Source organism: Mytilus galloprovincialis, chromosome 9 (assembly GCF_965363235.1).
Source record: "Mytilus galloprovincialis chromosome 9, xbMytGall1.hap1.1, whole genome shotgun sequence".
NCBI classification, from domain to species: domain Eukaryota; kingdom Metazoa; phylum Mollusca; class Bivalvia; order Mytilida; family Mytilidae; genus Mytilus; species Mytilus galloprovincialis.
Genome location: NC_134846.1, coordinates 46,915,681 through 46,987,769, shown reverse-complemented (window position 1 = coordinate 46,987,769; position 72,089 = coordinate 46,915,681). Strand labels below are relative to the sequence as shown.

At 33.9% G+C, this 72,089-nt stretch overlaps 2 protein-coding genes and 2 long non-coding RNA genes across 4 annotated transcripts in view; 1 reads left to right on the top strand and 3 right to left on the bottom strand.

Annotated features, from left to right (window-relative positions):
- Positions 1–12,310, top strand: part of LOC143045146 (uncharacterized) — a 17,012-nt gene extending 4,702 nt beyond the window's left edge. The window contains exon 2 of the long non-coding RNA XR_012968884.1: positions 11,336–12,310. This is a non-coding gene — a long non-coding RNA (uncharacterized LOC143045146). The remainder of the gene's footprint in view (positions 1–11,335) is intronic.
- Positions 12,311–30,225: 17,915 nt separating this feature from the next.
- Positions 30,226–39,643, bottom strand: LOC143045145 (uncharacterized). Its single transcript, XR_012968883.1, has 2 exons — positions 39,386–39,643; positions 30,226–31,408 (listed from the first exon to the last, which is right to left on the bottom strand). It is a non-coding gene; the product is annotated as an uncharacterized LOC143045145 (long non-coding RNA).
- Positions 39,644–41,708: 2,065 nt separating this feature from the next.
- LOC143045144 (toll-like receptor 2) lies at positions 41,709–46,350 on the bottom strand. Its single transcript, XM_076217457.1, has 2 exons — positions 46,285–46,350; positions 41,709–43,865 (listed from the first exon to the last, which is right to left on the bottom strand). Exon 2 carries the CDS (start codon positions 43,858–43,860, stop codon positions 41,764–41,766), a length of 2,097 nt encoding a protein of 698 aa, XP_076073572.1. The 5' UTR covers positions 43,861–43,865; positions 46,285–46,350; the 3' UTR covers positions 41,709–41,763.
- Positions 46,351–50,868: 4,518 nt separating this feature from the next.
- LOC143045143 (toll-like receptor 4) lies at positions 50,869–53,294 on the bottom strand. Its single transcript, XM_076217456.1, has one exon. The coding sequence runs from the start codon at positions 53,291–53,293 to the stop codon at positions 51,200–51,202; it is 2,094 nt and encodes a 697-aa protein (XP_076073571.1). The 5' UTR covers position 53,294; the 3' UTR covers positions 50,869–51,199.
- Between the last annotated feature and the right edge of the window lie 18,795 nt (positions 53,295–72,089).

Here is a 72,089-nt window from a genome sequence, read left to right as displayed (position 1 = left end):
CAACTATAGTTCACTGTACGGCCTTCAACAATGAGCATAGCCAAAACCGTGTAGTCACCTATAAAAGGCCCAGACATGACAACCTCATACAATTCAAACAACAACACTGACGGCCGTATTTCATATACAAAAAAATAAACGGAAATATGTAACACAAAAACAAACGATAACTACTTAATTTCAGGCTCTTGTCTAGGGACAGGCACATACTTACATAATGTGGTAGAGTTAAACATGTAAGCAGGGTGTACATCGTTTCGGAGCATGCTATTACCTTGTTTAATTCGTTCCATCACTCGCTTATAATTCGCTTATAATACGTGTATCTTACGTTACACCTTTTAAAACATGATTTTCAATTGTTTTGTTGTCTCTGGTGGAAGATTTGGGCTCTTAGAGGTGATATAACTCTATAAGTGCATTTGTATCCGTTCCAGCGGTCGGATAATACCCTGTTAAATATTCGTTACTAATTCGCTTTTAAAAAGTTTGTTGTACGTTGCACCTTTTAGAAAAGGATTTCCAATTGTGTTCATATCTCTGGTGGTAATAATGTGTTCTTATAGATGAAATACCCCTATAAGCGCATATGTACTCGTTCCAGCGATCGGTTAATACCCTGTTACCTATTCGTTACCTATTCGTTACCTATTCACTTATAGTACGTTTGTTGTACGTTGCACCTTTTAGAAAAGGATTTTCAATTAAATTCATATCTCTGGTGGTAACAATGTGTTCTTAGAGATGAAATGACCCTATTAGAGCGCATGTACCCGTTCCAGCGCTCGGTAAATAACCTGTTACCTATTCGTTACTTATTCGCTTTTAATGCGCGGGGTATACGGTGCACATTGAAATAAATCGTTTTTTAATTGTGTTCAGGTCTCTGGTGGTAAGAATGTGTTCTTAGAGATGAAATTACCCTATTAGCGCGCATGTACCCGTTCCAGCGCTCGGTTAATACCCTGTTACCTATTCGTTTCCTATCCGTTACCTATTCGTTACCTATTCGCTTATAATACATTTTTTTATACGTTGCACCTGTTAGAAAAGGATTTTCAATTATGTCCAGGTCTCAGGTGGTAACAATGTGTTCTTAGAGATGAAATTACCCTATTAGCGCTCATGTACCCGTTCCAGTGCTCGGTAAATAATCTTGTTACCTATTCGTTACCTATTCGCTTTTAATGCGCGGGGTATACGCTGCAACTTGAAATAAATCGTGTTTTAATTGTCTTCATGTCTGGTGGTAACAATGTGTTCTTAGAGATGAAATGACCCCATTAGAGCGCATGTACCCGTTCCAGCGCTCGGTAAATAACCTGTTACCTATTCGTTACTTATTCGCTTTTAATGCGCGGGGTATACGGTGCACCTTGAAATAAATCGTTTTTTAATTCTGTTCAGGTCTCTGGTGGTAAGAATGTGTTCTTAGAGATGAAATGACCCTATTAGCGCGCATGTACCCGTTCCAGCGCTCGGTTAATACCCTGTTACCTATTCGTTACCTATTCGCTTATCATACATTTTTTTATACGTTGCACCTGTTAGAAAAGGATTTTCAATTATGTCCAGGTCTCAGGTGGTAACAATGTGTTCTTAGAGATGAAATTACCCTATTAGCGCTCATGTACCCGTTCCAGTGCTCGGTAAATAATCTTGTTACCTATTCGTTACCTATTCGCTTTTAATGCGCGGGGTATACGCTGCAACTTGAAATAAATCGTTTTAATTGTTTTCATGTCTGGTGGTAACAATGTGTTCTTAGAGATGAATGACCCCATTAGAGCGCATGTACCCGTTCCAGCGCTCGGTAAATAACCTGTTACCTATTCGTTACTTATTCGCTTTTAATGCGCGGGGTATACGGTGCACCTTGAAATAAATCGTTTTTTAATTGTGTTCAGGTCTCTGGTGGTAAGAATGTGTTCTTAGAGATGAAATTACCCTATTAGCGCGCATGTACCCGTTCCAGCGCTCGGTTAATACCCTGTTACCTATTCGTTACCTATTCGCTTATAATACATTTTTTTATACGTTGCACCTGTTAGAAAAGGATTTTCAATTATGTCCAGGTCTCAGGTGGTAACAATGTGTTCTTAGAGATGAAATGACCCCATTAGAGCGCATGTACCCGTTCCAGCGCTCGGTAAATAACCTGTTACCTATTCGTTACCTATTCGCTTTTAATGCGCGGGGTATACGGTGCACCTTGAAATAAATCGTTTTTTAATTGTGTTCAGGTCTCTGGTGGTAAGAATGTGTTCTTAGAGATGAAATTACCCTATTAGCGCGCATGTACCCGTTCGAACGCTCGGTTAATACCCTGTTACCTATTCGCTTATAATACATTTTTTTATACGTTGCACCTGTTAGAAAAGGATTTTCAATTATGTCCAGGTCTCAGCTGGTAACAATGTGGTTTTAGAGATGAAATTACCCTACTAGCGCTCATGTACCCGTTCCAGTGCTCGGTAAATAATCTTGTTACCTATTCGTTACCTATTCGCTTTTAATGCGCGGGGTATACGCTGCAACTTGAAATAAATCGTGTTTTAATTGTCTTCATGTCTGGTGGTAACAATGTGTTCTTAGAGATGAAATGACCCCATTAGAGCGCATGTACCCGTTCCAGCGCTCGGTAAATAACCTGTTACCTATTCGTTACTTATTCGCTTTTAATGCGCGTGGTATACGGTGCACCTTGAAATAAATCGTTTTATAATTCTGTTCAGGTCTCTGGTGGTAACAATGTGTTTTTAGAGATGAAATTACCCTATTAGCGCTCATGTACCCGTTCCAGTGCTCGGTAAATAATCTTGTTACCTATTCGTTACCTATTCGCTTTTAATGCGCGGGGTATACGCTGCAACTTGAAATAAATCGTGTTTTAATTGTGTTCATGTCTGGTGGTAACAATGTGTTCTTAGAGATGAAATGACCCCATTAGAGCGCATGTACCCGTTCCAGCGCTCGGTAAATAACCTGTTACCTATTTGTTACTTATTCGCTTTTAATGCGCGAGGTATACGATGCACCTTGAAAATAAATCGTGTTTCAATTGTGTTCATGTCTGGTGGTAACAATGTGTTCTTAGAGATGAAATGACCCCATTAGAGCGCATGTACCCGTTCCAGCGCTCGGTAAAGAACCTGTTACCTATTCGTTACTTATTCGCTTTTAATGCGCGGGGTATACGGTGCACCTTGAAATAAATCGTTTTTTAATTCTGTTCAGGTCTCTGGTGGTAACAATGTGTTCTTAGAGATGCAATTACCCTATTAGCGCTCATGTACCCGTTCCAGTGCTCGGTAAATAATCTTGTTACCTATTCGTTACCTATTCGCTTTTAATGCGCGGGGTATACGCTGCAACTTGAAATAAATCGTGTTTTAATTGTGTTCATGTCTGGTGGTAACAATGTGTTCTTAGAGATGAATGACCCCATTAGAGCGCATGTACCCGTTCCAGCGCTCGGTAAATAACCTGTTACCTATTCGTTACTTATTCGCTTTTAATGCACGGGGTATACGGTGCACCTTGAAATAAATCGTTTTTTAATTGTGTTCAGGTCTCTGGTGGTAAGAATGTGTTCTTAGAGATGAAATGACCCTATTAGCGCGCATGTACCCGTCCAGCGCTCGGTTAATACCCTGTTACCTATTCGTTACCTATTCGTTACCTATTCGCTTATAATACATTTTTTTATACGTTTCACCTGTTAGAAAAGGATTTTCAATTATGTCCATGTCTCAGGTGGTAACAATGTATTCTTAGAGATGAAATTACCCTATTACCGCTCATGTACCCGTTCCAGTGCTCGGTAAATAATCTTGTTACCTATTCGTTACCTATTCGCTTTTAATGCGCGGGGTATACGCTGCAACTTGAAATAAATCGTGTTTTAATTGTTTTCATGTCTGGTGGTAACAATGTGTTCTTAGAGATGAATGACCCCATTAGAGCGCATGTACCCGTTCCAGCGCTCGGTAAATAACCTGTTACCTATTCGTTACTTATTCGCTTTTAATGCGCGGGGTATACGGTGCACCTTGAAATAAATCGTTTTTTAATTGTGTTCAGGTCTCTGGTGGTAAGAATGTGTTCTTAGAGATGAAATTACCCTATTAGCGCGCATGTACCCGTTCCAGCGCTCGGTTAATACCCTGTTACCTATTCGTTACCTATTCGCTTATAATACATTTTTTTATACGTTGCACCTGTTAGAAAAGGATTTTCAATTATGTCCAGGTCTCAGGTGGTAACAATGTGTTCTTAGAGATGAAATTACCCTATTAGCGCTCATGTACCCGTTCCAGTGCTCGGTAAATACCCTGTTACCTATTCGTTACCTATTCGTTACCTATTCACTTATAATACGTTTGTTGTATGTTGCACCTTTTAGAAAAGGATTTTAATTGTCTCCATGTCTCTTGTGGTAACAATGTGTTCTTAGAGATGAAATGACCCTATTAGCGTGCATGTACCCGTTCCAGCGCTCGATAAATACCCTGTTACCTATTCGTTACCTATTCACTTATATTACGTTTGTTGTGCGTTGCATCTTTTAGAAAAGGATTTTTAATTCAGTTCATATCTCTGGTGGTAATAATGTGTTCTTTTAGATGAAATACCCCTATTAGCGCGTATGTACTCGTTCCAGCGCTCAGTTAATACCCTGCTTCTTATTCGTTCCTTATTTGCTTTTAATGCACGAGGTATACGTTGCACCTTGAAATAAATCGTTTTTTTAATTGTGTTCATGTCTCTGGTGGTAACAATGTGTTCTTAGAGATGAAATGACCCTATTATATATGAACCCGTTCCAGCGCTCGTTTAATACCCTGTTACCTATTCGTTACCTATTCGTTACCTATTCACTTATAATACGTTTGTTGTATGTTGCACCTTTTAGAAAAGGATTTTTAATTGTTTCCATGTCTCTTGTTGTAACAATGTGTTCTTAGAGATGAAATGACCCCTTTTCTAAAACAGGTGAAACGTATAAAAAAATGTATTATAAGCGAATAGGTAACGAATAGGTAACGAATAGGTAACAGGGTATTAACCGAGCGCTGGAACGGGTACATGCGCGCTAATAGGGTAATTTTATCTCTAAGAACACATTCTTACCACCAGAGACCTGAACACAATTAAAAAACGATTTATTTCAAGGTGCACCGTATACCCCGCGCATTAAAAGCGAATAAGTAACGAATAGGTAACAGGTTATTTACCGAGCGCTGGAACGGGTACATGCGCTCTAATGGGGTCATTCATCTCTAAGAACACATTGTTACTACCAGACATGAACACAATTAAAACACGATTTATTTCAAGTTGCAGCGTATACCCCGCGCATTAAAAGCTAATAGGTAACGAATAGGTAACAAGATTATTTACCGAGCACTGGAACGGGTACATGAGCGCTAATAGGGTTATTTCATCTCTAAGAACACATTGTTACAACCTGAGACCTGGACATAATTGAAAATCCTTTTCTAACAGGTGCAACGTATAAAAAAATGTATTATAAGCGAATAGGTAACGAATAGGTAACAGGGTATTAACCGAGCGCTGGAACGGGTACATGCGCGCTAATAGGGTAATTTCATCTCTAAGAACACATTCTTATTACCAGAGACCTGAACACAATTAAAAAACGATTTATTTCAAGGTGCACCGTATACCCCGCGCATTAAAAGCGAATAGGTAACGAATACGTAACAAGATTATTTAGCGAGCGCTGGAACGGGTACATGCGCTCTAATGGGGTCATTCATCTCTTAGAACACATTGTTACCACCAGACATGAACACAATTAAAACACGATTTATTTCAAGTTGCAGCGTATACCCCGCGCATTAAAAGCGAATAGGTAACGAATAGGTAACAAGATTATTTACCGAGCACTGGAACGGGTACATGAGCGCTAATAGGGTAATTTCATCTCTAAGAACACATTGTTACCACCTGAGACCTGGACATAATTGAAAATCCTTTTCTAACAGGTGCAACGTATAAAAAAATGTATTATAAGCGAATAGGTAACGAATAGGTAACAGGGTATTAACCGAGCGCTGGAACGGGTACATGCGCGCTAATAGGGTAATTTCATCTCTAAGAACACATTCTTACCACCAGAGACCTGAACACAATTAAAAAACGATTTATTTCAAGGTGCACCGTATACCCCGCGCATTAAAAGCGAATAAGTAACGAATAGGTAACAGGTTATTTACCGAGCGCTGGAACGGGTACATGCGCTCTAATGGGGTCATTTCATCTCTAAGAACACATTTTTACCACCAGACATGAACACAATTAAAACACGATTTATTTCAAGTTGCAGCGTATACCCTGCGCATTAAAAGCGAATAGGTAACGAATAGGTAACAAGATTATTTACCGAGCACTGGAACGGGTACATGAGCGGTAATAGGGTAATTTCATCTCTAAGAACACATTGTTACCACCTGAGACATGGACATAATTGAAAATCCTTTTCTAACAGGTGAAACGTATAAAAAAAATGTATTATAAGCGAATAGGTAACGAATAGGAAACGAATAGGTAACAGGGTATTAACCGAGCGCTGGAACGGGTACATGCGCGCTAATAGGGTCATTTCATCTGTAAGAACACATTCTTACCACCAGAGACCTAAACACAATTAAAAAATGATTTATTTCAAGGTGCACCGTATACCCCGCGCATTAAAAGCGAATAAGTAACGAATAGGTAACAGGTTATTTACCGAGCGCTGGAACGGGTACATGCGCTCTAATGGGGTCATTTCATCTCTAAGAACACATTGTTACCACCAGACATGAACACAATTAAAACACGATTTATTTCAAGTTGCAGCGTATACCCCGCGCATTAAAAGCGAATAGGTAACGAATAGGTAACAAGATTATTTACCGAGCACTGGAACGGGTACATGAGCGCTAGTAGGGTAATTTCATCTCTAAAAACACATTGTTACCACCAGAGACCTGAACAGAATTAAAAAACGATTTATTTCAAGGTGCACCGTATACCCCGCGCATTAAAAGCGAATAAGTAACGAATAGGTAACAGGTTATTTACCGAGCGCTGGAACGGGTACATGCGCTCTAATGGGGTCATTTCATCTCTAAGAACACATTGTTACCACCAGACATGAAGACAATTAAAACACGATTTATTTCAAGTTGCAGCGTATACCCCGCGCATTAAAAGCGAATAGGTAACGAATAGGTAACAAGATTATTTACCGAGCACTGGAACGGGTAAATCAGCGCTAATAGGGTAATTTCATCTCTAAGAACACATTGTTACCACCTGAGACCTGGACATAATTGAAAATCCTTTTCTAACAGGTGCAACGTATAAAAAAATGTATTATAAGCGAATAGGTAACGAATAGGTAACGAATAGGTAACAGGGTATTAATCGAGCGCTGGAACGGGTACATGCGCGCTAATAGGGTAATTTCATCTCTAAGAACACATTCTTACCACCAGAGACCTGAACACAATTAAAAAACGATTTATTTCAAGGTGCACCGTATACCCCGCGCATTAAAAGCGAATAAGTAACGAATAGGTAACAGGTTATTTACCGAGCGCTGGAACGGGTACATGCGCTCTAATGGGGTCATTCATCTCTAAGAACACATTGTTACCACCAGACATGAAGACAATTAAAACACGATTTATTTCAAGTTGCAGCGTATACCCCGCGCATTAAAAGCGAATAGGTAACGAATAGGTAACAAGATTATTTACCGAGCACTGGAACGGGTACATGAGCGCTAATAGGGTAATTTCATCTCTAAGAACACATTGTTACCACCAGAGACCTGAACAGAATTAAAAAACGATTTATTTCAAGGTGCACCGTATACCCCGCGCATTAAAAGCGAATAAGTAACGAATAGGTAACAGGTTATTTACCGAGCACTGGAACGGGTACATGCGCTCTAATGGGGTCATTTCATCTCTAAGAACACATTGTTACCACCAGACATGAACACAATTGAAACACGATTTATTTTCAAGTTGCAGCGTATAACCCGCGCATTAAAAGCGAATAGGTAACGAAGAGGTAACAAGATTATTTACCGAGCACTGGAACGGGTACATGAGCGCTAATAGGGTAATTTCATCTCTAAGAACACATTGTTACCACCTGAGACCTGGACATAATTGAAAATCCTTTTCTAACAGGTGCAACGTATAAAAAAATGTATTATAAGCGAATAGGTAACGAATAGGTAACGAATAGGTAACAGGGTATTAACCGAGCGCTGGAACGGGTACATGCGCGCTAATAGGGTAATTTCATCTCTAAAAACACATTCTTACCACCAGAGACCTGAACACAATTAAAAAACGATTTATTTCAAGGTGCACCGTATACCCCGCGCATTAAAAGCGAATAGGTAACGAATAGGTAACAGGTTATTTACCGAGCGCTGGAACGGGTACATGCGCTCTAATAGGGTCATTTCATCTCTAAGAACACATTGTTGCCACCAGAGATATGAATTTAATTGAAAATCCTTTTCTAAAAGGTGCAACGTACAACAAACGTACTATAAGTGAATAGGTAACGAATAGGTAACGAATAGGTAACAGGGTATTAACCGATCGCTGGAACGAGTACATATGCGCTTATAGGGGTATTTCATCTATAAGAACACATTATTACCACCAGAGATATGAACACAATAGGAAATCCTTTTCTAAAAGGTGCAACGTACAACAAACTTTTTAAAAGCGAATTAGTAACGAATATTTAACAGGGTATTATCCGACCGCTGGAACGGATACAAATGCACTTATAGAGTTATATCACCTCTAAGAGCCCAAATCTTCCACCAGAGACAACAAAACAATTGAAAATCATGTTTTAAAAGGTGCAACGTAAGATACACGTATTATAAGCGAATTATAAGCGAGTGATGGAACGAATTAAACAAGGTAATAGCATGCTCCGAAACGATGTACACCCTGCTTACATGTTTAACTCTACCACATTATGTAAGTATGTGCCTGTCCCTAGACAAGAGCCTGAAATTAAGTAGTTATCGTTTGTTTTTGTGTTACATATTTCCGTTTATTTTTTTGTATATGAAATACGGCCGTCAGTTTTGTTGTTTGAATTGTATGAGGTTGTCATGTCTGGGCCTTTTATAGGTGACTACACGGTTTTGGCTATGCTCATTGTTGAAGGCCGCACAGTGAACTATAGTTGATAATTTCTGTGTCATTTTGGTCTAATGTGGAGTGTTGTCTCATTGGCAATCATACCACATCTTCGTTTTTACGCAAGCGCTAACACGGTGATTTCATCCCGTCGAACCAAGATCCATCTTCAAACATACGGACATAAAGCAGTTAAAAGGAAGAACGTATAAAAAACAAGTAAGGAACAAATGCGTATCGAACATGAAGTAAAAAGATCGGTTGAGTACAAACACATATAAATAGGTCATAAAAAGATCATTTTACATCAACCAATTCAGAACTATTACCATATGTAAGACTATTAACAACTAGATTTGTAATTGCTAGCAATAACGGAAGGCACCCCTTCCCCCTATTACCAGGTGAGCGGCAGCCATTTTGACAATTCCAAAGTCAAAGAGAGCATCTACAGATGTCTAGTAACATTTTTGCAAAGTTTCATTAAGTTTGAACATTTTGAATTTTTGATATTTTTGCTGTTTCCATGGTTACGGCGGCCATTTTGAAAATTCTAACTTCAAAATCCAACTCTGCCTATGCCAGTTACCATTCCTGTAAAGTTTCATCCAGTTTGCGGAAAATTCTTATTTTTGAAATTTTTGACCTTTTTGCATTGTTTCCATGGTAACAAGACCTATTTTGGAATTCCAACTCCAATGTTGCTCATCATTACTGTGAAGTTTCATGAAGTTTTGAGCATTTTTAGAATTTTGAAAATTTTGGTGTAGTTTCCATGGCAACATAGTAGTTCCAATGATCGCCAAAATCATCCAACACCTGTATATAGTGGGCACCTACATTGTTTTAAAATATGATGATTCTGAGTTGAAGCATATCCAAACAGTTCACCAAAAACCAAAAACTCATTTTTTTCACAATTGTGCCGTTTCCATGGTAACGGCAGCCATATTAAACTATTCCATGCCATAATTAAAAAGGGGGAAGGATATTAAAAATCAAATAAGTAACGAATAGGTAACGAATAGGGAATAGGGAATAGGTAACGAATAGGTAACGAATAGGGAATAGGGAATAGGTAACGAATAGGCAACGAATAGGGAATAGGGAATAGGTAACGAATAGGCAACGAATAGGGAATAGGGAATAGGTAACGAATAGGTAACGAATAGGGAATAGGGAATAGGTAACGAATAGGTAACGAATAGGGAATAGGGAATAGGTAACGAATAGGCAACGAATAGGGAATAGGGAATAGGTAACGAATAGGGAATAGGGAATAGGTAACCAACTTGACGCCCATGAAAATGTGGTTTAATTTGCAATACCAGAGACCAAAATGACATAGAAGTTGACAGCTTCAAGTCACCGTATGGCCTTCGACAATTCAAACAGAGAACTCACAGTCTCAGTGACAAATGCACAAAACAAGAATGAAACACACTTACCCTTATTTATATTTCTGAAAATTAACCGAAAATCAAGAACACTTGTAAAATGTTTAAGTCAAAATATTAAAACAAACGGATAATGTTTACAGCGTTTAAAAAATATAGTTTTAATATATTGATGCAACAGGAAATTTTGACCTTCTGTAGCCGTTGACCTTTAAGTTCGTTCAACACTGGTGTTTGATGTGCCAGTGTTGTACAACTTTTCGGTCCAAAGCGAACTTGTTTGCCTTTACATTTCTTCTTCTTCTTCTTCTTCTTCTTCTTCTTCTTCTTCTTCTTCTTCTTCTTCTTCTTCTTCTTCTTCTTCTTCTTCTTCTTCTTCTTCATTGTATTGTCTTTTTATCATCAACTTATAGTTTTTGATAGCCCCTTTCGTATCTTTTCCCAGTTTCTCTGCTTATCTACATTTAAGTGCTTTATTTTTTTATTATTATTTTTTTTTTACATAAATTTGGCCATTAGTTTTCTCGTTTGAATTGTTTTACATTGTCATTTTGTTGCCTTTTATAGCTGACTATGCAGTATGGGCTTTGCTCATTGTTGAATTCCGTACTGTGACCTATAGTTGTTAATTTTTGTGTCATTTGGTCTCTTGTGGAGAGGTGTCTCATTGGCAATCATACTACATCTTCTTTTTTTTTTACTATGTACCTTAAATGCTTTATATCTTAATTTTACTTTTTCCAGACACCATGGACAAAGTTACTATAGCTGAATTATTAAGAAAACTGAAGATTTTAATTGGAGGACTTATATTCATAGCTATTACTCTTCTACTGTTAATAATAACAATAGTTCTGAGATTCAATAGGAATATACAAATGTCCGTGGTACCAAAAAAAATCAGTGTACATCCAATTTCAGAGACAACTGTGAACGGTATACCTCTTATAATTCACCAAACGTGGAAATCAAGTAACGTTCCTGAGAAGTGGAAAGATGCACAAGCTTCTTGGACAGAACAGTCTGTTGAATATCCGTTAACACGTAAATACAACGAATTTGTGTATATGTTATGGACTGATAAAATGTTGGACACTTTTATCAAGGAGCAATATCCATGGTTTTACAACTCATTTCACAGTTATCATTTTCCAATTTCTCGAACAGACGCAGGGAGATATTTTTTATTATACCATTACGGTGGAATTTATTCTGATTTAGATATAGGATGTAATAACCAGTCTATAAGAAAGATATTATCTAGTTTTAGAAGCTATCAAGGAGTCGGGGTCATGGAAGTTAGACCATACGGATTTTCTTTGGAAGTGCTCGTTTCGGCGAAAGGACATCCATTCATGAAATCAGTGATATCTGGTTTGATACCAGCTCAAGCAAGATATCCTATTCCATATCTAACAGTGTTGCTATCTGCAGGTCCTTTATATTTTACTGCAAAATATGGATTATATAAAAATAAGCATGAAATACATATTGTAAGTCCTGCGTTGTATGAAGGGAAATATTTTAAACATTATCACGGTGGAACCTGGCATAGTTGGGATGGAGAAATAATATGGTGGTTTTATAATCATGGTCCTTTACTGGTTATATTGATGGTATTAGCTTTAACAATGTTTGGAATTGTAACGTTTAAAAAGAACTACATGTCTATAGTAAAGTCGGGAAATTATCATGTAGCATAAAATGAATTATACCAACTATTGTGTTCACGTTCTTTAATTTAGGAGGCAACTACATTTTCATGTCTTTTCATGTCAAAAGTTAAACCATTTTCAATTTGATATTTCTACCCCTATCAATTTATATTTATTTTTGATCGAGCCTCAAAACTTCTGTCACAGAAAGCTCGACATATAGGGAAGGATGTTAAGATGTATATGTCTGTCTGGAAGGTAATATCTGACTTTGACCTCATTTTCATGGTTATTTGGTCAATGTTGAGTTTTCATGGTTAAGTTTGCAAATTGCTTCTTACATACTACAAAAATGTATAAGCTGATTGATTGTTGGTTGCTTTACGCCGCATTAGCACAACAAGGCTAATTCGACTATTTTATTTCAATTTATAAGCAATATGTCAATTATATTTTATACAGATTGATTGTAGGTTGTGCATGACTGTCTGGCATGGTTTTATCTGACCTTGATCTCATTTGCATGGTTCATTGGTCAATGGTTGGTTTTCTTGGTTTAATTCTATTTCTTAGAAGTTATAAGCAATATGATAACTATATGTGGTGTATTGAACGATTGTAAGGTGTACATGTACTTCTTGTTTGATTTAACATTAAGTTTGTCTCATTTTCTTGGATCATGTTAAGTTTATGTGATACTTGTAGAACTTGTGAAACTTTATATTTAGACTATCAACATATAATCAATGGTTAGTAAAGAAGGCGTGACATTTCAGCGTGTGCACTCTTGTTTTATTTTATGTCGAGTTTATTTATTCTAGTTTTTAATATTTCTTTTACATGTAGCCAGTCTTGAGATAATTTTAACATTGGTTTTAAATGTCATAGTATGCGTATGGTTTCACATACAATTTTGCACATTCTATTATAAAGATAAGGACTTTTACCTCGAACACACATAAATATGCGGCGGGTTTTAACTCGATGGATAACCCTTTAAAAAATACGTGCCGTCTTCTATTTTCTTTTCCAAGTTATTTGTCCTACTGTTGGTAATTGGACTGCACGTCTTTTTTGTGTGTATTTTTTATGTTTACCACATGTAGTCATGTTGTCTAGTATTTTCATTTAGTAATATTGGGATTTGAAGACAATGTTACGAAATAATTATCAGAACAAGTTAACGATATTCTAATTTCCAGTCTATTTTCTTTCGCGCAACATTATCGAACGACTGCTTCTATTTCTACGCATGCATGATTCGGCTACCCGAGTAACTAAGGGAAAACAATGAAGAAAATTAATACTATTTGAAATATGTATTGGAATGGATATCATCAAGAACACTATTATCGATTCTGAATGAATGAATGAATGAATGAATGAATGAATCTTTATTGCAAAAGCAAAGACATGCTATTGCAAAATAACAACATATATTACATAATATAAAATGTAAATAGACAGCAGAGAACAATAATATAATACAATGACATATACAGTTAAGAGATATATTAGATCGAATATCATCCATGCTGCTTTTACATAATAACATAATTCTGTCTTGAAGCATTTAAGTGACGGAGCTACCTTTCTATTCTATAAAGTTGTGTCACTATCACCTAGATTATAACGATTAATTTGTTAAGACATGTAAATTTAAGCTTTTAATATTATCGACCATCGGAACGGAAGATACAAAAATGATCTGTGTGCCAGATCGATGTTAAAACAATTGTTTTTGCAATCGTGTACATCATATGATCTATAATTTGGTTAATATGACAATACAGTTGTAAATTGAATTGAAATTAAGTATCTTTTGACTGTGTCGTGATGATAGCAGGTATAAAGGTGTGTATAAGAGTTATTCCAAACTTTTAACATTTGTATATCTTGTCAAATGAACCCCTTTTTCTAATTTTTTTATTTGTGTGTGTTCGTCTTATTTTTTTTTTAGTTTATATTCTTTAATATTTTAACAGTTGACTAAAACATTAATGTGTTTTTGCTATTATTTCAACGTTATTTCAATATCAGTAGTTTTATATATGATACCCCTCTATTCTTATTTTCATAAGATCGTAACTAGGACAGTATACAAGTCAAGAGCCTCTAGTCTTTGTTTGTCTTGGATGTTTTTTAACCGGATTTTTGTGTCAAAAATGTCGGTTATTGATTTGGGGATGTACGGCGGGCGGCCGGGCGGCAACCAAATGTTGTCCGTGCATTTACTCATGAAGCGTTCAACCAAACCTTTTAAAATTTTAATATGTTGTTACTGACAACAAAATGGAGGTCAAATTCAATAATGACGATTTTGACTTTTACCGTTCAGGAGTTACGGTTCTTGAAAGTTTAAAAAATGTTGTGTCCGTGCATTTACTCATGAACCGTTCAACCAAACCTTTTAAATTTTAATATGTTGTTACTGACAACATAACGGAGGTCAAGTTCAATAATGACGATTTTTACTTTTGTAACGTGTACACTGGGTAAGCGTGTCTATTTCTATTTAGAATGAGTCCGTTACCAGTTTGATACTGGATCCAAAACTGTTCTATTTATAAAATATATAACAAACAATCTTTATTTAAAAATTAACATCAATGAACCAAAATATGTACAACTGCTCTTTGCAATCTTTAATAAACTAGCTATAAACAATTCTTCTTTAATATATATATATATATATACAACTGGTACAAATTTGTACTATTACAAATTTGTCCTAGGTCAGGAACAAACTTGTCCTCCTGGTACAATAATGTACCCTACAAGTTTACACACTTGTCTCTGTTCTGTTGGTACAATTATGTACTTTACAAGGTGGTCACACAGACTCACACTTGTCCAATACGGTATAATACGGTTCAGCTTGTAAACGTACAGGTCCGTATTTCTAACAGGAACCAACCTGTTCTATTTACACTTAGTAATATTATCTAATAAATCTAATATAAACGATACTACGATCTCGAATACCAACGTACCTTACCTTGGTCTTATGTCTACGAAGACTTATGACAATCGACCCTGAGCAACAACAAACAAATGGAAGTTTTTAACGACCTTGACTGGCTATACAGCCCTTGCACAGTCGGTGACCCTGAGCTAGGAATCTCTCCTCCGACCCTGAACTAGGAATCTCTCCTGCTTATATACCCCGATTTAAACTGTACCATTCTTGAAGAAGGGGTGTTCTAACAAAGTGCCCTTTTATCATTATCTGAGTTTCCTAAAGAACACCCCTTTACATATGACCTGACCCAAAGTTTACCCGCGAAACATCTTACTCTTTTCTATGTTTATTAAAGTATCATATAAAATGCATAAAATAATGCTTCTACCGAACTGTTACCAATGTAAACAATCTAACCGTAGATTCAATATTATCACACTTTTACCGTTCAGGAGTTACGGTTCTTGAAAGTTTAAAAAATGTCGTGTCCGTGCATTTACTCATGAACCAGTCAACCAAACCTTTTAAAATTTTAATATGTTGTCACTGACAACAAAATGGAGGTCAAGTTCAATAATGACGATTTTGACTTTTACCGTTCAGGAGTTACGGTTCTTGAAAGTTTAAAAAATGTTGTGTCCGTGCATTAATTTTACTCATGAACCGTTCAACCAAACCTTTTAAAATTTTAATATGTTGTTACTGACAACAAAATGGAGGTCAAGTTCAATAATGACGATTTTGACTTTTACCGTTCAGGAGTTACGGTTCTTGAAAGTTTTAAAAAATGTCGTGTCCGTGCATTTGCTCATGAACCGTTCAACCAAACCTTTCGGTTCTTGAAAGATTGAAAAATTGTGTTACCTGAGTATTATTGGCAGATTATACAACAGAAATGGGATTCATTAACTTTAGAAGCATTCTATGTTTTAGATATCTTAGGTAGGTGGACTTAGTAATTTTTTCTTACTTTATGCATTAAGGGCACACAGTTTGTCCTGCTATAGAGGGTCATTTTCTATCTAGTTTATATGTTGTTATTGTTGACAACTTGGAAGTCAAGTTTGATATTGATAATCATAAATTTTACCTATTAGGAGTTTTGGTCCTTGTAATATTGATAAATGCCAGAACACAAATAAATGTTAAAGAATCCGGTTTACTGTCATTTTGACAGCTCTTGTTAAGTTTTAGATCAGTTTATGATTGGGAGTTTAGTATGACTCCATTTTTACTGAACTAGTACACATTTTTATTAAGTGACCAGTTGAGGACCACCTCCGGGTGCGGGATTTTCTCACTGCGTTGAAGAGCAATTGATGGCCTTCAGTTGTTATCTGCTCTTTGGTCGGATTTGTGTCCCTGCCATATTCCCCATTTCAGTTCTCAATTTTAAAATTACTATCACTGTGATATATAAACAATATTAAGAAAAAGAGGATTCATTCCTTAAACGCCTATAGCTTTGCTGTTAAAGAATTCCACAATTCGTATAAGAGGGTCGACCTAGATTGGGTTTTTTTTTGTTTTTGTTTTTTTTTTTGGGGGGGGGGTCTTCATTTGTGTATTCTTTATTGCGTTATGCCATTTTACTCTATTCCCTTTATTTTGTTTTATTCTCAATTTTGTATTATTTCAGAACCTCATTATTATCTTTTCTCTATTCTTTATTTTTTCCTGTCCATTTTGCTCAATTTTTAAACCCCATCTATATCCTTATATAATTTGTATTAAATAGTGAATTTTCTGTCTGTTTCTATCATAGAAATATGCATTATTTCTGTCATGTTTAGCAACATATATCATTATTTGGATTATGTAATAGTTTTGAAAATCAATATGAATTTGTTAATTCTTTTTAAACTTCGGTCACACACGAGGTATTATATGGTAAATAAAAACGTTTTAAACTATCTCAATTTTGACCTCAATTTTCAATAGAATTTACACTGCATGATCGGTTATAGTAGTCTCAGACTACAATGCACTAGTGTTCACAATTGATATGCAGATTAAATATCACCAAGGGTGACATAGTACAGGTACACAGGGTATATATATTATGAGGGTCCATATCACATATAGAAAAAAAGAGTTTATACTGTATCGCATATAGAAAAAAAAAGAGTTTATACTGTATCACATATAGAAAAAAAGAATTTATACTGTATCACATATAGAAAAATAGAGTTTATACTGTATCACATATAGAAAAAAAAGAGTTTATACTGTATCACATATAGAAAAAAGAGTTTATACTGTATCACATATAGAAAAAAAGAGTTTATACTGTATCACATATAGAAAAAAAGAGTTTATACTGTATCATATATAGAAAAAAATAGTTTATACTGTATCACATATAGAAAAAAAAAACAGTTTATACTGTATCACATATAGAAAAAAAGAGTTTATACTGTATCACATATAGAAAAAAAAGAGTTTATACTGTATCACATATAGAAAAAAAAAAGAGTTTATACTGTATCACATATAGAAAAAACGAGATTATACTGTATCACATATGGAAAAAAAAGAGTTTATTCTGTATCACATATAGAAAAAAAAAACAGTTTATTCTGTATCATATATAGTAAAAAAAAGAGTTTATTCGGTATCACATATAGAAAAAAAAAGAGTTTATTCTGTATCACATATAGAAAAAAAGAATTTATACTGTATCACATATAGAAAAAAAAGAGTTTATACTGTATCACATATAGAAAAAAAAAGAGTTTATACTGTATCACATATAGAAAAAACGAGATTATACTGTATCACATATGGAAAAAAAAGAGTTTATTCTGTATCACATAAAGAAAAAAAAACAGTTTATTCTGTATCATATATAGTAAAAAAAAGAGTTTATTCGGTATCACATATAGAAAAAAAAAGAGTTTATTCTGTATCACATATAGAAAAAAAGAATTTATACTGTATCACATATAGAAAAAAAAAGAGTTTATACTGTATCACATATAGAAAAAAAGAGTGTATACTGTATCACATATAGAAAAAAAGAGTTTATACTGTATCACATATAGAAAAAAAAAGAGTTTATACTGTATCACATATAGAAAAAAAGAGTTTATACTGTATCACATATAGAAAAAAAAGAGTTTATACTGTATCACATATAGAAAAAACGAGATTATACTGTATCACATATAGAAAAAAAAGAGTTTATTCTGTATCACATAAAGAAAAAAAACCAGTTTATTCTGTATCATATATAGTAAAAAAAGAGTTTATTATGTATCACATATAGAAAAAAAGAGTTTATTCTGTATAACATATAGAAAAAAAGAGGATTAATACATAGAATAAAAGAGGATGTAATATTATTGTCAATGGAACAAGAACAAGCTTCCACCAGAGAACAAATAATTAAGAAGTTAACGTTTTTAACTATAGATCATCGTACGGTATTCAACAATGAACAAAACCCATACTGCATAGTAAGCTATAAAAGGCCCGTATTTAAAAAAAATATATTGTAAGACGATTATCTTGAATCATGATAGTATTAGTCAATCTCTTTTTACTATCGGAGATATTATTAAAATATAAATAGACTCATATTTTATATAGCAGTTTTCAAAAGAATAAACCTACCGACCCTGATAGGTTTTCTAAAGAGTTCTATAACCCTCAACGATAATTTTGCTCAATGATATATCATTGAATAAACATACTAGTCTTCGCTTCATTAAGTTTGTTGAGTTTTTTAAGCTAATATCGAATTTCGTCGTCCTATTTGTCATATGAATATTAATGAATATTAATGAATATTAATGAATATTAATGAATATTAATGAATATTAATGTTATTATTTTAAGTAAAGAAGGGACATAGTACGATAGTCCTTTAATTTTATTTTTTTTAATATGTGGAAAAAAGAAAACACCGTATTAAAAACAAAGACTTATAATACAAAATGTCTCTTATAACAGTTATGATCTTGTTTCATGGTTAAGGTTTTAAAGTTGTTTTTAATTTTATATTGATTTTTGAATTTACATATTATGTAATAATATGCCATCTTGTAGTCTGGTGATTCATTTCATTGTGAATATTACACATTTTTTCAGTTAAGTTGGTCATAGTTATCTCCCTTGGTATATGTGCTTGTTCTGGGCGTTTTTTTTTTAATTTGTCAAAGATAAAAATGTTTGCGGTTGTTTTCAGGGAAGTTAAGAAATTAAAAAAAAAAAAAAAACTAGTAATGCCCCGAACTCCATTCTGAAGTAACTGTATTATAACAATAAAGAATTAACAAAGTTCAACCATCTTCCCAAAAATGTAATAAATTAGATTAATCCCAAACAAAAGTTTATAAAAAGTAAATAAAGTCAAAATATGTCCGATCTGCCTATTTTTGGACATCAGGACTCCCAAAGTTTGTCAACCGTAATTATTTCGTATCCCCACAACCTATTGGAAATATTTCAAGCCATATGTGACTTTTTTCAGAGACAAGTGCCTGTGCATTTAGTTTATAAAGGAATATCTGAAGTGGAATTAGCAACATCTAGTTGAAAAGGATTTGTTTAATTTGTATTGTTAGAAAGCCTGTGGTCGTGTCAACGAAGCTAGCTGTCCTAGGATTAGGACATGTCTTAGGATGGTCTTTGGACACGTCTTAGTCTTAAATCATGTTCAAGAAAGTCTCCTAAACTAAGATATGTCCTAAATGTGGTTCTAAAGTTAGGATATATAAATAGGTGTCATAAAAGTAAAGATTTCATAAAACGAAACAAAAACAACACATATGGCATAAACTATTATAATGTATATAAGAATCAAACTTAAGTTAACAAATGTTTTTCAATATATGATAAAGATTCAATTATGTAATATTATTTTCAATTTGTAGACACATTTTTACTTTAAAATACTTCCAGATACCAACAAAGAGCTTTTATCGTATTCATTTTGAGTTTGTGGAATTCTTAGCCTATTACAATAAATTGTGTGTGGATGTGCCAGAACTAACTCGATGCACATATATACTATTAAATGCATTGATACAGTGGAGATCACTTCTAACCTCTCATTAGAACTGTCAGAATATTCTGTCATAGAACTGTTCTAACCTGTCCTAGAACAGTTCTAGCTAGAACAGTTCTACCCTAGAACTGTTCTAGGTAGAACTGTCAGGATCAGTTCTAGGTAGAACTGACTAAATCAGTTCTAGGTAGAACTGTCAGGATCAGTTCTAGGGTAGAACTGTCAGGATCAGTTCTAGGTAGAACTGACCAAATCAGTTCTAACCGTAGAACTGTCAGCAGAACTGACTAAATCAGTCAGGACTGTAGACCAGTTCTAAATGACGTCACTGCAGAAAGGGCAATTTAGAATTTAGAAGAAAAAATCAGTTCCAATTACTTTACTATATATAATAGCAGATTTTTCTATATTTTTTACTGATCAAAATTTACATATACAAATATCGGTGGATAGGACTCCGAGGTTATCCAACTCATCGGAGAAATATTTTTATGAGATTGCAAATGAAACATCATTGTTTACGTTTCTTCGTTCCCCGTTTTTAACAGTCTCTTCGTAAATATAACTCTGCATTTAATTCAAGTAAATTTAATCTTAATTTACCTTGTTTGCCTTGGATTTACATTCATGATTTAAGATTCTGTTTGGACAAATGCTCAAACGAAAATTGTACAGTGGATGAATTATGGGATATCATAGTAATGAACACAGTGTTGTTAAACGCAAGAAAACTATGTACATTTGCACCTCGAGATTTGCACTGAGGTCTCAGATTTGCATTATCTCGTTGCCAAACTTATCCATAACGATAATGAATAATATCTGGGAGTCTGGAACGTCAGAAAAATATACTCGATCTGAACATGAATGAAATATTTGCCACTGGACGTAAGGCTACAAACAAAACCAATCATTTTCCTTCTTCAAATTATATTAACAGTATAGTCAGTATACCTTTCCAAGAAGAGAACTTCTCATACATGTACTTTTCATTTTAAAATAAAGTATATGAATCAGTGATGTGAGTGTTGGATGATGCCCTTAAATAGTTTTGTTTAAAAAAAAAACCACCATGAACTACTGACTAAATAAAAATTCACTTTTTGTGACGGTTCATTATTTAATAATTTAAGTTTGGATGTAATGGGTCTTCTGCCATTATTGTGTTATCAGCGCCCATAGACATAAGTTAGTCATGTTTGTTCAATTTCCAATATTGCAGTTATTTATATATACTACAGTAAAAAAAATATAACCGAAGTACTGTTCAACTATATAGACTCAAATAAAAAAGCAAATATGGTCAGTTTTGGTTGATGCGGTCAAAAAATTTTATTATACAACTCAGTCTGAAGTATGAAAACTACTGATATTTGTTTACGATTCAATTCTTTGAATAAAAAGAGGATATACTGGCACTATAAATTCATGCGAAAAATTTTGAGGTCATCGTTTTCCAATATTGCTGTAACTTGTATATTACAGTCCCTCTTGACCTAAAATAAGAACTGAATTGCTGTGCAGCTTTATAGATTTGCAGAAAGAAAGAGAAAATAAGGTCAGTTTAGATTGATGCGGTCAAAAGATTTTATTACACGACTCAGTCTGAAGTATGAAAACTACTGATATTTGTTTACGATTCAATACTTTGAATAAAAAGAGGACATGCTGGCACTATAAATTCATGCGAACAAAATTTTGAGGTCTTTGTTATCCAATATTGCTATAACTTGTATATATTACAGTCCCTCTTGACCTAAAATTATAACTGAATTACTGTACAGCTATATAGATTTGCAGAAAGAAAGAGCAAATAAGTTCAGTTTAGATTGATGCGGTCAAAAAATTTTATTACACGACTCAGTCTGAAGTATGAAAACTACTGATATTTGTTTACGATTCAATACTTTGAATAAAAAGAGGACATGCTGGCACTATAAATTCATGCGAACAAAATTTTGAGGTCATTGTTTTCCAATATTGCTGTAACTTGTATATTACAGTCCCTCTTGACCTAAAATTATAACTGAATTGCTGTACAGCTATATAGATTTGCAGAAAGAAAGAGCAAATAAGGTCAGTTTAGATTGATGCCGTCAAAAGATTTTATGACACGACTCAGTCTGAAGTTTAAAAACTAATGATATTTGTTTTCGATTCAATACTTTGAATAAAAAGAGGACAAGCTGGCACTATAAATTCATGCGTACAAAATTTTGAGGTCATTGTTTTCCAATATTGCTATAACTTGTATATATTACAGTCCCTCTTGACCTAAAATTATAACTGAATTGCTGTACAGCTATATAGATTTGCAGAAAGAAAGAGCAAATAAGGTCAGTTTAGATTGATGCGGTCAAAAGATTTTATTACACGACTCAGTCTGAAGTATGAAAACTACTGATATTTGTTTACGATTCAATACTTTGAATAAAAAGAGGATATGCTGGCGCTATAAATTCATGCGAACAAAATTTTGAGGTCATTTTTTTCCAATATTGCTATAACTTGTATATATTACAGTCCCTCTTGACCTAAAATTATAACTGAATTACTGTACAGCTATATAGATTTGCAGAACGAAAGAGCAAATAAGGTCAGTTTAGATTGATGCGGTCAAAAAATTTTATTACACGACTCAGTCTGAAGTATGAAAACTACTGATATTTGTTTACGATTCAATACTTTGAATAAAAAGAGGACATGCTGGCACTATAAATTCATGCGAACAAAATTTTGAGGTCATTGTTTTCCAATATTGCTGTAACTTGTATATTACAGTCCCTCTTGACCTAAAATTATAACTGAATTGCTGTACAGCTATATAGATTTGCAGAAAGAAAGAGCAAATAAGGTCAGTTTAGATTGATGCGGTCAAAAGATTTTATGACACGACTCAGTCTGAAGTTTAAAAACTAATGATATTTGTTTTCGATTCAATACTTTGAATAAAAAGAGGACAAGCTGGCACTATAAATTCATGCGTACAAAATTTTGAGGTCATTGTTTTCCAATATTGCTATAACTTGTATATATTACAGTCCCTCTTGACCTAAAATTATAACTGAATTGCTGTACAGCTATATAGATTTGCAGAAAGAAAGAGCAAATAAGGTCAGTTTAGATTGATGCGGTCAAAAGATTTTATTACACGACTCAGTCTGAAGTATGAAAACTACTGATATTTGTTTACGATTCAATACTTTGAATAAAAAGAGGATATGCTGGCGCTATAAATTCATGCGAACAAAATTTTGAGGTCATTGTTTTCCAATATTGCTATAACTTGTATATATTACAGTCCCTCTTGACCTAAAATTATAACTGAATTACTGTACAGCTATATAGATTTGCAGAACGAAAGAGCAAATAAGGTCAGTTTAGATTGATGCGGTCAAAAGATTTTATTACACTACTCAGTCTGAAGTATGAAAACTACTGATATTTGTTTAGGATTCAATACTTTGAATAAAAAGAGGACATGCTGGCACTATAAATTCATGCGTACAAAATTTTGAGGTCATTGTTTTCCAATATTGCTATAACTTGTATATATTACAGTCCCTCTTGACCTAAAATTATAACTGAATTACTGTACAGCACCCTTTTTATGGAAGATCAATGCATTTGAATGAGGACAATACATTTTAGTTGGACCCCCCCCCTTTTTTTTTTTAAACTGCTGGATCCGTCCCTGGTGGTTTGGGCCGGAATAACGTATTACATTAAGGTCAGATAATTTTGTTATGTAAAACGAGTCATCCTGACTCCCCGAATGACAAATGTAAAATAAATGAAATGCCCCCCCCCCCCCCCAATATTAACGGCTTAATTTATGTTCAAAAAATGAAAGAAAAACAAATAATTTATGTAACACATCAACAAAGAAAATCACTGAATAACAGGCTCCTGACTTGGAACAGGCACATACATGCAGAATATGGCGAGGTTAAACATGTTCTCTTGCATTTTGCCGATTATAAATCTGAAATAAAACCGGCAAAAATAGCAAAACTCTATATAATATTAATCGCTATTTTGCCGAAGCCTTTATATTAATATGACAAATATTTCTTCAAACTTATAAATCAATTCTAGCCGTAGAATTTATAAATCAATTTTAGCCGTAGAATTTATAAATTAATTCTGGCCGTAGAATTTATAAATCAATTCTAGCCGTAGAATTTGAAATCAATTCTAACCGTAGAACTGTTCTAGAAGTAGAACTGACCAAATATCTGGTCAGTTCTAGCTAGAACTGTCAGGATCAGTTCTAGGGTAGAACTGTCAGGATCAGTTCTAGCTAGAACTGTCCAAATCAGTTCTAGGTAGAACTGACCAAATCAGTTCTAGCTAGAACAGTTCTAACCTAGAACTGACTAAAAGGTGTCAGGCTGACAGTTCTACATACTGTTCTAGAACAGTTCTCCTGACAGATTCTGACAGAATTTATGAGAGGTTAGAACTGATCTCCACTGTATATTGCGGTGACGTTTGTCGAAGTGCTTTACTATAAACTAAAATTGCTTTTCTATATACAAATGTATATGAAATGGACATCAATAGTAACTCTCCACAATAACGATGTCAAAGAGTGGCGCTCGTATATAGAATAAGTGGTGCTGTCCTTTTTGGAGCTGAAATATACTATCATCATGAGCCAGATTTTTTGCTGTAATTGTATTCCATAAAAGAGTCAACCTCCCTCCCTTTACACATATTGTTATGCCCCGGTGATTTGAAAGCTGATATTTTTACTGTGGTCTCTGTTCCACACTTGATACACGCAGATGTCCGTTGTTGTGTTCTGATTCGTAATTTACAGAAGAAATAGCTTACTTTGACCTTATATTATATGCTGACTTCTTTAAATCTATATATCGACTCTATTTATATGTGTAATTATTCATTTTGTATTTGTATTTGTATTTGCGCGCCAAATGTAACGTTACGTGTTCTTGTTTAGGAATAACTTGAGTATTACGTCAAACGTTGTATAAAATAAGAAACGCATGTTCCTACGTTGAGCTTCTCTCCAAAACCTCCATGCAGTTAGCAGTCTCTCTAGAATATGCTGCATCAAGTAAAAACACTTGGTGATAATGCAGTGCACCAAGTAGATTTGCAGCACCAAGTAAAGTTGCTTGTTGAGAGTTTTTAGATGCAGTGCACCAAGTAGGTTTGCTGCACCGAGTACGCTGAGTATTTGAATGCCGTGCACCAAATAAATCTTCTTACACCGAGTAATTGTTTTATTAAACGTGGTGTAATGAACGCACCTTGCCGTATTGCTTATTATCTTATTAACGTATTTTTTTTCATGAACCACTGTATTTGATGTGTTGTTTAAGTATAAATAATTCAATTTATGAACTTCCATTATGATCTTTATTATTACTTTCTTCACCAGAGGCCCACAAAAGTAACTACGGGTGCATATCCTGACAAGAAAACCCCGGAACGTTACAATATAGTGAAATACAGTAAAATATATGCCAGAGAATTCTCTACACTTTTTTTTTCAATTAAAAAAATGTGTTGGGATGGTCCCAGTAGGACCATTGTAGTTAAGACAGTCCTAAGATAGCTTGGTTTAAAACTCTATGATGCGGAATGAAAGTTGAAAGTGTTCAGGTGACGAATGTTTTATACTATTGAGAGGCCAATCAAAAGATTGTTAACAATTGTACCATTTGAACACGGTTTTTTTCAAAAGATGAAAAAAGTATAAAATGACCTCTAAAAGTTCTAAATTTTAGGAACATAATTATCAAATCATATGAAAAATATAATTTCATTAAAGAAAAACACCTTATATGCGAGATAGTCTCAATGCAGCACTGGTCAATTTGTAATTATCGCATACAACTACACATTCAAAATATTCTCTCGCCATTGCTGTTTTTCCTACCATTTGCCAACATATTCCTAAAAGTATCATTGGGTAGGCAATTACATAGAAAGATACAAGGTCATCACCTTCAAAATTTTTGTTCATTATATTATAAATAATTCTTTATTTGCAAAACAGACAAAAACCAATTTTGGTTATGGCAAATACATTGACAAAACAAACATGATCAAACATAATGAAAACTCGAAAATATTATAAGAGATATATGATAAAAACAGTTATTGTTCTCCTTTCCTCAGTTCTAATGACTCTTTAATAAAAGAAACAACTGCTTTTACATCATTTGGTGTTGATGGATTTAGTATAATCACGAGTTTATCAGTAAAATTAAGTGACTGTATATTCATTATTTGTTGCATAGAATTCAGTGCTGAATCAAGGTCACATGAATGAAAATAACACAGAAAACTCAGAAAATGTGCGAACGGTTCAGTGCGTATTACTGTAGATTAAAAACGTTCCTTTACTTCCAGTTGCAATTCTTCTGGAATGATTTCAGATTCTAATATGAAATGCAGATCATCAAATTTTGTTGTTTTTAAAATTTTGAAAAGCTTTTCGTTTTGCATCGACTCTAAGACATATTTCTGTGTTCGATTAAGTTTAATTTCACAACTAGGGTGAACCTTAAAGGGAATTTTGTCATCGGTGCACTTCAACAACCCATACCTTATTAAACGCAACGATGCGATATAATTTTTACGACGATAGAAGAAAGACGCCAATAACAACCAACCAGACGCTGCATCTGAATTCAAACATATCAATAAATGACTGACGTCATGTTTGTATTTATTATATTGATGTTTGTTGTTGATAAAGTGTGACGCTATCTGTGACTGTGGCGCAAATTGATGTGCGCGTGACAGATAGAAAATAAAAATATCTCTTGATAAATCAGTTCTAGAATGGTGTAGTAAATTGAAGAGTTATAATCTTGAATTACTGATATTAAAAGAAAATGTTTCAACAATTTCTGTCATAAGTCTAGCGTTTCTACTGAATGAGCTGAAAATAAAATCTGTGTAATCACTGAGCGTACTTGAAGCTTTGAAACACCGAATCCCTAGTTCATAAGAAATTCTAAGAGTCTTGATGAGTCGTTCTTTATCTTATATACTGAATCTTGTATAAAACAAATTATTTTCAGGGATGAAATAATGCAGTAAAGTTGAATACTCAATGCAGTATATAAGTCTTTCTAAACAACCATGGTAGCATGGTATAATATTGTTCGGCCTCCAAACAGACGGGTCCAGTTCTTCAGAATACAGAACACCAGTGTCTTTAGGAAATAAGAGCACAGCAATTCTTTTAAATGTTTACAATTTTCGACTATTTCCTTCAGCAAAATCTTCAACAAAGAGTAACAAAGCAGTTTGGTGTGAGTGAAAGAATAAATAAGCATTTTTTTCTGCGATTGAAAATGAAATGCGCCCCTAAAGACTTTCGTTTTGGAGCTTTTTTTAACACATATCGGGACCAACAACACACCACACGTAATTATTTTTGAAATAAGTTCAGGTGAAGGCCATCTTGCACGTGCTCTAGTAATCCACGGATAAGCAGCCGATATCCACTGATCACATTTGAGACAAAACGCAATGTCAAAGTCATCATTTGCATCTGCAACACAGGGACCCTGAATTTTATTAACGTATGGTATATGTTCTGTTGCTATTTTGAGATTACCGAGATTAAATAATTCACTGGAAAATAACTTATTTGACCCTTTATTGAGATACAAGTGCCTATCAATTTTATCCAAAGTGTTGTAATTGGTATGTACGTTTTAGTACCTGTATGCTATAAATAAATAATGAGAATTTGAGTTCAATAAATAAACATGAATTTGACAGCTTTTGCCCCTTTCAGCTCTATAGAACATAACAGACAGAGTTTGATGGTAATATCTTTATTAGTATTTTCAAACTATAGTGTGCAGAATGTTTTCCTTTTCTATTCATAGGAATTCGTTGCATTTTGCATTCTGATATATGTCCATCAAAGAACCCGTCTAATTTGTTTACTTCCATATATTTAAACCCAATATGTAAATGTAGCGTTTCAACAAGTTGTAATTGCTATTTGCTTAATCTATATAAATAAGTGAAATGATACTCGAATTGTACAATTTATCTAGCCATGTCATATCTTTGAATGCATTCTGTAGAAATAGTCTTAATATATTTTTGTATTAAATGTCTAGTGATTCGTGTAGGAACTGGTATAGTCGATATTTTATAATAACTCTTTCGATATTTAGTGTTAGTCGTTATATTCGAATTAGACCTCCAGCATTCCATCTGGAAATTTAGAAATGAATAGAAATATACCTTTTAAAAGTCTTAAAAAATGTCCTCTTAGACTACATGTTTTTTGTTTGCATTTCTATAGATATCTTGATTTTGACTTTTCCTTCCAAACTTAATGGACAATATTGTAACAGTTTACAAGTAAACGATAATACAAGTGGCACAACCGTACCCCTGGCGAGTAGGAACTTCATAATTTCTAAAATTTTTTTTTACTTTAACTTATAAAACAAATTGATACAATGGATATGAGTTAAAATGAGATACATATTCATATATATATACATATTTTTAATTGGACTCTAAATGGAAAATGTTTATATAGAATTATACGTTTTACCATTACTTAGTCACTTAATTCATATGACTTTAAGATAGTTCGACTGAATCTTAGTTTCTTATTATCAATCGGCAAACGGTTAGTTCTGTCCAGCTAATGTGTTTGTATATCTTTCATTAGTTTCAATCAGTTCAATTTCAATTTACACCAGCGGGCGAAGTGGCTTGAGTCATTAGAAAAATATGAAAACATTTGCTCTCCTAATCGGTCCCTTGCTCGACGAACTACTTCCTCCGGATCATAGGTTTTAAATTCAGTCGATTGCGAGTAATCAAATATTGAAACTGATCCATTAAATGGAATTTTCAGAATATCACTTTGTATCTTTTTCTGTGTGAATGGTCCCTTAAATGCGTAATGCGCAATCTCGCATTTAATATATTTGTCTTTACGCTTGAGGACATCAAGGACAACTGAACAGTGTAGAAGTTTGAAATAGCTATACAAAATTATATCCCCTTTTTGTATCTGGTCATTTTTTATAACTTTTATTTTAGGTACACTCAGCATTTTCTTATTTCTCTCGAAGCACCTTTTGCAAAGCATGCCATGATCATATTCTACCTGGTTTCGTAACAGTTCGTCGCTAAGACCACGGAATCCTTTCCCTAACTTGAAAAATATTTTAAGAACAATCGTTACTTTTCGTATTTGAACGCTTAGTCTTGTTCCAGTAACGCACCAAGATGCAAAATGTTCGCAATTATTATCAATTATATCATACCGAAATCCCACTTGGTCAACGTCTAAAGCCCCAATTGCCCGTTTTACTACTTCTTCTGGAGAACTCGGCTTTATGCTTCCCCAATATTTACAAATCATCACTATTTCTCTTTTTAAATCGACAGTTTCAATTTTACGTTGTAATTTGGCTAGTGATCCTAGAGGTCGAATTTTGTCCCAAAAGGCACCCATCGTACTGTTTGTTTGATGAATTAGTTCTAAATCAATCTGATCACTGGTATCATCCTTTGGTTCAATAACTCTGATTACAATTGCATGATGATCATAAAAACTCCTTGACAGAATAATGTGGTCGCCTTGGTTGATTTCCTTCCAGGTTTGAACTTGTACTGGTTTAATACAATCCATACAACTTCTAACAGTCTCTTCATGTTTTATCGATTGTGAAGATTTGTTTAATGCATTCGAATCCGTATCATCATCAGGAACGCACTCAGACAATCGATCGCCTTTTTTTGATTTTATACCTTCATCGCTGTTTGATGCAAGCCGATATTCGTTTTCGTCTTTCGTGTTCAGTGAATCCGTAGTTGATTCATTATTCATGCACAATTTAGTGTTTCCTATCCCAGTGACCTTTTCAGTGATATTATCAATGTCCGAATTATTTACCAGCTTCGTCTTTGCATCCTGTCTACTTAATGTATCTTTTTCTTCACTTTTTACTGAATCAGAGGATTTCGGTTTTTTAGAAGGTGTGATTTTCCTTGACCATTTAGCAACAGTAATGTGAGACGGGGCTCTTTGCATATCCATGTGATATTCTAACTTTGAACATTCTGTGTCAATATTATCTTCAATTAGAGATTTTTCTGTTTCAATATTATCTTGCATTTGAGATTTTTGTGTTTCAACACTATCTTCCATTTGAGATTTTTCTACATCAATATTATCTTCCATTTGAGATTTTTCTGTTTCAGTATCGTTTACAATTTGATTTTTTTCTATTTCAATATTGTCTTCCATTTGAGATTTTTCATTTTCAATACAGTTTACCGTTTGAAATTTTATTTTTTCATTATTGTTTTCCATTTCAGATTTTACATATGTTACGGTTTGCTGACACAATTCGTTGTCATTTGACTGATTCTCCATATTTGTGGCATCATTTGATTCTGAAGTGTTTTCTTTGTGATTTTCGTTTTCGGTAGATATTTTAGTTTCAGATATATTATTTATATTATACTCAAAGACTTTGACATGTGACTTGTTTACAGAATCTTCCGCCTGTGTTCCGTCAATCAAACATTTAACCAACTGAGTATGTTCAACTCCGAAGTCTATCCGGCTAGCAATAGTCTGTTGGCAGGTGTTTGCTGTCGAGTCGCTAGTTTGATCCAAGTCTATCTGGCTAGCAATCATCTGTTGGCAGGTGTTTGCTGCCGAGTCGGTAGTGTGATCTAAATCTTCAGTAGCATGTCCCGATCCATTTATTCTTTCACTGGTTTCTATCCTCTGATAAAATCCTACAAAAACGTGCTCTGATTTATTCTTATCATCCATGGTGTTTCACATTGAAACTGATCGTTATCGGCAATATCTCTTTTTTTGAAAAAGAACCCGGGTTATTGTTAAAATATATGTTATTCCAAAACTCTGTATCTCAAATAAACAAAGAATTATCTTTTACTTTATATTAATGTTATTCTCTGTGACTTGTCATTTCAATCCGAAAACATCGGGTTACTCCGCTTCTTACTATCTATACTCTCAGATTAGAGATTCGGAATCGGCCGAGTTTTGACGAATGTTGTCATTTGTAAGTTTCCTAGTTATCTAGTTCAAGATCGTTCACAGCTTTCCATATTTATCTGGACTTTGCAGTCGACGCATGTGCAAGCGAAACATTTGATGTGGAAACAGTTCAAGGGCGTAACTGAAATAGAAAACAACAAGTTCGTACACTAATGTGTGTTGTATTAACTCATGCTTTTTGTTTTAATTTGGTAGATTGGACTTTTTGTTGTCAGATATTCGGAATCTCTAGTTTTATCAATGTAGTGCCAAGACACGTTTTGCCCTGTAACTCCTGCTTTTCTGTTCATGATTTAATAATAGTTTAAATCATAAAAAGAAGAAGGGGTATAAGTAATAATGAGACAATTCTTTACAAGAGACCAAAATGACAAAGAATTTAATAACTATATGCCATTATGAATTTCTTTTATAACCCTTGTTTTTTCCATAGTTTTTGAAAGAAAATGAGTGTCTGTGGTAGATGTATGACAACTCTAGAGAGAATCATTTCTTCTCCGAAGCATCAGAGATCACCCCATGTGTTCTTTGGGGGAGGGGGGGGGTCGAGTTGCCCAGTCTTTAGTTTTATATGGTGTTTTTTTTAACTATAATAAGTGTTTGCCTGTTTACTTGTTTGTCTGTTTGTCTTTTTTTTATAAGCATTGCGTTGTCAATTTATTTTCGACTTATGAGTTTGAATGACTCTCTCTCTTGTATCTCTCGCCTCTCTTCCTGACAAATTTTCAATTCGTTGTAATATCTTTAAAACAAGGACATAGACCTTAGTTTTTTCTACTTATCCTAAATGCTCTTCAACTTTGTACTTGTTTGGCTTTATAAATATTTGATATGAGCGTTACTGATTAGTCTGATGTAGATAAAACGCGCGTTTGGCGTTAAATTCTTAATTATAATCCTGGTACCTTTGATAACTATTTTAAGTTTATTTATATATATACTATCAATTTTTAAAAAGGTCTGTTATCTTGAAACGGAGAGGCGAGCATCCTCAAACCAACTATAATAAACAACACGTTGTGTAAATAAATATAATGTGTACTACGTTCCTGCTTTTAAATACGTCCAAGTAAAAGAATACACATATATCAAACAATGTCGAATCATAAATTAAAACAGATAGTCAGCCTATGAAAAAAAGTAAAATATCGAACTCTGAGGACAATTTTTAACGGTGATTCCCTAAGTAAATGGCCAAATTAAAAGCCCAAACAAATCGAGCGAATGGATAACAACTGTCATATTCCTGACTTGGCACAGACATTTTCTTCTGTAGAAAATGGTGAATTAAAACTGGTTGTGTAGCAAGCTAAACCTCTCACTAAAAATTCCATTATATTGACAACGATATGTGAACAAAACAAAGACATACTAGTTACAAATGTCAAAAATAGGGGAACAGCAATAAACAGAAACACCCATACCTTAAAGTCGGCTACTAAAGGCCCCGACAAGAAAAAAAAGGAAACATTTCAATTGAAAAATCTAACGGTCTATTTTAAAACAAAACAATTTGCCAAAATCAAATATAACAAATATGAACCAACGACAACCACTAAAATACAGTCTATCAAAATTATACTTGGTACCAAATGTAAAGAGAACCTAAGTTGTACTTTCTGACGAAAATGCAACAACGTTTCTCAAACTCGTATCAATTTGAGCAACGCATACATAAGCAGCTAAAGAGAAGTAAAAAATGCTTTTAAAAGAGTCAGATCTGTTAATGTGTCACAATGTTTAGCTATAGTCCACATATTTCGTGTAAACAAATTAATGTTTATACCATATGACAGATATGTGATTCAGAAATACAAAACTTTTTAAGTAGTAGTGATATATCCTCCTCGTATTTCAATGTTTCATTGTGGTTATTTTGCTTATTAATATTTTCAATTTCATACTTGTGTTTTATGTATATCAAATGTATATTGCGAAATTTGTGATAAAATCCTAAAATACTGGATTATAAACATAAAGAATTTTCGTTCTTGTATTCTTTTACACAAAGCAAACAGGAATTTTATTAGGAATAAAGATGTCTGAAAATATAACCACTATGAAACTTGGAACAAAACTTCAAGAACCTCTAATTTGCAGTTCATAAGCAAAATTAAGATACAGTGTGTAATAAGACTGATGTATAGACGGACACACGAATGGACGAATGTTTTCAAACATCTGTGTCAGGGTATCACCAGCCCAGTAGTCAGCACTTCGGTGTTGACATGAATATCAATTATATGATCATTTTCTTTTTTACAAATTTCCTGTTTACAAAACTTTGAATTTTTCTAAGGATTTTCTTATCCCAGGAATAGATATACTTAGCCGTATTTGGCACATATTTTTTGAATTTTGGGTCCTCATATTTTTTGAATTTTGGGTCCTCAATACTCTTCAACTTTGTAATTGTTTGGCTTTACAACTATTTTGATCGGAGCGTCACAGATGAGTCTTATGTAGACGAAACGCGCGTCTGGCGTATTAAATTATAATCCTGGTACCTTTGATGACTTTTTTCATCTCTATCCCTGTCGACGTGTTTTTGTGCCAATGGAAGGTTATCGTCACTACACAAGCCCTTAAGAACATACCATAGTAAGCAATACAAGCTGAGAAATTCACACGCCATAAGATGCGACTAAATTCTAGGAACTAATTTTTAATCATTCATTTCCTTTCACAAAATTGCTCGTTATATCTTCAGGATTAGGATAATCAATTAAACCGAAGCTACCCGGAGACTCCATATTAGAATTATGTTCTCTTATGCATTTGATATAAGTGATTTGCATTTGTAACTGGTAAATCATAAACGACAGACCTAGTGTTTTGGGATTTGTTTTTTTTTTGGTCCAAAAAAAGAAAAAGAAAATTAGATCAAGGTCAAAAGTCAAGGTCATATTCTGAATTTTGGTTTTGGCTTATTCTCACTTATTTTAAAACATCGTACAAGATAACGACAACATTTAGATTCCATCATATAAATGTTATTTGCGACAAATCGTATATTTTAAATTTAGGTTGAAAGGGTGCATAATAGACATTAAATGGGAGTTTTGCCCCTCTTACACTTAGAATAAGGCGTATAGTGGTATAACACATTAACCATACATAGATATAGGAAGATGTGGTGTTAGTGCTAATGAGACAACTCTCCATCCAAATAAACCATATTAGGTCAATGTACGGCCTTCAACACGGAGCCTTGGTTCACACCGAACAATAAGCTATAAAGGGCCCCAAAATTACAAGTGTAAAACCATTCAAACGAGGAAACCAACGGTCTAATCTATAAACGTGAAACACGTAAAAAATACATAAACAAACGACAACTACTGTACATCAGATTCCTGACTTAGGACAGGTGCAAACATTTGCAGCGGGATTAAACGTTTTAATGGTACCAAACCTTCTCCCTTTTTCTGAAAAAAAAAGCATTACATCACAACATAGAAAAACACACGATAAAATATCAATTAGCAGGCTTAACTCAATAAAAAAACGTAAATTAACACACTATAAACGAACAAATTTGATCTGCTATATCTGAATGCAAATGCACAGTTAATCAAATATTTGGGACAAACATTCAATGCCAAAAAGCAAACAAACAAGTCCAAACAAAGCCATGACAAGACACCACTGCGAAATATTTAACCCTTCGAAAATAATCACGTTTAAAAAAAACCGGTTTTAATAATACAGGTAAATGAAAAATAATTTTGTCATTTTAGGTATACTACTTATGTGTATAAACTCTTTCCAATAATTAGGAATACTAAGAAAGTTCTGTCATACAAATAAAATATATAGACAAGATCCATATTAATATAAAATAACAAAAAGCATTATAAACAGTATCAACAGGTCGAATTAACAAGAAAATACGATTTGAGAGTACTCGCAGTTACTGAAAGCTAGTTAAAAGCCAAAAACAATTATTAAATAATGAAAAAAATCATGCATCAGAGACTAAAATCAACTAAAACACATCCCAGGGATTTAGTATTTTAACGTCATGAACAGTCAGAGAAGACATGATTTGTGCAATGCCAAAAATAAATGTATCGACAGGTAGTAGGATAGTGAGGAGCGACTTTTACAGAGATAAAAATTAACGTGTTTGTGTCTCTATATATCCCGCCTCAAAAGAAGATACAATTTAGTTATGTTTTAATTTGTTAGTGACAAAATCGATATTAGTGCCAATGTAAACTATATTCAGAGTTATAATTACAATATTGGTACGATAACCCTTACTTATAAGTTTGTTTAAAAGTTCGATGAGTTTACACGGATCACATAGTGATTTCCTCGCTTTAAATACATTATAACGTAAAATTTAGAACGTGAAATACCATTTTAATAAGTTTTCTACAGGTACAGCAAAAACTACTAATCAAATCTTTGTATCTATGGAAGAATTTAGTAAAAGTTTTAAGTAATTTATGGTATCGAAATCCCTTACACAATAATTTCCCAGTGATGCATTGATTACGTTCGTTAAAATCTACGACATCAGAACACACACGGGCATACCGAACGAGTTAGGATATATAAACACAGTATGATGGAGCCAACGGCACATCGCCGTCTAAAAAAAGGAAAATTAACAATAAGAAAAAAAAAATCGTCTCTTTTGTCGTAAATTTTAGTATGTAGTTTCCCGTTTGAAATTGCATTGTCTAAATCTAGAAAAGGACAACTGCTGCTGTTTATGTTAGATTTAGTTAAAGTAAGTTCTTTTGGGTAAATTTCGGAAGTAAATTTCGACAACTCTGGATTATTCAACGAAAAAATATAATCCAGATAACGGTAGGTATTTCTGAATGTATCAACCAAATATAACAATGATGGGTCTTTACTGAGTTTGGTCATAAACTGAGATTCATAGCAATATAAAAATAAATCTGCTATTAAAGGGGCACAGTTAGTGCCCATAGGAATACCTACTACCTGACGATACACTATATCGCCGAAACGTACATAAATGTTATCTAGTAGAAAATTTAAAGGTTCAATCATATCCTCACATTTCCAGTAAGTGTATCGTTACAGAAAAAGGCTTTAAACGAGTTACAGCAAATAAAATTACAATGATATTTTTCGAAAGACCATTTTATCAAATACCAAAACTTTTTCTTTTTAAAATTATGTGGAAGTATAGTGTACAGAGTAGAAAAATCGTAACTGTCAACAGAAATATAAGGACCATCAAAAGCATGTATTTCATCTAAAACCTCTAACGAATTTTTGACACTCCAGAAATAATTAATACCATTATTTTTATAAGCTTTATTACAAAAGTTAATAACCAGTTCTTTGATAGTAGTAAGAGAGGTAGTTAGAAGCACTGATAAATTAGTAGTAGAACACTTACTCGAAGCAGAGATGAAACGGAATTTTAATGTTTTTTGTGTAATTTCGGTAACCAGTACATGGTAGGGACTTTCAAATGTTCGGAAGATGCTTTAAGCTCGGTAGTGGCAGTGGTATACTTGTTAACGATTTGACTCTCTGTGGTGCGCACGGACCTGAATGTAGAGGAATTGATAATTTCGTTTTGAAGAACTTCCGTGTAGTATATGCGTCACACCACCACTACATTATTGGCTGCCTTGTCTGCCGGTACGAACACAAACCGCTCTGCGAGTACCTTGAGTTTATTTTTTATTCTAGAAATGGGAATATCATGGTTCCTTTTATTAATTTCAGAATTGTTTATTAAATGAGATATTCGAATATTAACAGTATTCATAATTTTATTCAAATAACTATCTAAAGATTTTTATCAGATTTTTAACGTTTGCACCAATTTTTACAGTAGGCAAACAGATCGTCTTTAATGACCTGACGACACTGTTTCCAATCTATTATAGATGGAGGACGGGTATTTCGGTCCTTTCTTTAGAAAAGTTATGACCTCACGGTCTTCGACGATGTTGAAGTCTCCTGTAATAACATGACCATAGGGAACATATCTAAAACTATATGTTTCGCAGTCTCAAGTGGAAGGAACATTATTTTCTATATTGACGTCTGCTGTAATTGACGTATAATTAAAAATCAAATTTCTGCTCGATTTTTTTTTATAAAAACACGAAATAATGGGTTGTTCTATATTATCAAAATATGGAGGTATTAAGCTATAGACAGAAGAGTTATTGAATATGCTAGACAAATTAATAAAATCAATTATACCTCTATTTATATATTTTGATTTAAGAAAATGTCGTTTATGATTTTCAGGTTTATCAATACTAGGAAATAGTCTGTGATGACAAAAGGCTGTAATAATACGAGTGTATTCATAAAACGGGCTAAAAAAAGAAATTTTATCACACTCCAGAAAAATAGCATATAATTTACTTATAGGTATCTGACCAAGTTTGCATAATACTTGATGTATGTCATTATTCTTTATTACAGATAACAGATCAGCAAGTGTATAATTTATACGATGTTTAATACGTTGATTACGGTTTTTGCGTTTACCATGAGACCTGTTATTTATACGTCGTTTATCAACAATGTAATGACATCGATAGAAGTTTTAGATATGTTCCCTTGCCCTAATATTTTGTCATTGAGACCGAGAGGATAAGGTGTTTGAAGTCTTTTTATCCAAAATAATTCGCGAACTTCGCCTGATTTTTCAAATTGTATATTAAAGACCTTTGTGTCTTTTGATTTTATGTCCTTGGTTTATGACCTTGCGGTCAAGGTCATAGGTAAATTTGACGTTCTAGATTTGACCTTTACTTTAATTTCATATTTATACATCATACAGCCATATGACTTTGTGCATTAGGTTACAAGCCATATGACCTTGACAAAAAAGATGTGACCTTGTGTGAACATGCAGGGGCTATCTTTTTTACTTATTTAAAGTTAATGTTTATAAAACATTATAATATCAAAAGCATTGTCAAATAAACTATCAAATAATACCGGAAGTAACATTATTCAGACTGCAAGTAACAAATTACCTCCCTTATTTCTAACAGAATTGTATAGAAACCGTACATTTTTTTGAATCAGGAAACGGCAAGCTATCATTTGACACTGGAAATGACATTCTAAACCACATTTTGATATGTTTATATCAAAGGAAATGGTAAAAAGTGTAAAGACCATCAATTGTTCTCTAAATTAGTTTTTAATTCCAAAAATAAAATTGAGAAATGTAAAAAAACACATTTTGAAATAATTTGATACCAATATTTCTTTTTCACGAAATGTGACCAGACCGATTCTTGTGCGAAATAATCTATGAATATTTGTGGGTAAAGTACTGTAACAGACTTATAATAGATCATTATACGCATGTTCTATGTTATCCATGGTTTATTGATCCTATCAGTGGTGGATCGAGAAATCTTTATAATGTTGGGGGGAAACGGTTGGGGGCCAAAAAGGGAAACCGCTCAAGTCATGCTGCAGTGATTCCCTAAATAATCAACCAAGTTTTTCACAAAAAGGGGAGATGGAGTGATCACTTTGGCCCTCTCTTCTAAATCCGTCTCTGACACCGTTTAACGTTCATTGTAAATGTGTATTATTTTTAATTTTTTTTCTTTGACGCTCAATTGAAGTGCGTACGTGTTTTCCTGTTACATACATATCATCATAACATGTACATTTGATAACATTATTTGTTAATAGGAGGCTATCTGTCATTATTACGACTCAACCTATATAGATAACTTAATGAATAATGCTATATACATTTACAACATACAAAACATATGCCAGAACAATAAACGTGTTAAGATGAAGATTTAATATAATGAAATTAAGTATTTCATTTTCCATACCTCCCACGTTGCGAATCTACTGATTTTTAGACATAGATTGATCGAATGATTGCTAAAATGTTATCAAAGTCTACAAAATGATAACACGCTATAAGATTTTATAACTGTAATGACATTTTAAAATGCCATTTCCCAGTAGCATGTACCAGTTACACGTGATCAGTAATTACATGACAGAGAGACATGTTTTTGACGAAAATATGTATCTTACATTTCACTAACAGATGTTGATTATGTTGAAAATATTTATGTAACTGTAATTGCCTTGCACCTACCTGATTTCAATGTAGCTGTATGTGCATATATACATATTACACGCCTCAAGATTTATAATTTGATCCACACACTTTAAGAAGATATCGCCTAGCTTCCGGAAAATGGCAGCACTTATTATATATATGCGTCTAAATAATCGATCGCACATCCAGATAATACACTTGTTATGTTTATAAACACACTCAAGTAAGTGTATAGCTCAAACTCGTTTAAAGAAATAAACTTATAAAAACCCATTATGTACATTTGCAAATGCATATTTATGCTGTGATGCTTTCGTTCTGTATTATCAGTTTTGTTATTGATGAGATCGGATGGTGAGTTAATTGTATCATTTGCAATCATACAACATATTTTTAAAACTATATTGTCTGATCGGTTGTCAGGAGGAATTTTCAAAAAAACAAAATATTCTTTTAAATTATGTTATACATTTTTAAAATCCAATTTTAAGGTCTGTCGTCTAGTCCTGTGAGTAAACATTGTTATGCAAACACACCTACTCTGTTGTTATGTCAGACTCATTAAAAATCAATTTTTATTTTTTTCTGTGTTTTTTTTTTACTGTAGAATTTATGCCTTTGCACAAAAAGATTAACATATTTTCACACCTACCACAATCGACAATTTTGTAAAATTTTGGTCAAAGGTTAACAAATATCTCATCGCTCCACGAGTAGAAATACGTATATCAGGTGCATAAAATCCTTAATTATGTACAAACATAAATTTTTAAAGGCCATAGAAACAGTTGTATTGCTAAATAGTTATCAACGGTACTAGGAATATAATTTAATACGCCAGACGCGCGTTTCGTCTACATAAGACTCATCAGTGACGCTATGATAGAAATAGTTATGAAACCAAATAAGTACAAAGTTGAAGAGCATTGAGCGTTGCTAAGCAATTCATATATCACAACTTGTTTTTTAATACGTAATAAAAAGTTCCATCTCTCTTGTTTAATTTCAGCTATATATCAGCCTGTAATGTACCATATATTACTTGACCATTTTACTTGACTGATATATGAAGCTCTTCTTAAAGGGTAAATTTAAACTAAAAATTTACTATTCGAAATTCTAAAAGTTTTTATATTAATTATACGGTTATGTAAGAGATTCAAACATGCCCGATCCAAATGTGTACGCGATTTACCTTCTTAAGCATTTTCTATAATTTGTTTCAATAGAATGTGGTAAAAATAAATTATAATCAAAATTTAGAATTGTTGAAAACTTAGGAGTTCTACCCTGTGAATAGATTACTTTAGTTGTATAAATAAAGGCAACAGTAGTATACTGTTGTTCAAAATTCAAAAATCAATAGAGAAAAAACAAATCAGGGTTACAAACTAAAAGAATTATTTAACTTTTACATCTGTTTTGATTAGAGTGTTACTGATGCATCTCTTATAGAAGAAACGCGCGTTTGGCATACATTATTCATAACCTAGTGTTTATTTTATTATATTTCTCACCACAACGGCCTTCAAAAACTAAGGAAAACGTAACTTTGGAAGTGATTATGAGTTTAACAATTGAAGCTAGTTGATTAAGTGTCACACATTATTTTGGTATTAAATTTTATATTTCAAACTGTCTAATTATATTGATTTCTATTATGTACATTTCGTATACAGCATGCATTTTAAATTTATTCAATACTAAGAATGATCTCGAAAGTCGCTATGAATTTAGATGTCCGAAATATTTGTTTACATCTAAAACATGTAAGATTATAAATTTTCTATTTGTCAATAACCTTTTAAACTCTAAGCAAATGTAAATATTTTAACAAGTTCGTTATGCAACTTTTTATTCGGCCACTATATCAAATACACACATTATTCAATTGCTTGATGGATTGATCACCTATCGTAATTCTCTTTGATAAATTAAATCACTTTATTATATAATTTCTGTTTACAACATGACCCCAACAAACTGTGTTGTACATTTTTGTAATAGCAACTTTATTTGGTATTTAAGAAAGATAAATTTATATTCAGGGACTCAGTTTGGGTATGCCAACGAGAGCACATGAACTGCGTTCGGATTTTCAATCGCGATCATATACATTGTTTTTGATTTAAAATAACTAAGTTGTAACACTGCTATTTTATATTTGGACTTTATTAAATGAATTTGGACTTTACCAATTTATTTATGTTTACTGTATTGAACTTCCGACTTGTGTGTGAATAAAGAGCTAGTACCCCGCATTTTGAATCGTTCCCAAAGACGGAATCCCATTCGAAGCCGTTCTGGCAATGTTTATCTGGAAAGGTACAAAATCTTTCTTCATATAAGTACAAACGTGTAGTATACATCTTGTTTATTCTAAACTATTGAAAATTAAACTAAACCGCTTTGTCTTAGATATTCTTTAAATGATCCTTGATTTTGTCCCAGAAAAGTTCTTTTGCGTAACTGTCTTCGCTCCAAGCTGCATAATTTGATAACTTTATGAACGAGTAAATTGCTGCATTCATATTTTTAAATTCCACCTCTTCGAGCATGACGGGGAAAATTGTTAATGATCCTTCTTTTGTAAGTTTGCTTCGAGCCACATCAAGCTGAAAGAGACACCATTCATTTTTTGAAAAGTTCTTAGAAAAGACAGGTATAACCGTTTTGCTCAAATTCATGTGATCAACGATATTGTCCGCAAAAACTTTCCCAACTTCGAAATCCCTATGAGGAATGCAGAGTCTGAAGCCACGTTCTGTTTCTATTTCCTTGATGAGTTTATCTTTCACCCACTTGAAATCTTCATAGCAGTATATCACGTAGGCAACATATACACAATTATTGTGTTTCAGTTGGTGATAATTTCTATAGCGCGATCGAATGTTGTATAGTTGGAAACGGATTCGCCATCTACAAAAGTATATAATGATTGTAGCAAATAGAATAACACCAACAAGACTTCCAACTGACACTGCAATAATTAAAACGATATTTTTACAGCTTTCGGGAGTCGGATTGTAATTGATTAAAAACTCTGAGTTGTCACACCTGTAATTCTTTGCATTTTTGATTTCAACCTTTGTTGATTTCATCCAGTTTCTGAACCACATTAGGTCACAGGAACACGTGAAATGGTTTTTTGAAAGATCAATTTTCTTTAAATTGTCAAGAACAGTTGATGGTATAGATTTTGAACTAATCATGCTTATTTTATTATTCTCCAACTTAAGTTCTTGTAGTGACTTAACGTCTTTAAACGTTGATGAACCATCGATCCATGGTACTATCTTGTTGTTCGCCATGGAAAGCAACTGAAGTCGAGGGAATTGGTATAGGAAGTTCCAGGGAATATAATCAATTTGTAATTTTTCCAAATAAAGTTTTTTTAGTTTTTTTAATGGTTTGAACATGTCTCGGATAGATTTTTGTGTGAAATCGAACAAATTGTTTGACAGATCAAGAGAAAAAATATTTCTGCATTTATCGAAAAGTGTCTGCGGGTCAAAATATCGGACTTGTGCAGACCACTTGGTAAAACGGAATCCGTTTGTCATAAAAAAACTGAATTGTTCTAAAGACGAGCTATTAAATGCATACGGGCTTATTTGTAAGCTACGTCCTTGCATTTTAATCAAACTGAGTTCCTTCAAGCTCTTTAAGTCTGAAAATGTATTTGTATGCAGTTGATTTATGTTGAGGCCGTTTAAAAACAATCGTTCTAATGATTGTAGGCATCTGAATTTGTCTTTCATATCGGCAAATGATTGCAGTTGAGTATATGAAAGATGTAATATCTTTAACTGAAAAAGGCCTTCATCACAAAACGCAGGGATTTCCGATAACGGGTTGTCGCCCAGATGTAAATAAGTTAAGCTAGAGAGTCCTTTTATATTCAAATTTTGGCTTGATATTCTATTCCAATTTATGTCTAGACTGAACAACTCTTTTAATTGTGCAAACCATGTTCCATTAAATGTTTCAATATCATTGTTGGTCATAGAAATTTTATGAATCTTGCACCCTTTAAGTCCACTAAACATGCCGTCAAAGGGTTTGAGTTTCATGCTTTTTAATACCAATGTATTTATATAGCGTTTCGGCAGGCTATAAAAACTGTAAGCTATATCACTACTTATAAGTTGACTATTACCAGAAATGTCCAATTTACATAACCAAATCATACCACTGAACGTATTGTTGTGAATGAATGTTATATTGTTGTATTTTAAGTTCAAGTCAGTTACATGAGAACTCGCTAATGATATGTTTTCTAGTGACCTTTTAGATAGTATCTGTAAGTCGTTGTTTATAAATACAACCTTCCGTGTTCCATCGGGGAATTTCGGAATGTACGTCAGTTTTTGTTTTGATCTTCCATCTCCATCGCATGTTCCAACGTTTATTGTACTTTTTTTACACTTTTCAACACTACATGTACAATATTTGTTGCATTTAGTACTTGCTAACACCAGTGGTAAAATCGAAAGAAGTAGAAACTGCATAATGTCTGAAAAAAAGAACTCAAGATAAACTCACAAATTCTTTAATAAGGAGGAGTTAATAAGGACAACAGTAGTATACCGATGTTCAAAACTCATCATAAATCGATAGAAAAAAACCAAATCCGGGTCACAAACCAAAACCGAGGGAAAAGCATTAAATATAAGAGGGGAATGACGACACAACATTAAAATGTAACACACACAGAAACGAACTAAGAATTAGACAAAATCCGATGAGAATAACAAATATAACATCAACACTTAATAAATGAATTTGGGATAGAACAGTTCCGTGACACGTCTTATAATAATGTGAATTCACACTCAAATATAAGAGGAAACAAACGACACAAAAGAAACACAACGTTAAAATGTAACACACACAGAAACAAACTATAACATAACAATGACCATATTCCTGACTTGGTACAGGACATTTTGTAAAAAGACAAAAATGGTTGGTTGAACCTGGTTTTATGGTATGCCAAACCTTCCTCTTTAATGGCCATGTTAAATATAACATTAAAATGACAACACAACATTACAGGACTACAATACAAATAAATAGGAAAACAGATTTGACAAAGAAATTCACGAATAAAAGCCAAAGAAAGGCACCAGGTTTAAAATTTAATACACCAGAAGTGCGTTTCGTCCACACAAGACTTTCTAGTGACGCCCAGATACAAAAGTTTGAAAGCCAAAACAAGTACAAAGTTGAACAGCATTGAGGACCAAAAGTTCAAAAAAGATGTGCCAAAAACGGCCAGGGTTTTCTGTTTGGGACCAGAACATCCCTATTAATTAGAATAATTTATACTTTTACAAACAGTAAATTCTATAAAATGACTATATAAAATATATACATGATAAAACTGAAGTATTAACTAATTACAGAAAACAACCTGTACAAGTAAAATGTAGCGTTTTTGATCAATTTACAAGCTTATTTGAAATATTTCAAATTTATTGTTTTATTTTGAGCAAAATAGAAAAGTTATTATGTGGATCTGAACTTTGATAGATAAAGACATTAGTAGTATACCACTGTTTAATAGTCATACATCGAATAAGTGAACACAAATGCGGGTTATAAACTAAAACCGAGGGATACACATCAACCATTAGAAGAACAGAAACACAGAACTTCAATTACGCCAACATATATAGAAAGGGACTTTTTGATATCAACTGTAATAATCCTGACTTGGTACATGTACATGCTGTTTGAAGAAAAACAAATGATTGGTTGTACCTTGTTCCATGCGTAGCCAAACATCCCGCTTATATTACAATGATAAAGATAATGCTGAAATGGCAACACTGGTGCACTTGGCAGGAAAACAGTACAAATACACACGCTTGAAAACAAACAACATAAAGCAAAAACACTGTTGACGAACCACGATCAACTCGACTAATCTGATGTACAGTAGTTGTCGTTTGTTTATGTAGTTCATACGTGTTTCTCGTTTCTAGTTTTTATATAGATTAGATTGTTGTTTTTCCCGTTTGAATGGTTTTACACTAGTAATTTTTGGGTCCCTTTATAGCTTGCTGTCCGGTGTGTGAGCCAATGCTCCGTGTTGAAGGCCGTACTTTGATATATAATGGTTTACTTTTATAAATTATTACTTGGATGGATAATTGTCTCACTGGCACTTACACCACATCTTCCTATAACTATATTCTGACGAATAAGTCATACGTGAAATGTACTGAACATTCAGAACTCAGGACGTAACACAATATTCCACCGGAATTTCAAAAGAATATCGAAACATCATAACTAAATATATGAATGTTGGATATATATATCTATATATATATATATAAACCAAGACACTCAATAACATGTTTTACCACTGATAGGATTGGTAATTGGAATTGTCAGGAAAATTTCAGGACAAGCTTTGATATAGAGATGAACTTGATAAAAAAAGACTCTAACCACTTAAAAAGATCAGAAAACTCTGCAGTATTCGTTAGCGAGATCTAATAGTTATTTTTGATGTCAGATTTTTCAAAATTGCACTGACGTATTTTTCTTGACTAACTGTCGTGTTTTTAAGGCACCATACCCTTTTAGGAAAAAAAATTGATAAATTTTATTTAGCATCGGATTTAAATTTTGCTCATTTGAGTAATGTTAAATGTTAACAATATTTACTGTTCCTGCCTGTTGAATATTTTTACGTATATTATTTTGTTTTTCAGACAAACGAAGACGTGACCCAGGGAACAATGACAAATAAAATACAAGCATTGCTACTTCTAAAAGAAGATAAGACATTAATCCTGAAACGCTGAGTTTTGCCAAACAAAGACGCAAACGTTTACTGGTGAAAGCTCAATATTACCGATCTTTTTGTTCTCTTTCAAAGGTGGAGGAATGTTTTTATTAAAAAAATTGTAAAAACTTACATTCAGAGTTGCTAAATCAGAATTATGATCATATTTGTTACATGACTTCCTGCGTAATTTCACTTAAAACATATATATTGAGGAAGTAAACGAGGAAATACCATAGTATGCACTTTGATATGGACTTTAATAAAACTTGTGAATAAGTGAATCATCTAATATATTCAAATAAAATATTATCATATTTGCCGTTTTATCTGTGTTCAAAGCATTTTCCTTATTTGAACTTTTATCACAAAAAACTACCTCTACATATAGACATGCGTTGCATTGTACACTTTTATATGTATAATAACACAATATAGATAATGTTTTTACATTTGAAATTTATTTATACATTTTGGAAGTATAATACGGTAGTCGATAGTAAATTCTAGAAACGTGTCTAACTTTAGCAACTATTTAACATAGAAATTGTGTGAAAACTAAGTAGAAATAAAAATAAACCTAGGACATATAAAAGATAAATGTACAAACAGTTTTATGATATTACATTTTCATCAGTAAAAAGCTAAATAAAAAGCTAAATTAAATTATTTCAAATCTTTTATTTGGTTATATCAAGTCAATACATACCTACTGCAAGTGTGATAGAATATTGGTCTTTTTCAACAAAACTCTTATTATAAGTCGTAATTCCGAGTATTTTTCCCGGAAAGGAAAACATGGTCACCACATGCAAAAAGTGGTCAGAGTATTTACAATTATCTTTGGTCTACAATTGGTGGTATTATGCACTTAAGATTTTATACTGCCGGCTAAAACGCTTGATTTAATTTTATCCATGGTACTGCCATGACTTAAAGGACATAGAATCAATATACTGGAGTCTTCTTATCGACACCATATTTGTTGAAATTGGAGATAGACTTTTTCAATAAAATTGTCGGCATTCGTATTGGAACGAACTATGTGCCACTCCTTCCCAACCTCTCCATATTTTCATATCAATCGAAGTTCCTTCAGACACTTCGAAAACAAGAAGACCAAAGGAGCCAAGTTATTTAATTTCTCCTTTAGATATAGTGATGATGTTCTTTCCTGTAACAATCCGAACTTTCTTGATTAAGTTCCATTAATAAATCCCCAGCACTAAAAATAAAAATAAAAAAAATAAAAAACACGCATGTCTTCCTCCACTTCATTTTCAGACTTATACGTCGAATTTGACATACACATTCATCTCTGAACTCGAATCTATGACAAACGAGACATTTTTAATTTTGAAATTGTAAATTTCCCCCACCTTAGTAGCATATACCAACTTTAGCTAAATATGGGATGTACATTTTCCAACTTATCGGTATTCAAGAGAATACATCTCCTACTTAGACTTATTCCTAATCAACTTTACAAATAATACACGATGGTCTTCAAGTATAGATTTTGCGTATTGACATTGATTATCATCTTTGTAATGCGTTATAGTGTTCTTTTATTTGTCTTTATTATTATTACTTTTACAGTTTGGTCCGTTTCTTGTGATAACCATTTGACGTGGTTCTGTATATTTTATGTTTGCTTATATGCTCTGTCCGTGTGACGTTTTGTGTTTCTTTTATACATATGACGTGGCTCTGTACTTAAACATCCTGCCATTGTGTTATTGTTCTTTGATAATTTTTGTATTCTTGTCTTTCATATTTATTAATGCTTTGTCTATAAGTCGTTTTGTGTTTCTTTGATGAATAATGACGTGTCTCTTTTTTTAGAAGAAATACACAATAAGCATATAAACAAGCGGCAGGAAGGTCAAGGTAAACTTCTCATTCACATTTTGAAGAGGATATACCTGAGTGAACTATAGACTATATTCTTTCCATACTTTGAACAAGGAATTCATTTTATATCTCTACCTGTGTGACGTTTTGTTACATTCTGACGTCAAACGCGCGATCCCACGTCAATCCTTTATAGGTGGATTTAACATACAGAAATAAAATACAGAAATAAGAAAGCAATGAATGAGGTTGTTTAGTTTGATATATGCCTTTTGAGCGTCTTTGTTACACAGCTACTTTTGCATAGGTACTATTTCTGTACTAAAATATGTAGTACTGGAAAATTACTTTTAATATTTAGTACTATCTCTTTACTTTAAAATTATTGTAATATTTAGGTACTTGTATTTTACAGAACTTGATTTGTACTAAATCTTTTGGTACATAAATTATACAATATTCCATGTTTGAAAAAATCATAATTTTAAGAGATTTGAAATAGGAAAACTCTCAAAATGCTGAAATGTAACGGTAGTAACCAAAAATATGTAGTCCCTAAATTTCAAGTACAAATTAAGTACTGTAAAATACAGGTACCTAAATATTACAATAATTTGAAAGTAACAAAATAGTACTGAATATTAAAAGTAGATTCCCAGTACTACAGATTTTTAGTACAGAAATAGTACCTATGCAAAAGTAGCTGTGAAGATATTTGTTTGTTTTTATAGTGATAAAGATTATTATACAATGTTGACTGCTGTACCCATAATTTTGACATTTTTACACATAATGTTTGTTTGTTTTGTTCACGCATCGTTGCCAATATAATGGCACTTGATGCGACTGTCGTACAAAAGGATTGAGCTTTTGATTTTGCCATTTGTTTCGGTTTTAAAGTTTCCTCGGAGTTCAGAGTTTAAGCGATTTTTTATTTTTAATTAAGTTTCCGGTTTATATATGACAAAATTGTGTACGTCATCATATATACAAAAACTAAGGTTGTAACTAATAAGGAAAGTCAAACTCGGAGGATTAAAGCTGTCATTTTTATGCACTATCGTTGTCACGCTTTCAAATGCGTATCAATAATGGAAAATAATTCACTATTACATCTCACAACGAAACGAATATTATGATGGTAATTTATTCTAAACAGCAAACTTCTTCAATAAAAACCACCAACAACATGAAGGCAATTATTGTATAGCAATGTTTTATAACTGAATGTCGGACGTTAACCTCCGTTCCTACAATAATCTACAATTTTTTGTACATGCCAAATTATTGTTCTTTTCGGTAAATTCGTGTTCTCCCTTATAATCACTAATTAATGCCAATTGTCACCACAATTTTGTCTTAATTTCCTCTGTTGTGACATCACCGAATTAAATTCATTTCCAAATTGGTACTTGTCATGATCACAATTATAGGAGTCAATAGGAGCAAAAGATCGAAGCACTCTTTATTGCACACCCACATACACCCTAGTTTCAGACGGGATTTGTGTTGCTCAGTCTTTAATTTAATTTGTATAATGTTTTTTTGTCTGAATTGGTTTGTCTTTTTATCGTCTCTCTTGTTATGCAATGACGTTGGTTTTCTTAATCGACTTCAAACTGTCCCCTTGTGACAATCATCTAATAATACATAAACAATTAGACAAAAGGCAAGTTCTCTACATCTCTTAACGGCAAAACATGATTTATTAAATGTCCGTATTTTGACGGAAGAAAAAGAAATGCAGTTTGTCTAAATCAGACAAAAATAAATGATTTAATTTTCTTATAAATGGAGTTATAATCTCTAGTTTAAAGTTTACGTTGAAACTCAACTTAGCAAAGTCCAATACAATACTGAAACTTTTACCATATACACATTTTGTCTAATAAATACTGTTTACACACCTTCTGATCCCCCGTTAGCTTTTTCTTTTTAAAAGAAGGAAACGCAGTCTATCCTTATCAACCTTCTAAACACAACTGGCAAACTCTAAACCATTTAAAAAAATATACACGATTTTTTCGAGTAAAATTAAATGTGCTGCATAAGATGTTAGTCATACCCACTCTTTTGGTCCTGAGGTCTTTGCACCACTTGGTATCGTATCACACATTCATATATTTTTAAATCTTCGTACTCAGCAAACTTTCTTTGGGGAAACTCTCAAACGACTGAATCAAAAGTCTTTATGGTGAGTGCAAATTTCTCGTACACAGGGATTTGCAAGTAAGTCTTTACACTCTACCATGTGTCCTTTTGATGTAAATGCACCACCTAAACACACTTTTATTACAAAAATTGTACAAACTCCATTTCTCTCTGTATGTAGTTTTTGAATAACATATGAATTTCTAGTTTTTCCTTGAATTACTAACTACCTTACAGCAGCACAGAGGCATCAGAGATCAGCACTGGTTTTTTTTAATTGCTTGGTTCGTTACTTAGTCTTCATTTTTTATGTGGTGTTTTAAAAACGGATGTTTAATTTGTATTTAATTTAGGTATTTATTGTTTATTCCATTATTTGTAGGTGTCTTACTGTTTGTCCCTTTAGTATCATCTGCCTCCTTCTTAGAAATATTTATCAGTTGAATTCCTGTAAACTGGGCAGTTGCCTCTGCCGTTGCGTAGACGCCTGCTCCAAGCCAGAAAGATTTTAAATGCATAGCTGCTGGTCTTATATTGTATCAATTGTGAATGTTAAGAAGAACATTTACCCTACCCTTTTTTGTTCTGTGGAAGAGATAAACTTTGTGTAAGCCCAAGCCGGGTTTAATTGCAAAAATCTTAACATGTGGCTGATTAATAACATATTTGTGTTTTTTTAATGGTTTATTAAATTGGCTTTTACTTTTTTCCCTTAGTCCCGTAGCATCATTTTTTTGTATACTGTCCATTCGCATCGTGCTGTGGGAACTGTTTGAACGATTTTATTTCGACTTAGTCACTATTCTATGTGATATAATATCAGGTAATTGGTCTAAGATCTCACCAGGTTAAATGAACCGTTATTATCCATGTGAAAAAATTAAGCTAAACAAATCAAGACGCCTGATTAAGAGAAACTGTATAGGATATTTATTCTAAACTATTTCCAGTAAAACTGAAATTATATGTCTAGTTAAAAACACATGTTTAGTATGCACCTTGTTTATTCTAAACTATTGATAATTAAACTGAACTGCTTTGTCTTAGATATTCTTTAAATGATCCTTGATTTTGTCCCAGAAAAGTTCTTTTGCGTTACTGTCTTCGCTCCAAGCTGCATAATTTGATAACTTTATGAACGAGTAAATTGCTGCATTCATATTTTTAAATTCCACCTCTTCGAGCATGACGGGGAAAATTGTTAATGTTCCTTCTTTAGTAAGTTTACTTCGAGCCACATCAAGCTGAAAGAGACACCATTCATTTTTTGAAAAGTTATTAGAAAAAACAGGTATAACCGTTTTGCTCAAATTCATGTGATCAACGATATTGTCCGCAAAAACTTTCCCAACTTCGAAATCCCTATGCGGAATACATAGTTGGAAGCCATGTTCTATTTCTATTTCCTTGATTAGTTTATCTTTCACCCACTTGAAATCTTCATAGCAGTATATCACATATGCAACATAAACAGAACTATTTTGTTTTAGTTGGTGATAATTTCTATAACGCGATCGAATGCTGTATAGTTGGAAACGGATGCGCCATCTACAGAAGTAGACTATAATTGTTGCAAATAAAATAACACCAACTAGACATCCAATTGATACAGCAACAATTAAAACAATATTTTTACATCTTTCGGGAGTCGGATTGTAATTGATTAGAAACTCTGAGTTGTCACACTTGTAGTTCTTTGCATTTTTGATTTCAACCTTTGTTGATTTCATCCAGTCTCTAAACCACATAAGGTCACAGGAACAAGTGAAATGGTTATTTGAAAGATCTATTGTCTTTAAATTATCAAGCACATTAGATGGTATGGATTTTGAACTAATCATGCTAATTCTATTATTTTCCAAATTAATTTCTTGGAGTGACTTAACATCTTTAAAAATGAGGGTACCCTCCGTCCATGGTAATATCTTATTTTTCGCCATCGAGAGCTTCTTCAGGTGTGGGAAATGGTGTAGGAAGTATCTGGGAATATAAGTGATTTGTAAATTTTCCAAAAAAAGTCTCTGAAGATTTTTTAAAGGTTTGAACATATCTCGGATCTCATTTTCTCTAAAATCGATAACGTTGTGTGACAAATCAAGAGCAATTATATTCCTACATAGAGAGAAAAGTGTTTGCGGGACGAAAATTCCCTTTTGTGCATACCACTTCAAAAAAAGAAATCGTTTTGTCATATAAAAGCTAAGTTGTTCTAAAGACGAGCTATTGAATGCATACGGGCTTATTTCTAAGCTATGTCCTTGCATGTTCATCAAATTGAGTTCCTTCAGGCTCTTTAATTCTGAAAACGTATTATTATGCAACTGATGTATTTCAAGTTCGTTTAAATATAAAATTTTTAATGATTGTAGGCATCGAAATTTTTCTTTTAATTCTGCAAGTGACCTTAGTTGTGTATGCGAGAGGTGTAATGTCGTTAATTTAGAGAGTCCGTCATCACAAAATGCTGGGATTTCAGATAAAGGATTATCGCCCAAATGTAACCATCTTAATCCTGAGAGTCCTTTCAGTTTTAGGTTTCGAGTTGATATTTTGTTCCAATTTATGTCTAGGATGATCAACTCTTGAAACTGTGCAAACCATTTTCCATTGAATGTTTCAATAGCATTGTTTGTTAGAGTAATTGTTCGTATCTTGCATCCTTTGAGTCCATCAAACAAGTCCTCAATGTGCTTGAGTTTCATGCTTTTTAAAATCAATGTATTTATGTAACCTTTCGGCAGACTATTAAAGCTGTTAGCTAGATCACTACTATTTATTTGATCATTGCCAGAAATGTCCAATGAACATAACCAAAGCATATCACTGAATGCGTTATTGTGAATGGATTTTATTTTGTTGTATTTTAAGTTCAAGTCAGTTACATGAGAATGCATCGATGATATATTTCCTAATGACACTCTAGAAAGTATCTGTAAGCCGTTATTGATAAACACTACTTTACTTGTTCCATTTGGAAATTTCGGAATGTATGTCAATTCTCCTTTTAAACTTCCATCGCATGTTCCTACGTATATTCTGTGTTTCCCTCTTCCTTTATGTCTACATGTACAATGAGTGTTGCAGATTATATTTGATAACACCATTGGTAAAATTGTAAGAAGTAGTAGAACATTCATAATTTCTGAAACAATATCAAAAGATTAATTCAAATAATGTATAAAATTAGAACGAGCTGATTTGAGGTGAAAAATAGATATTCCGAAAATTAAAATTATTATATATTTAATTTTCTCAAATTTTAAATATTTAATTTGTAAAAAAATATTTAGAGCAACATGGGATAACGAGTAATGAATTTAAATTAAGGGCGGGTCCAGGTGGGTTCTAAGCTAGGAGATAGGGGTAATGTGTTTCCAGATATATCTTCCCATTCAAATCCATTGGAGGTCATAAAAGGGGTTTACAATCTCCGAACACCCCTGAATTCGCCTCTATAAACGTTGATAATATATTTCAATAAAATCATCATAGTTACCTAGATTGAAAAGGTTAAAATGTCTAAACAAAGTGCAAAGTTGAAGAGCATTAAGGACCGATACTTCCTAAAGGTTTTACCATATACAGCTAAGGATAGCTTTTCCTGATGTAAAATTATCCTGGCTTCGTATTTCAAAAAGTTATCATATAAGTATGATGAAGTTAGTCTTGGGAAACATGTATAGAATCCCACCACGTGAGCTAATGGCAAATGTAAAAGCTTAAACACGACAAAAGAATGGATAACATCTGGCATATTCCTGACTTGGTAAAGTCATTATCTTATGTAGTTAATGGTGGATTTAACCTGATTTTATAGTTAGCTACGCATCTCACTTGAATGACACAGTCGCATGAAATTCTATTAATTTGACAGAGCTGTGTGAACAAAACAAACTGCCAAAGAAGGTAACTATGCACGTTAATATGACCAATAACCAAAAACAAATAAAATGGTATAACAAACAACATCATTACTAGAGATGAAGAGACAAAAAGGGTTTCATGAATCCCATTAACACAACAATTATTTCATTTATACGAATTCTTGAACGAGTTAGATAGGGAGTTTACTAGTATTTTAGTTAAAAGAGATATGCGCTAAAATCGGTTCTTCTATTTTAAGTGATCAACATAAAAAAAATGCTGACTTTTTGCTAACAAATACGTAATAAAAAGTTTAAAAGAGAATTTGTATTGCATGAGTATTTGTTAGCAATATTGTTTTATTATTTCATAACTATTTTGGTTTTATGTAGATAATTTCAGATCAATTCTGTTTTGTTATGAATAAGAATTGTCATAAGGCAAAAATATAAGACTAATTTGAATCCTGACAGAAAGAAAAATCTCAAAAGAAAGAATTGAGACCCTAAAGCAATATTTCTCTAGAAAAATTAATTATTAAAACTGACCTTTATAGTTGTTTCATCAGACGAATATTTTTAAACTTCCCGTGATATCTAACTTAAATCATATATATTGAGGAAGTAAAGGAGGAAATACAGCTGTGTGAACGTATTGACGCTTATAGAACGTCGAGAATCATTTAATTTAAATAAATCAAATGTACAGTATGTGATGCGATGGAATTGGTTTCCACAAGTAAACATTTTTAGAAAAAAAGCTTCTCAAAGTATAAAACATATACCGACATGACCGATTTTAGATACAGCTGATTGTACATGAAACTTGAAAAGTTCTATATTCTGATTATAAATTCCAAAGTTCAAAATTATAATTATCATATAGTAAATACAACAAAGCAAATGTGTCCTTGTCTGACTTTTTATAAATTTTCGGTTTACAAAAGTATAAATTTTTCGAAATACTAAGGATTTTCTTATCCGATGCATAGATTATCTTAGTCGTATTAGCCCAACGTTTTGGAATCTTGAATGCTCTTCAATTTGGTACTGGTTTTGCTTTATAACTATTTTGATCTGAGCTTCACTGATGGTACTTATGTAGACGAAACGCGCATCTGGCGTCTGTCGTATTAAATTATAAGCCTGGTACTTTGAAGATACAAGATGCTTTGAACTATTTGAAGCTAAAGCGAACAGAAGAAATAGTAAGAAATGAGTGCACGTTGTGTTACAGTTCCAATACGTCATTTAAAGAATGTTCATATTGATATTTTAGGTGGGAATATTAAACTTAAAGATAATTTGGCCTACAAACATAGTTGTGTTCTTATATTGGAAATTAGCACAAACGTATATTACATTGAAGAAACAGTATTTCTATTATTATTTGAAGCAGATGAAACACTGAGTATATGTATTGCTGTTCTACATTTACAACTTTTTGTGAGCTGTCAAATTTACTATGCGCATCTTTTATATCTTTCGATGTTGACATGAATATCAATTATATGGTATTTTTTTTTTTATAAATTTCCTGTTTACAAAACTTTGAATTTATGGAAAAACTAAGGATTTTCTTATTCCAGGAATAGATTACCTTAGCCGTATTTGACACAACTTTTTGGAATTTTCGGTCCTCAATGCTCTTCAACTTTGTACTTGCTTTTTAAGTGTTTTGACTGAGCGTCACTGGTGAGTCTAATGTAGACGAAACGCGCGTCTGGCGTATTAAATTATAATCCTGGTACCTTTGATTACTAATTATAAGTGTCATATTTTCAACAACAGTCAATTCCGTGATTCTATGAAAAATCGAACGGCACTGGTAAGTCTTATCTAGAAGAATCGCACATCCAGCCAAAACGTTTTCATCCTAGTATCTATTATGATGACTTTATATACAATCATTTGACAGAAGTAACATATTTGTACAAACTGTCGTCATCTTATCATTATATTGCATCACATTACAAAAAGTGCATCACCAAAACAATAAAGAGCTTAATTGCAGTTCTAAGGCACCACAACAAAATTGTTGTAGCCATAGAGTTTGCCCCTTATCCGACATTCTGTTGGTCTGTTATTCTGTCATTCCGGTATTCCATAACTAACAGTTTAACGTTTTTTTAAACACCTTCATAAACTGACTTGATTTTTAGTATTTCAGTGTACTATGACTAGTAACAGATCGCGTTAAAGTTTCGTTCCGCTCCCCTGACCTGTGCCCAAATAACGGGCTTTGGATTTGTGGAAATAATAGTTAAATGAACTTTATTCTTAAATTTCAACTCCTGAAATGGCTTCAAGATATTTTTTTGAATTCGTGTCGTTCCAGAACCATCCTGTTCATTTTTTCCCCAGTAACATCAGGTGGTCAAAATACAACAACTACAGTTGTTTGATTGGCTGATCCAACAATATTTTGCAAACTGGATAAGATTGCTACCAAATATTTTCGAAAGAATAGTACTTAATTATAAAAACATATTTGTACTTGTGTTGAAATATTGTTTGAATTCTTATAAATCATTGTCCGCTACTTTTCATCATATTTATGTTATTGCCTCTATCAATGAACATTAAAAGGGGACGGTGGCCAACATATACACACAAACAAAGTAACAAAACTAAATGAATAATAAATTTCTACTGAACAACAATTGACCGATAGAAAAACCAGGAAATTTAATGTTTAATATTGATACTTAATCCTTATCGAAATAAGAGAATGGTTTAAATACAGATGATTCAGAAAATTCTTCTAAAACCAATGTTAATAAAGCTCTATGAAAAAAGGGAATTGTTTAACTCTCAAAATTGATTTAACCGTTTTTTGTCCTGGTTTTGTAATCCCCCAAACTCTATGCAGATTGAGCGGGAAACTTGGTTTTATAGCTATCTTAACCTCTTACTGACAGTGAGATTTAATTTGTAAGACAGAATTTGTATACCCTTCTGATGCACCGGAGGTTCTCTGAGTGCTTTGGTGGTGCTTGTTTTGCTTTGTCTTAAGTTTGATCTGCAGTGTTTTGTGAATTGTTTTTTTTCTTTTTCGTCTTTCTATTTTTTTTCAAAGCGTTTTCAGTCATTTTGCAGTATAAAGTTTAAATATACATTTATTATCTTCAACTTCTTGTTTAGTTTATACATGCGTTCAGTTCTTTTAATAGTGCGTTTGTTTTTATTTTGTTTCAAGTAGTCTTTAAAAATACAGGTCATCTTGGTAAAAATGCAAAATAAAAACACACCCAGCATTTAAACAGTTTGACTAGGTTTTTTTTCTAATTCCAAAATCATTATTGTTACTTTTATTTAATAAGCTACATATCAGTGTCGATTTTCTCAATCCAAATAATAAATAATTTAGGTCTCGCGTTTAACCAAAATTAAAATGATTCCTAATATTCTATTTATTTTTTATATTCTTCAGGTTTTTTTTAATATTTGTGAGTATAACAATAAGTAGATGTTGTATGATCTTATTTGATAGTATAATAATAAGTAGATGGTGTATGATTCTCAATTAGCAAAACTGTTTAACAGATAACAAATAATAAGCAACTATTGGCTAGCATGAAAAGAAAAAAAGGACAAAGGTTCATTTGTATCTATCTATGACACACTATCAATATGTGCACAGCAAAAATACAAAAAAAAAACCCACAAAAGAACAGCGTTTTTTTTGACGTTTTAATCTCAACGTCCAAGTGTACGGAAGCCGTAAGGGGACACACAAAAAAATATATTTTTTTAATTCGAGATCACGATAAAACATAACCGTTTTACCAAGATCTCGATAAAAAATATATCGTTATCTCGATAAAACGAAACTGAATTCGACATTTTGATGTTTTCTAACAAATATTCAAATTAATATCAGAAAAAAAATGCAGAGCACTTTTAAATTTTTTAAAATTAATTCTTTTATTTATTTAGTTTCGGAGAATAAACTAGTTGATTTCCCTAACTATTTTTAACAGAAATTCCTTGGTTCAATGTATGGACTACCTGACTACCAAAACATATACATGTATAAGTATTAAAATACTCAACGTTACCTTTTTTTTCATCTTCACAGTACCCTTGCTGTTCTTCATCCAATATTTATAGATATAACATGTCCATTGTGCCGCAAAAACCATAACAGGGGTTACAGAGGACCTGAATGCCAAAATACGCGTGAAAATTATGAAAATAGCCAATTTTGAATAATTATGGAAGGGATATTTTGAATAATGGAATGGATTGCTGCGACCCTTCATCAGCCACTATACAGATATACAGTATACCTCATTCGAAAGCGTATCAATAGAAAAACAAAAGGAATATAGTCAATATGTCCTGCAACACATTTTAGAGAAGTAACCAAGGAATTAAAATAGAAATACGGGTGAACATTATAAAGTAGCTTATTTTGAATAATGGAGTGAACTTCTGCGACCCGTCAGCCCCTAATTAAGGAAAACTTTATACACCATTTGAAAGCTTATAAATAGAGAAACAAAATGGTTATAATTAATATGTGCCGCAATGACCATTAGAGGGGTTACGGAGGACCTAAGTGCCAAAATACGCGTGAAAATTAAGAAATAGTCAATTTTAAATCATGGAATGGACTGCTGCGACCCTTTTGCCCCTAAGTACATACATACCATATACCTCATTCGAAACCTTATTTATAGAGAAAAAAAGACATATAGTCAATATGTTTTGCAACGCATATTAGAGGATTAACAGAGGACCAACATGTCGAAATACGCGTGAACATTAAGAAATAGCTTATTTTGAATAATGGAATGGATATTTTGAAAAATGGAATGGACTGCTGCGACCCTTCTGCCCCTAATTACATACAGACTTACCCGTCCACGGCCACTTGTATTTTTGTTTATCTGAGGAGTTACGTCTTTTTCAACTGATTTTTATAGTTCGTTCTTATGTTGTACTGTTATACCACTGTCCCAGGTTAGGGGGAGGGTTGGGATCCCTCTAATATGTTTAACCCCGCCAAATTCTGTATGTATGTGCCTGTTCCAAGTCAGAAGCCTGTAATTCAGTGGTTGTCGTTTTTTTTTATGCGTTACATATTTGTTTTTCGTTCAATGTTTGTACATAAATTAGGCCGTTAGTTTTCTCGTTTGAATTGTTTTACATTGTCATTTCGGGGTCTTTTATAGCTGACTATGCGGTATGGGTTTTGCTCATTGTTGAAGGCCGTACGATGACCTAAAGTTGTTAATTTCTGTGTTATTTTGGTCTCTTGTGGAGAGTTGTCTCATTGACAATCATACCACATCTTCTTTTTTTATACTTATACCTCATTAGAAAGCTTATTCATAGAAAACAAAAGGCATATAGTCAATATGTTCCGCAAGGGCTATTAGAGGAGAAACACAGACCCTTCGGCCCCTTTATACACTACTTGAAAGCTTAAAGAAAGAGGGATAAAGTGGTATATTAATAAGCTTTCGAATGAGGTATAATGTATATTTGGAATTAGGGGCTGAAGGGCCGCAACAGTCTTTTCCAATATTAAAAATATCCATTCCATTATTCAAAATTGGCTATTTCTTAATTTTCACGCGTATTTTGGCATTTAGGGCCTCCGTAACCCCTCTGATGGTCATTGCGGCACAATGAACATGTTATATCTATAAATTTGGGATGAAGAACAGCAAAGGTAACGTTAAAATAAAAAAAAAGATAACGTTGAGTATTTTAATATTTATATATATGTTTTGGTATTCATGTCGTCCATACATTGAACCAAGGAATTTCTGTTAAAAAAAGTTAGGGAAATCAACTAGTTTATTCTCCGAAACTAAATAAATAAATGAATTAAGTTAAAAAATTTAAAGAGTGCTTTGAATTTTTTTACTGATATTTATTTGAATATTGATTTTGTTAGATAACATCAAAATGACGAATGCAGAAAAACAGTTTCGTTTTATCGAGATAACGATATATTTTTATTATTATTTACAATATTATTTACAATATTTATATAGCGCATTATCTAATTAAAAATTACTCTAAGCGCTTAACATAAAACAAAGGTGTTAAACATTAAAACAATCAATGCAATAAGAATGAAATAAAACTTTGAAACACAAAAAAAAAACAACCAAAAAACAAAAGGAACAGAAAAGTTGAAAAATTAATTATCATAATTAAAAGGCATATTATACTACAACGAAAAGAACGAAGTTAAAAAGTCATTGTCAGTATAAAAAGTTACATGTATTCACTGAAAGCGAGTCTAAAATAATGGGTTTTCAAATTTTTCTTAAAAAGTTCGATTGAGTGTTCATGTCTTAGATGGCTAGGAAGATTGTTCCAGAGGCTCGCAGTAGCTTTGTCGAAACGTCTTTCTCCATAGATTTTGGTGCGTACACGAGGTTGTATAAGCTGCATGGCATTTTCCGATCTAAGAGATCTTGATGGTTGGTAGGCACTAGTGAGTTCCTCAAGATAGACGGGCGCTAGGCCATGCAGGATTTTGAAAGTATACAAAAGAAGTTTATATTGTATTCGGTACTGCACCGGGATCCAATGCAGAGACACAAGAACTGGTGTTATATGGTCATGTTTCTTGGTACGTTTAACGAGCCTGGCTGCTGTATTCTGTACTCGCTGTAACTTATTGACTAAGCTGGCATTTACTCCATAAAGCAGAGCGTTTCCGTAGTCTAGACGTGACGTGACGAGCGAGCAGACTAAAGTTTTACAGGCATCCTCAGTAATGTATTGCCGAATTCGACCAATGTTCCTTATTTGGAAGAAGCACGACTTCGTGATGCCATTGACCTGCTTTTCCATGCTTAATGTTCTATCAAAATAAACACCAAGATTTTTTTACCACAGATGCATTGCTTACTATTGATCCATCAAATAACAGATGACAATTCGAAAATTCCTTTACACGATTTTTTGGTGAAAATAAGATCAGTTCCGTTTTGTCTTTGTTCAGTTTCAGCATGTTTAAGCACATCAATTTACTAATGTCAGCTAAACAAGTCTCTAGACGGGAAGATATGTTGTCCCAATTATCGAGTGGTTTGATAACTAGGTAGACTTGTGTGTCATCAGCATACCCATGATAGCTAAAGTTGTGTCGCCGAAAAATTTCACTGATCGGTTTTGCAAAAATACAATACAATCGGGGTCCCAATAACGAACCTTGCGGAACGCCATATTTAATGTTTATTACATCTGACAATACGGAGCCAATTGCTACACGTTGAGTTCGACTTTCAAGATAGGATCTCATCCATGACAGCGCTGAGCCAGTTATGCCGTAAGAGTATTCTAACCGATTGATCAGGATGGGATGGTCGATAGTGTCGAATGCAGCGGATAGATCGAGCATAACAAGTACCGCACAACAGTTATTGTCAAGTGCCAATGCTATATCATGATGAACCCGTAATATAGCCGTTTCTGTTGAATGACAAGCACGATATGCTGACGGCATGTTGTCGAAAAGTGAGTTTGCTTCAAGATGCTGTTCAAACCGAGTTTCACTTACCTTTTCCAAGATCTTTGAAGTAAAAGGCAAGTTCGAAACGTGACGATAGTTTTTTAACTCATCAGCGTCAAGACCGGGCTTTTTCAACAAAGGTCTTAAAACCGCTTCCTTGTAAAATGCAGGAACGTGTGATTCTGCCATTGAAGTGTTTACTATCTTAGTTATGATAGGAAGTAAGCTGTCGAGACATAATTTCAAGAGGTAAGTAGGAATTGAGTCGAGTTCGCATGACTTTACCGGAGCTTTCTTGATGATCTTTCGAACTTCTTCAGTTGACGCTGGTGAAAGCGAAGTAAGCGGATTTCCGTCGAATTTTACATCGGCTTCAAGAGCATTTTCAACTTCTGTTGATGTGTTGTTTGAATTACTCAGGTTGTTGCGAATTGTGTCTATTTTCCCAACAAAGAATTCACCAAATCTATTGGATAGTGCATGTTCGTCCTGATGTGATGGTAGTACAGTTTCTGCTTTATTTCCCATGAGATGGTTCGTAAGTTTGTGCAGCTGTTTTTGATCGTGTCCAATTTCTAGGATTTTGTTAGAAAAGTACTCATATTTACATTTCAAGAGCAGTATGTTTGATTGTACACTTTTGTCCCTATAAATCTGTTTGTGCACCTCTAAATTTGTTTTACCCATTTGTCTCTCAGCTTTTCGGCGCTCTTTTTTTGCTGAATGCAATTCATCGGTATACCACTGCGTGTTAGGTCTTAGCAAAATGTCTTTTGTTTGTAATGGAGCATGTTTATCGATGATAATTTGAACTTCAGAGTTATATACTTTCACCAGTTCATCTGATGATCCTTCTGGATTACAAAGAACGGCGGAATTATTCAAGTCAGTGATAAGATCTTTGACTACAATATCACGATATTTCCGAAATGTTACTGTTTTGCGCTGTTTTGGTGGTTTAGCGATGTTAATTTGTGACGAAATTGCTAGATGATCGCCAGAGGGTTTGCCTTTGTTATCACAGAGATGTGGGTCCTGAATTGAAGGTATATCACTCAAAATAGAACTGTTTTCTCCCGTTATGACTACATCGAGGGTATGACCATGTACATGTGTTTTACCGGTGACATGTTGCGACAGTCCATGTTCCTCGAGCGTTTCTAGAAATTTATGTGCATCGTTATCCGTCGGATCGTCTAGATGAAAGTTTAGATCTCCTGTTATGATAAGGTCTTCTGAAACAACAACAGTACGATCAAGAAACCGTGACCATTCCTCGAAGAAGATTGAATTTCGAAATTTGTTTGCTTTCGATGGAGGTGGACGATATATCACGCATAATCGAATGTGCTGATTTTTTGTAGCAATTTTACACTCCATTAGTTCGAAATGGGTAGAATGACAATCGTTTTTAACTACTTTGACATCAAGATTCGTTTTGTAGACAACAGCTAGACCGCCGCCTCTTTGGTCTTTTCGTGATACCTGATGTATATCGTATCCGTCTGGAATGAGCTCAGAAGTTACGAGTTTTTCAATTGTAGTACCAAGCCAAGTTTCTGATAAAGCAAGTAAATCCACATTATTTGACTGTATGAAATCGCAGAGTGAGACAGTTTTGTTCTTTACTGATCTACAGTTCAATGAAAATAACGATAAACACTTGTTGTTGTTACTAATTGCTTTTGGGATCTTAGCAAAATTTAATAAATTCGGAACAGTTTGTTTTGAGGTATCCGAGGCTTTATAATAGATGGAATGGATGATATTGGTTGATTTGATGAAGTTGGTATTGCACTGGTTTGAAATGCTATTTGACTTAAGTTATTGATATTCACTCCATGTTGCTTTTGTTTTGGTATAAAATCTCTACTTGAACTTACCAAAGAACGAATGGAACGAACAACTTTCCTTCCACCTTTAGTTCCACGCCTGGTGCGATGGGCAAGTTTCCCTATTCCCTATTCCCTATTCGTTACCTATTCGAACAAAGTTTGGAGACTTATTGTTTTTGCTCAGTTCTTATTATTTTTATTATTCTTCTTCTTCCTCTTCTTCCTCTTCTTCCTCTTCTTCTTCCGCCACTTTAAAAATGAACTTGTCCGCAGCATTTCTCCAAAACTACTTGTCAGATTTACTTAGGGTTTCATAAAATGTTAGACTAATATGTCTAGGTGAGCCATCAATCGTTCATTTGTGCATTGGGGTCTATTAAGGGGTATTTTGGGGGGCAGAAAGAAGGGAGTGGTTTACTATAGAACCCTATGGGATTTTATTTTCTAAAATTTTCAAATAAATATAACTTAAAAACTGTAAGTGATAGATACATGCAGTCTTCAGAAATGATTAAAGGACAATAAAACAAATCACAAGAAATATAGGGGAGTCCCTGGGGTCCTCCCTACCCCCTTCAATTCGAGAATATGCTTTTAACTTGTAAACGCTCCAGATCCCCACCCCTAAACCATATATATTCTTGAAAAGGACGATAAAACAAATCAAATGAAATTAAATGGAAGTCCCTGGGGGTCATCCCCATCCCGTTCAATTTTAGAATGTGCTATTATCTTGTAAATGGTCCAGATTCCCACCCCTAAACCATATATATTCTTGTAGGGGACAATAAAAATAATCAAATGAAATTAAATGGAAGTTCCTGGGGGTCACCCCCACCCCATTCAATTTGAGAATGTACTATTATCAGGTAAATGGTCCAGATCCCCATCCCTAAACCATTTATTGTCTTGTAGGGGACAATAAAACAAATGAAATGAAATAAAAGGAAAGTCCCTAGGGGGTCACCCCACCCCTCTTGTTTGAAAACTTATAAACGGTCAACATCCCCACCCCTAAACTATATATATTCTGGTAAGGGACAATAAAACTAATCAAATGAAATTAAATGGAAGTTCCTGGGGGTCACCCCCACCCCGTTCAATTTGAGAATGTACTATTATCTTGTAAATGGTCCAGATCCCAACCCCTAAACCATATATATTCTTGTAGGGGACAATAAAACAAATGGAATGAAATAAAAGGAAAGTCCCTAGGGGGTCACCCCACCCCCTCTTGTTTGAAAACTTGTAAACGGTCAACATCCCCACCCCTAAACTATATATATTCTTGTAAGGGACAATAAAACTAATCAAATGAAATTAATTGGAAGTTCCTTGGGGTCAACCCCACCCCGTTCAATTTGAAAATGTACTATTATCTTGTAAATGGTCCAGATCCCCACCCCTAAACCATATATGTTCTTGTAGGGGACAATAAAACAAATACAATGAGATAAAAAGGAAGTCATGAGGGGGTCATCCCACCCCCTCTTGTTTGAAAACTTGTAAACGGTCAACATCCCCACCCCTAAACCATATATATTCTTGTAGGGAACAATAAAACAAATAAAATGAAATGTAGGTAAAGTCCCTGGGGGTCACCACCACCCCCTCCTGTTTGAATACTTGTAAATGGTGGAGATTTACACCAGTAAGCCATATATATTCTTGTATGGGACAAAAAATCAAATCAAATGAACATGGGACCATATGAATAGCGAGTTATGGGAGCTTTATTTGGGAGACTTCGTAACAGCATCCTGTTACAATTACTTCTTGTTGTTTATACTCTTATATCTGGTAATAGTTCTAAATTTGTTGAGGTAAAATGAGCTTTTTATGACCTATTTATATGTGTTTGTGCTCAACCGATCCTTTTACTTTATGCTCGATACTCATTTGTTTCTTATTTGATTTTTATACGTTCTACCTTTTAACTGCTTTATGTCTGTATGTTTGAAGATGGATCTTGGTTCGAAAGGATGAAATCACCGTGTTAGCGTTTGCATAAAAAAAAAGATGTGGTATGATTGACAATAAGACAACAACCCACAATAGACCAAAATGACACAGAAACTATCAACTATAGGTCAATGTACGGCCTTCAACAATGAGCATAGCCCAAACCGTGTAGTCACCTATAAAAGGCCCAGATATGACAATTTCAAACAATTCAAACAACAAAACTAACGGCCGTATTTCATATACAAAAAAAATAAACGGAAAACAAATATGTAACACAAAAACAAACGATAACTACTTAATTTCAGGCTCTTGTCTAGGGACAGGCACATACTAACATAATGTGGTGGGGTTAAACATGTTAGCAGGGTGTACATCGTTTCGGAGCATGCTATTACCTTGTTTAATTCGTTCCATCACTCGCTTATAATTCGCTTATAATACGTTTATCATACGTTGCACCTTTTAAAGCATGATTTTCAATTGTTTTGTTGTCTCTGGTGGTAGATTTGGGTTCTTAGAGTGATATAACTCTATAAGCGCATATGTACCCGTTCCAGCGCTAGGATAATACCCTGTTAAATATTCGTTACGTATTCGCTTTTAATACGTTTGTTGTACGTTGCACCTTTTAGAAAAGGATTTTCAATTGTGTTCATATCTCTGGTGGTAATAATGTGTTCTTATTTATTAAATATCCCTATTAGCGCGTATGTACCCGTTCCAGCGCTTGGATAATGCCCTGTTACTTATTCGTTCCTTATTCGCTTTTAATGCGCGGGGTAAGTATACGTTGCACCTTGAAATAAATCGTTTTTTAATTGTGTTCATGTCTCTGGTGGTAACAATGTGTTCTTAGAGAAGAAATGACCCTATTAGCGTGCATGTACCCGTTCCAGCGCTCGGTTAATACCCTGTTACCTATTCGTTACCTATTCGTTACTTATTCGCTTTTAATACGTTTGTTGTACGTTGCACCTTTTAGAAACGGATTTTCAATTGTGTTCATATCTCTTGTGGTAATAATGTGTTCTTATCTATAGATGAAATACCCCTATTAGCGCATATTACCCGTTCCAGCCCCCGGATAATACCCGGTTACTTATTCGTTCCTTATTCGCTTTAAATGCGCAGGGTATACGTTGCACCTTGAAATAAATCGTTTTTTTAATTGTGTTCGTGTTTCTGGTGGTAACAATGTCTTCTTAGAGATGAAATGACCCTATTAGCGTGCGTGTACTCGTTCCAGCGCTCGGTTAATACCCTGTTACCTATTCGTTACCTATTCGTTACCTATTCGTTACCTATTCACTTATAATACGTTTGTTGTACGTTGCACCTTTTAGAAAAGGATTTTCAATTGTGTCCATGTCTCTGGTGGCAACAATGTGTAATTAGAGATGAAATGACCCTATTAGCGTGCATGTACCCGTTCCAGCGCTCGGTTAATACCCTGTTACCTATTCGTTACCTATTCACTTATAATACGTTTGTTGTATGTTGCACCTTTTAGAAAAGGATTTTCAATTGTGTCCATGTCTCTGGTGGTAACAATGTGTTCTTAGAGATGAAATGACCTTATTAGCGCGTATGTACCTGTTCCAGCGCTCGGTTAATACCCTGTTACCTATTCATTACCTATTCGTTACTTATTCGCTTTAAATACGTTTGTTGTACGTTGCACCTTTAAGAAAAGGATTTTCACTTGTGTTCATGTCTTAGGTGGTAACAATGTGTAATTAGAGATGAAATGACCCTATTAGCGCGCATGTACTCGTTCCAGCGCTCGGTTAATACCCTGTTACCTATTCGTTACCTATTCGTTACCTATTCACTTATAATACGTTTGTTGTACGTTGCACCTTTTAGAAAGGGGTTTTCAATTGTGTTCATGTCTCTGGTAGTAACAATGTGTAATTAAAGATGAAATGACCCTATAAGCAAGCATGTACCCGTTCCAGCGCTCGGTTAATACCCTGTTACCTATTCGTTACCTATTCACTTATAATACGTTTGTTGTACGTTGCACCTTTTAGAAAAGGATTTTCAATTGTGTCCATGTCTCTGGTGGTAACAATGTATTTTTAGAGCTGAAATGACCCTATTAGCGCGCATGTACCCGTTCCAGCGCTCGGTTAATACCCTGTTACCTATTCGTTACCTATTCACTTATAATACGTTTGTTGTACGTTGCAAATTTTAGAAAAGGATTTTCAATTGTGTCCATGTTTCTAGTGGTAACAATGTCTTCTCAGAGATAAAATGACTCTATTAGCGTGCATGTACCCTTTCCAGCGCGCGGATGATACCCTGTTACTTATTCGTTCCTTATTCGCTTTTAATGCGCAGGGTATACGTTGCATCTTGAAATAAATCGTTTTTTAATTGTGTTCATGTCTCTGGTAGTAACAATATGTTCTTAAAGACGGAATGACCCTATTAGAGCGCATGTACCCGTTCCAGCGCTCGATTAATACCCTGTTACCTATTCGTTACCTATTCACTTATAATACGTTTGTTGTACGTTGCACCTTTTAGAAAAGGATTTTCAATTGTGTCCATGTCTCTGGTGGTAACAATGTGTTCTTAGAGATAAAATGACCTTATTAGCCCGCATGTACCCGTTCCAGCGCTCGGTTAATACCCTGTTACCTATTCGTTACCTATTCGTTACCTATTCACTTATAATACATTTGTTGTACGTTGCACCTTTTAGAAAAGGATTTTCAATTGTGTTCATGTCTCTGGTGGTAACAATGTGTTCTTAGAGATGAATTATCCCTATTAGCGCATATGTACCCGTTCCAGCGCTCGGTTAATACCCTGTTACCTATTCGTTCCTTATTCGTTACTTATTCGCTTTAAATACGTTTGTTGTACGTTGCACCTTTAAGAAAAGGATTTTCACTTGTGTTCATGTCTCTGGTGGGAACAATGTGTAATTAGAGATGAAATGACCCTATTAGCGCGCATGTACTCGTTCCAGCGCTCGGTTAATACCCTGTTACCTATTCGTTACCTATTCGTTACCTATTCACTTATAAAACGTTTGTTGTACGTTGCACCTTTTAGAAAAGGATTTTCAATTGTGTTCATGTTTCTGGTAGTAACAATATGTAATAAGAGATGAAATGACCCTATTAGCGTGCATGTACCCGTTGCAGCGCTCGGTTAATACCTTGTTACCTATTCGTTACCTATTCAATTATAAAACGTTTGTTGTACGTTGCACCTTTTAGAAAAGGATTTTCAATTGTGTCCATGTCTCTGGTGGTAACAATGTGTTCTTAGAGATGAAATGACCCTATTAGCGCGCATGTACCCGTTCCAGCGCTCGGTTATTACCCTGTTACCTATTCGTTACCTATTCGTTACCTATTCACTTATAATACGTTTGTTGTACGTTGCACCTTTTAGAAAAGGATTTTCAATTGTGTCCATGTCTCTAGTGGTACATTTTGTAACAATGTCTTCTCAGAGATAAAATGACTCTATTAGCGTGCATGTACCCGTTCTAGCGCGCGGATAATACTCTGTTACTTATTCGTTCCTTATTTGCTTTTAATGCGTGGGGTAAGTATACGTTGCACCTTGAAATAAATCGTTTTTTAATTTTGTTCATGTGTCTGGTGGTAACAATGTGTTCTTAGAGAAGAAATGACCCTATTAGAGCGCATGTACCCGTTCTAGAGCTCGGTTAATACCCTGCTACCTATTCGTTACCTATTCGTTACCTATTCACTTATAATATGTTTGTTGTACGTTGCACCTTTTAGAAAAGGATTTTCAATTGTGTTCATGTCTCTAGTGGTAACAATGTCTTCTCAGAGATAAAATGACTCTATTAGCGTGCATGTATCCGTTCCAGCGCGCGGATAATACCCTGTTACTTATTCGTTCCTTATTCGCTTTTAATGCGCGGGGTAAGTATACGTTGCACCTTGAAATAAATCGTTTTGTAATTGTGTTCATGTCTCTGGTGGTAACAATATGTTCTTAAAGACGTAATGACCCTATTAGAGCGCATGTGCCCGTTCCAGCGCTCGGTTAATACCCTGTTACCTATTCGTTACCTATTCGTTACCTATTCACTTATAATACGTTTGTTGTACGTTGCACCTTTTAGAAAAGGATTTTCAATTGTGTTCATGTCTCTGGTGGTAACATTGTGTAATTAGAGATGAAATGACCCTATTAGCGTGCATGTACCCGTTCCAGCGCTCGGTTAATATCCTGTTACCTATTCGTTACCTATTCACTTATAATACGTTTGTTGTACGTTGCACCTTTTAGAAAAGGATTTTCAATTGTGTCCATATCTCTGGTGGTAACAATGTGTTCTTAGAGATGAAATGACCTTATTAGCGCGCATGTACCCGTTCCAGCGCTCGGTTAATACCCTGTTACCTATTCGTTACCTATTCGTTACCTATTCACTTATAAAACGTTTGTTGTACGTTGCACCTTTTAGAAAAGGATTTTCAATTGTGTTCATGTCTGTGGTGGTAACAATGTGTTCGTAGAGATGAATTATCCCTATTAGCGCATATGTACCCGTTCCAGCGCTCGGTTAATACCCTGTTACCTATTCGTTCCTTATTCGTTATTTATTCGCTTTAAATACGTTTGTTGTACGTTGCACCTTTAAGAAAAGGATTTTCACTTGTGTTCATGTCTCTGGTGGGAACAATGTGTAATTAGAGATGAAATGACCCTATTAGCGCGCATGTACTCGTTCCAGCGCTCGGTTAATACCCTGTTACCTATTCGTTACCTATTCGTTACCTATTCACTTATAAAACGTTTGTTGTACGTTGCACCTTTTAGAAAAGGATTTTCAATTGTGTTCATGTCTCTGGTAGTAACAATATGTAATAAGAGATGAAATGACCCTATTAGCGTGCATGTACCCGTTGCAGCGCTCAGTTAATACCCTGTTACCTATTCGTTACCTATTCAATTATAAAACGTTTGTTGTACGTTGCACCTTTTAGAAAAGGATTTTCAATTGTGTCCATGTCTCTGGTGGTAACAATGTGTTCTTAGAGATGAAATGACCCTATTAGCGCGCATGTACCCGTTCCAGCGCTCGGTTATTACCCTGTTACCTATTCGTTACCTATTCGTTACCTATTCACTTATAATACGTTTGTTGTACGTTGCACCTTTTAGAAAAGGATTTTCAATTGTGTCCATGTCTCTAGTGGTACATTTTGTAACAATGTCTTCTCAGAGATAAAATGACTCTATTAGCGTGCATGTACCCGTTCTAGCGCGCGGATAATACTCTGTTACTTATTCGTTCCTTATTTGCTTTTAATGCGTGGGGTAAGTATACGTTGCACCTTGAAATAAATCGTTTTTTAATTTTGTTCATGTGTCTGGTGGTAACAATGTGTTCTTAGAGAAGAAATGACCCTATTAGAGCGCATGTACCCGTTCTAGAGCTCGGTTAATACCCTGCTACCTATTCGTTACCTATTCGTTACCTATTCACTTATAATACGTTTGTTGTACGTTGCACCTTTTAGAAAAGGATTTTCAATTGTGTTCATGTCTCTAGTGGTCTTCTCAGAGATAAAATGACTCTATTAGCGTGCATGTATCCGTTCCAGCGCGCGGATAATACCCTCTTACTTATTCGTTCCTTATTCGCTTTTAATGCGCGGGGTAAGTATACGTTGCACCTTGAAATAAATCGTTTTGTAATTGTGTTCATGTCTCTGGTGGTAACAATATGTTCTTAAAGACGTAATGACCCTATTAGAGCGCATGTGCCCGTTCCAGCGCTCGGTTAATACCCTGTTACCTATTCGTTACCTATTGTGACAAAAATGCAGTTTAGGCATAAGACAATATTTGTAATTTATCGTTGAATTGTTATCCATAATAAATTACCCGTTTGAACAATGCGTTAACAAATAATACATATAAAATCAGTCTTTTATCCTTGGTTGTTATGAGACGCGTTAATTGTTGCTAGGGTGCTCTCTTCGAGGTCCGCGCTCTTGGTATATAAAGACACCGATTCATTGCAAGTCGCTCATTTTTATTAATTGGCCGTCGACGGATGAACATCGGAAAGTGAATACCAGCCAATAAAGTAGTTTAAAAGGAAAGTTTGTAAACCTAGTTTTAGTTGAAAGCTTGTGGTTTTGAAGCAAGCGGTTTTTGAAGTCTTTACGATTGTTGCAAGCTACCGGGTTGTTCCGATACTGTAATTTCCCTCGGGAATGGTCGCAGTCCCTCGAACAGGTGGTTTGTAAAAGTCTGGTGACTTTGGTGCTTCGGAGACTAAGTCTTTACAATTATTGCAAGCTACCGCGTTGTTCCGAAACTGTAATTTCTCTCGGGAATGGTCGCAGTCCCTCGAACAGATAGCTTGTAATAATCTGGTGACTTAGGTGCTCCGGGGACTAGGTGCTTCAAAACTAGTTGTCTCAGGAACTAGGTGCTTCAGAGACTAGTTGTCTCAGAGACTGGGTGTCTCAGAACTAGGTGTTTCAGGAACCTAGGATTTTTGAAGCTTATTCTTAAGTTTAATATAATTGTTTGTCAAATCAGTTGGGACCTCGGAGTCGGTGAAAGGATCAAGGATAAATTGAGGTTCTAGTTTTCAGACTACTTTTTGATACAAAGTTATTTGTGTAAATAGTGTTATTTTTTTTATTAAGTTTCAAAGTTGGTCTTGTAGTTTTAAGTAAAGCCTCCAAGTTGTAGTTGGGTTTTTGAGTTAATTAAAAGATTGATATTGGAGTGTCTCAGATTCTGTGAAAACGGATACGAACAT

Coding starts and splice junctions, on each gene's coding strand:
- LOC143045144 (XM_076217457.1), bottom strand. CDS start 43,860: ATGCAGTTTCTACTTCTTTCGATTTTACCACTGGTGTTAGCAAGTACT.
- LOC143045143 (XM_076217456.1), bottom strand. CDS start 53,293: ATGAATGTTCTACTACTTCTTACAATTTTACCAATGGTGTTATCAAAT.